This window comes from Watersipora subatra, chromosome 11 (assembly GCF_963576615.1).
Source record: "Watersipora subatra chromosome 11, tzWatSuba1.1, whole genome shotgun sequence".
In the NCBI taxonomy this organism is placed as follows: domain Eukaryota; kingdom Metazoa; phylum Bryozoa; class Gymnolaemata; order Cheilostomatida; family Watersiporidae; genus Watersipora; species Watersipora subatra.
Window position 1 is genome coordinate 45,719,824 of NC_088718.1, and position 72,089 is coordinate 45,791,912.

At 37.5% G+C, this 72,089-nt stretch overlaps 2 protein-coding genes across 2 annotated transcripts; one reads left to right on the forward strand and one right to left on the reverse strand.

The window, feature by feature from the left end:
* Positions 1–12,474: 12,474 nt before the first annotated feature.
* LOC137408539 (uncharacterized) lies at positions 12,475–31,509 on the reverse strand. Its single transcript, XM_068095101.1, has 8 exons — positions 31,360–31,509; positions 22,095–22,295; positions 17,740–17,829; positions 17,134–17,279; positions 16,813–16,954; positions 15,651–15,797; positions 14,862–14,960; positions 12,475–13,260 (listed from the first exon to the last, which is right to left on the reverse strand). The coding sequence occupies exons 2-8, from the start codon at positions 22,186–22,188 to the stop codon at positions 13,061–13,063; spliced, it is 918 nt and encodes a 305-aa protein (XP_067951202.1). The 5' UTR covers positions 22,189–22,295; positions 31,360–31,509; the 3' UTR covers positions 12,475–13,060.
* A 2,095-nt stretch (positions 31,510–33,604) lies between these two features.
* On the forward strand, positions 33,605–34,720 carry LOC137408136 (uncharacterized). The gene has a single exon (XM_068094524.1). It carries the CDS (start codon positions 33,605–33,607, stop codon positions 34,718–34,720), a length of 1,116 nt encoding a protein of 371 aa, XP_067950625.1.
* Positions 34,721–72,089: the final 37,369 nt, after the last annotated feature.

The following is a 72,089-nucleotide window of genomic DNA, read 5'->3' on the forward strand; positions in this document are numbered from 1 at the left end:
CCTTGACATAGCCGCATGAAGGCATTTGTTTAAGTACTCTTCTGATGTACTCTCGAAAAATAGATTTGACTCGCTATCGAAAACGTACGTGATAAGAACTGATTACATTTAATGTATATCCATAAAGTTAGAGTTATCCTCTCTATAACACTTTCAGCATCAGGTGACTGATTGATGATTGCCCTTAAAGTTTTGTTACAGATGGTTTCCTGCTGAGACCAGATCTTGATTGTCATTTTATTGAAAAATATATTTTTACATACACAAAATTTGCTGAATGATAGATATACCATAAAAAGGAATCTAATAATGATACAAAATGATTTTATATACTGACTAAATGAGTGCAGAAAATGGCAATTAACAGATTAGTTTATATTTTTACAGTAAATGTTTTGTGCCTGTTAGATACATCATATACATTCAATAGGCTTCTGAACAACATGTTTAGTTAGAACATATCTATTACTATTATGAGCTCCGTGTAGTTGGGAGTCGTATCTAGTATATTATATTTGCATGAAAAAGCTGGTCTGTCTACTAGCGATTCTACTACTGCTCAGGCCACTTGATTGGCAGGAAGCATCTCGCTGACTTGTGCCGGCGCTTGTTAGCTTACTGGACAGGGCACTCAAGTACCGCGGGTTTTGTGGCAGCGGTGTGAGCATCTTGAAGCAACATTTCTGGCCAGCAAAAAAAGCATGCGGAGGATTCTGAGAGGCTAAAGCTAGCAAAGGAGGCTCGAGGTGAAGAAGAGAGAAAACTTTGGAGCTGGCTGGTTTGAAGCGCTTAGGACTGACAAATGACGGAAATATCTTGTCTATAGCGGATGACTTGCTCGAGTTCTTTCTGGAATTTGGAATTTGTCCCAAATATATCTTTTTTCTTAAGTCATTCAGATTGGCATAGAATCTGGTAGAAGTGGCTGTTATCTCGGACGTGCGTCCTGTCTTAGTTTGTGAGCTCTCTGATCCTGTTGGTCTCCGATACTTAGTGAACGTTCGAACGCTTGCAGCTGGTGCAATCAGTCCACAGGTGAGCCTTTGCTGTATCTCTGCCTGTAAAAATTACATAGATGTTGTTTGAGTAAAAGTGAAAACACACTAGGTGATATTTAGCGCAATACCGCGCTGCGTGGCGCTAACCTGCGCTAGAACTCACTCAGCGAGCTCATGCAGTGCGATAAAGCCAGGTATTCTCTATCACAACTTAATCGCTAGCGAGATGCATTTCGATTGTTTGTTTTTTTTCCCAGAATGCAATTTTATGGCTGGTAATTATTTCTTATCGATGTTCACCAATGTACAGAAGCAACAATTTTGCTATTTTTTTACGATTGAAACATCATCAGAACGAACATTGAACTGCTCATAGATTCAATAAAAGCACTATCAGTCATGTAGGACATAACACACAAAAATTACAAAAAACCCAGTTGAAAATCAATATTTGAAATCAATCGTTGCGCAGGTTGACCATCTTGAGAAGGGTAAGTATTTAATATATTAAATATAAAAAACTATTATAAAGTAAACTATATATAAAAATCGTAAAATATCACTGTTAAAAATACAAGAATTGCTTTTTGTATGTCTTCTTGTAGAGTACAATCCGTGAAGGTGAGATAGGCCTAATAACAAAAGCGGAAGTTGTTTACATTGTTGCCTAGACAGCACCATATTGACTTACCTAAATTAATTAACAACTGTGAAAAAACTAATGATACGGAATTTTATTGGCAGTTTGTGAGGGTGCCTACGTTATCATTTGCTGGTGAATCACTCAAGTGTGTTTAGGCACACGCCAGCCATATCTCCGCGCTCCTCAAGACGGGCGTGATAAAATTGCTTAGTGTGTTTGGACCTTAAGTTGTGTTCCTTTGTGCCAACAAACTTCAGTAAAATAGTCATCACTGACAGTTGGATAAAGACACGTATTGGGTATCTAAGAAACCAAAGTATTCAGAACAGAATGTTAAATAACGAGATGCTAAATAACTCTATGCTAGATAACTCTATGCTAAATAACTTGGTAGCTCAATGTAAGAATTGAACAAATAAGATGCTGCAGGTTTGTTCTCAGTCTGAAGAAGTAGTTTTGTATTTCAAAGGAATCGCAAAGGTCAGCTATCATCTTTCAGTGCACCCGCCCTTTATAAGCATCTGTACGAAACATGGGATTTCATATTTATAGCACTGGCGATAGACCAAATCCCAAACCCCTGTCTTCAACACTCATTTTTAATCCTAACATCGTTGTACAAGAGCAAACTCTAAACAACTTCAAAGAAAGCTACATATTAGGTGAGACCAGATCGTCAGCAGCACAAAAAGTTAAGCTTGAAGTTAAAATTGATGGATACAGTTATTAGTGGATAGAGTTATTAGTGAATACAGTTATTAGTGGATAGAGTTATTAGTAGATAGAGTTATTAGTGGATGCGGTTATTAGTGGATAGAGTTATTAGTGGATAGAGTTATTAGTGGATAGAGTTATTAGTGGATAGAGTTATTAGTGGATAGAGTTATTAGTGGATAGAGTTATTAGTGGATAGAGTTATTAGTGGATAGAGTTATTAGTGGATAGAGTTATTAGTGGATAGAGTTATTAGTGGATATAGCTATTAGTGGATAGAGTTATTAGTGGATAGAGTTATTAGTGGATATAGTTATTAGTGGATACAGTTATTAGTGGATAGAGTTATTAGAAGATACAGCTATTAGTGGATACAGTTATTAGTGGATAGAGTTATTAGTGGATATAGCTATTAGTGGATAGAGTTATTAGTGGATAGAGTTATTAGTGGATAGAGTTATTAGTGGATAGAGTTATTAGTGGATATACTTATTAGTGGATATAGTTATTAGTGGATAGAGTTATTAGTGGATAGAGTTATTAGTGGATAGAGTTATTAGTGGATAGAGTTATTAGTGGATAGAGTTATTAGTGGATAGAGTTATTAGTGGATAGAGTTATTAGTGGATAGAGTTATTAGTGGATAGAGTTATTAGTGGATAGAGTTATTAGTGGATAGAGTTATTAGTGGATAGAGTTATTAGTGGATAGAGTTATTAGTGGATAGAGTTATTAGTGGATAGAGTTATTAGTGGATAGAGTTATTAGTAGATAGAGTTATTAGTGGATGCGGTTATTAGTGGATAGAGTTATTAGTGGATAGAGTTATTAGTGGATAGAGTTATTAGTGGATAGAGTTATTAGTGGATAGAGTTATTAGTGGATAGAGTTATTAGTGGATAGAGTTATTAGTGGATAGAGTTATTAGTGGATAGAGTTATTAGTGGATAGAGTTATTAGTGGATAGAGTTATTAGTGGATACAGTTATTAGTGGATATAGCTATTAGTGGATAGAGTTATTAGTGGATAGAGTTATTAGTGGATATAGTTATTAGTGGATAGAGTTATTAGTGGATAGAGTTATTAGAAGATACAGCTATTAGTGGATACAGTTATTAGTGGATAGAGTTATTAGTGGATAGAGTTATTAGTGGATAGAGTTATTAGTGAATACAGTTATTAGTGGATAGAGTTATTAGTAGATAGAGTTATTAGTGGATGCGGTTATTAGTGGATAGAGTTATTAGTGGATAGAGTTATTAGTGGATAGAGTTATTAGTGGATAGAGTTATTAGTGGATAGAGTTATTAGTGGATAGAGTTATTAGTGGATAGAGTTATTAGTGGATACAGTTATTAGTGGATATAGCTATTAGTGGATAGAGTTATTAGTGGATAGAGTTATTAGTGGATAGAGTTATTAGTGGATATAGTTATTAGTGGATACAGTTATTAGTGGATAGAGTTATTAGAAGATACAGCTATTAGTGGATAGAGTTATTAGTGGATAGAGTTATTAGTGGATATAGCTATTAGTGGATAGAGTTATTAGTGGATAGAGTTATTAGTGGATAGAGTTATTAGTGGATAGAGTTATTAGTGGATAGAGTTATTAGTGGATAGAGTTATTAGTGGATACAGCTATTAGTGGATACAGTTATTAGTGGATAGAGTTATTAGTGGATATAGCTATTAGTGGATAGAGTTATTAGTGGATAGAGTTATTAGTGGATAGAGTTATTAGTGGATACAGTTATTAGTGGATATAGCTATTAGTGGATAGAGTTATTAGTGGATAGAGTTATTAGTGGATATAGTTATTAGTGGATACAGTTATTAGTGGATAGAGTTATTAGAGGATACAGCTATTAGTGGATAGAGTTATTACCAAAAAAACAGGAATAAAGAAATCAATATATTATTATACAGGAAATACTTAAACAGGGAGTTTAGAAAGCCTTTACGTTTTGATAAACAGTTGAAAAAGGAGACTTGAGATTTCAAAAAGTTGAATTTATTTGTTTTCCTGTTTTCCATGCTTTGGTTAAATAAACATTGCAAAGTTGAGAAAGTATTATCATTATGAAAGTAAAGTTTAATCAGCGTGAAAGCGTACCAAGTAATTAGCGATTAGATTGCAGTGTTTCCTCCATAACAACCATTACAAAGGTACACAGTGTTTCCTCCATAACAACCATTACAAAGGTACACAGTGTTTCCTCCATAACAACCATTACAAAGGTACAGCCATCCAAAGCTAAAATGACTTCATATCTTATAAATTGCCGCAAATTGTTACAGAAACTTCCTTTCTTATTTGAAGTTTCTTAAATTCTGCTCTTTGGACTTCACCTTTTCTCTCGCTGCTGATTTAGAAAGCTGCATTTCAAAAGTATCACAACTAATTCAAATGATAGAACTATCATTCAGAAGGAATACATAGCAGCAAGGAAAACTTTATAAAGAGAAACTGAGTAAAGCCAGTCTCCTACTAGAACAGTATAATGGACTGTAGGTAGTCATACCGGAGTCAGTGTGGGCAAGAGTTGTTCAAGTCTGGCAGCCCTCGCTGTATTTGTGCTGATGAGATTTGGGTTTGTCTGCCCACTGTTACCCATCATTTTTCTACATCAAATACACAGATAAGAGTTACAACAAACAAACAACATTACTGGCTTTGTAAAGGGTCTACTATCTCAGCGTGCACTTAAAAGATGTCTGATATTTCATCGCTGACTTAAAGAACATGAAAAATCTATAAACTTTAAAAGTTTGTTATTTTTGATTTTAAGTAAAAACAATTTTTAATTTACAACAAGCCTCACACATTTCCGTCACTAACTGTGCAATTGTCAATGTTTGTATCAATTGTGAACAAAAATTGACCATAAGACTAACTCGTGTGACAAAGGGTCGGGCGACAAGCGGTACAAGTAAGATGACGCAAACACGAGTTAGACTATTCTGTAACTTTATACGGCTTCTCAAACTGCCTTTTATTTAAAATCTGCTAAAATATGAGTATTTCTGTCTCAACTTGGTTTGCATAAAAACCAAAATAAATCAATCTTAAAATTTGGTATATTGGATGACATTAAAATGTTGATGTTGATTTTTAACCGTTTTCAGACCGTGTTTCAATTTCGATAAATATTATAAACAATCTCAGCGGTCAGGTTAGGTTGTATGTCATTTGTAGCTTCTCCACTTGACTAAACTTGCATTATAAGTGTCAGATACAACTAGCACTAGTAGAGAGTTTCTAATTGTTGTGTATAGCCTGAGCATGTGGATTGTGAAAGTTGCAGGTAAAGTTACGATGTTTTACCATGGACTTGTCTTACCTTGTTGCTGTCTACTTTCTTGGTTACTCATTGGTGTAAATACTACACTGCATGTAACATGGCGGCCTTTACTGAATATATATTGGTTTGGAGTAATGTCCCCCACCTGGATGAGCGCATCACAAAATCAAACATGCTACATAATTAATATTCTTAGAAGAAACCTGTCTCATTCATTTCTCTATTTTAAGTTACATGTAATTCTTTTACTTTTGTTATAGAAGGTTTCTATCAATGCTGCTTGCTAAAGGTAATCTAGACAAACAGGATATGCCCTAAAAATACTGTTTCTATGACCAACCTTATTGACTGGGCATTTGCTGCAAATTCATTCCTAGTTATAATATTTGTACTTGTTAGTGGCTCGCCGCGTCTTGCTCTTTGCTACTTCTGTGTTTTTAACCCAATTACTTCTTGTGCCCATTATTTAGTCGATAATATTTTATCATGAACTTTCCGAATAGCTAGTAACTGTAGCATTCTGTAATCTAGAAAGTTTTAATAGCGTGGATCAACTAAATGACTAATTAACTTTGATGCTTGAAAAAGGTTGAAAATTGTTTTATATTTGATATTCGCTTTGCACAAGTTTACTAGCTCGATATACAGCCAGTTTGGTATGCTGCCAGTTTGGTATGCTGCCAGTTTGGTATGCTGCCAGTTTGATATGCTGCCAGTTTGGTATGCTGCCAGTTTGGTATGCTGCCAGTTTGGTATGCTGCCAGTTTGGTATGCTACCAGTTTGGAACACTGCCAGTTTGGTACGCTGCCAGTTTGGTACGCTGCCAGTTTGGTACGCTGCCAGTTTGGTACGCTGCCAGTTTGGTACGCTGTCAGTTTGGTACGCTGCCAATTTGGTATGCTGCCTGTTTGGTAGGCAGCCAGTTTGGTATGCTGCCAGTTTGGTATGCTGCCAGTTTGGTACGCTGCCAGTTTGGTACGCTGCCAGTTTGGTATGATGCCATTTTGGTATGATGCCAGTTTGGTATGCAGCCAGTTTGGTAGGCAGCCAGTTTGGTTTGCTGCCAGTTTGGTAGACAGCCAGTTTGATATGCTGCCAGTTTGGTATGATGCCAGTTTGGTATGCTGCCAGTTTGGTATGCTGCCAGTTTGGTATGCTGCTAGTTTGGAATGCTGCCAGTTTGGTACGCTGCCAGTTTGGTATGCTGCCAGTTTGGTACGCTGCCAGTTTGGTACGCTGCCAGTTTGGTATGCTGCCAGTTTGGTATGATGCCAGTTTGGTATGCAGCCAGTTTGGTATGCAGCCAGTTTGGTAGGCAGCCAGTTTGGTTTGCTGCCAGTTTGGTAGACAGCCAGTTTGGTATGCTGCCAGTTTGGTATGATGCCAGTTTGGTATGCTGCCAGTTTGGTATGATGCCAGTTTGGTATGCAGCCAGTTTGGTATGCTGCCAGTTTGGTATGCAGCCAGTTTGGTATGTTGCCAGTTTGGTATGCTGCCAGTTTGGTATGCTACCAGTTTGGTATGTTGCCAGTTTGGTATGCTGCCAGTTTGGTAGGCAGCCAGTTTGGTATGATGCCAGTTTGGTAGGCAGCCAGTTTGGTATGCTGCCAGTTTGGTATGATGCCAGTTTGGTATGCTGCCAGTTTGGTATGATGCCAGTTTGGTATGCAGCCAGTTTGGTATGCTGCCAGTTTGGTATGCTGCCAGTTTGGTATGTTGCCAGTTTGGTATGCTGCCAGTTTGGTATGCTACCAGTTTGGTATGTTGCCAGTTTGGTATGCTGCCAGTTTGGTATGCTGCCAGTTTGGTATGTTGCCAGTTTGGTATGCTGCCAGTTTGGTATGCTGCCAGTTTGGAACGCTGCCAGTTTGGTACGCTGCCAGTTTGGTATGCTGCCAGTTTGGTACGCTGCCAGTTTGGTACGCTGCCAGTTTGGTATGCTACCAGTTTGGTATGATGCCAGTTTGGTATGCAGCCAGTTTGGTATGCAGCCAGTTTGGTAGGCAGCCAGTTTGGTTTGCTGCCAGTTTGGTAGACAGCCAGTTTGGTATGCTGCCAGTTTGGTATGATGCCAGTTTGGTATGCTGCCAGTTTGGTATGATGCCAGTTTGGTATGCAGCCAGTTTGGTATGCTGCCAGTTTGGTATGCAGCCAGTTTGGTATGTTGCCAGTTTGGTATGCTGCCAGTTTGGTATGCTACCAGTCTGGTATGTTGCCAGTTTGGTATGCTGCCAGTTTGGTAGGCAGCCGGTTTGGTATGATGCCAGTTTGGTAGGCAGCCAGTTTGGTATGCTGCCAGTTTGGTAGGCAGCCAGTTTAGTGAGCTGATAGTCAGTTTGGTATGCTACCAGTTTGGTATGCTGCCAGTTTGGTAGGCAGCCAGTTTAGTGGGCTGATAGTCAGTTTGGTATGCTGCCAGATTAAAATGCTGCTATTGAAAATAACTAGTTAATATGCATTGAGATGTTTTGGTCCAAAAATCAAAGACATTTTAAACAGAGCTTGGGCCTCCACATACTAGTTAATACTAACAACAAGCTTGCTTCAATGGTCAGGAAAGAACTATCTCTGTTACTAGTCTGATAGCACAGATACATAGCAAAGCTAGTTTTGTGCTATTGATCACAAGGAATGTGCTATGGTATTTTTACAACACGATTACGATGATGAAATATCTAATTTACCAGATGATGTGACTTTGGAGAACATATTGGTGGAAGATGTTTGGTGAATGTCACCAGCATTCAAAAGTGATTCGTTGGTTGTGATTGCCAAATGACCACAAAGGGTATATAGACAGACACTCAAATGAGTTAATCAACAATTACGTAGAGCTTAACAAAAATGATAACCACTACAAAAGATTTTGTCGTGATATAAAAGGTAGCGATGTAAAAGGCAACTCAATAAAGCTCAAGCCATTTCTTGAGCTTTATTAAGCTATACCGAAAGGTATAGCTTAATATAGCTATACCTTGCGGTATAGCTCAATATAGCTTGAGAAATAGCTCGGTATAGCCATAGACAATGCGCTACAATTAGCAAGTTTCACACTGGCCAGAACAAACAACACAGCTCACAATAAGCAAGGAGTTTGGAGACAGACAACTCCTCAGAATTTGTTTCAACTCAGGATTATCCTCCATGTTTACATTAATACCATTTACTATTGAAGCATTTAGTAAACTATGTTGTTGAATAAAAAATTGGTAAAATAACAAAGCCGTGATTTTGTAAATAAGATAAAAGTTATTTTACTTTGTACCTTAATTGAAGGCAAGCCTCTGGGCAACTCGGGCAGCACCCGCTGCCGAGGATTTCACAGCTCTCTCTACATTGTCTTTTACTAGCTTGTGGAAGACAGTTATCGTTGGCAGAGTTTCCAGCTTCAGAGATTTGTGAAATATTATCAGACTTGCCTAAAACTACATTCATTTTTTGCAATATCAAAGCTTGTGGGCTTTTTTTTTAAAGTCATCTGTACTTTTTAGAACAAGCAGGACTTCCACCTTTTAGCACAAGCAGCAATACTCAGAGCTTGTATCAGTCAAGTTTACAGAAAACAGATTGAACCGCTCTAAGTAGGTTGACACAACTCTCTATAATGGAATAGACCTGCTTACCAGGTAGACATGAAGAGTTCAATGAGCCAATAGAAATAGACAGAAGCTGTCGACAAGTTACTGCATTGTCACTCCCACCTTCACTGCACTTGCTATCCATTTGTCACTTCTCATAATATGTAAAATTTAGATTTTAATAACGAACAGTCAAAACTAGAAATAGGATGCCAGTACTGATGTATGAGTGTAGAGCAGTTAACAAAGATAACAGAAAACAGTTAGAAAAGCACCATTACAAAAGAGAGCATTAGGCAGGTGAAAAGTTATCAGCCATTGAGTGTGTCATTAGCAGCAAACTATTGACTAGTGTCAACACAACTACACCAATACAACCAGGCAGCCCATGATCAGCAGCTAGTCTTGTGAATTGATTTTAGTACCGAGTAATACCCTAACTCAACTTATAAAGGCTTCATAAGTCAAATGACACTGATGCAAGTAAAACTACCGAATATGATCTTAAGGTACCTGTGAGAAAGTTGCTGCCGATGTGAAAGAGAAGATCTTTATGAACCATCTGACTTTAGATTCTAGCTATGAGCTTGTGTTAATAATTGATCCCTATTGATTACCTCTATTACTCTCTCATAACTATTCTAAAGCTTTATTTAACAAAACCGCTGACATTAATCTTGTACAAAGAGATGAAGTACATTTATACAATGTAAATTTGAGCGTCTCATTTCGATCAATATTTAAATAGTGATATTTAAATTCAATGTCAAACCTTTTGGCAGGTGCGAACAAGAAGCAAGTGGAGCCTAAATCATCGAAAAAAGATAGACTTTATTTGTGACAGTGATATAAACCGTTCGAACTTGAATAATGTGAGAGCTACAAAACTAGCGTCCCTTTCACTTTAAAACAAAACTGCTTGTAGATACTAGCTTACTATAGCTTCCTAGCACTAGCACGTTTACTGTATATCTGTATATCTGTAGGCATGCTACTCAGCTGTTTGTTCATTGATATTGGATAGAAACGGTTTAATGCTTAAAGAAGTATAAATGAGATAATATTTGGAAGTGTAACAAACTTAGAATACTGAGAATACTTGTAGGAAGTTATAAACATATTCAAACGCTGTACTATTATATACCTCAAGAGAATACTTGTAGGAAGTTATAAACATATTCAAATGCTGTAGTATTATATACCTCAAGAGAATACACGTAGAAAGTTATAAACATATTCAAACGCTGTAGTATTATATACCTCAAGAGAATACACGTAGAAAGTTATAAACATATTCAAATGCTGTACTATTATATATCTCAAAAGAATACATGTAGGAAGTTATAAACATATTCAAACACTGTACTATTATATACCTCAAGAGAATACACGTAGGAAGTTATAAACATATTCAAACACTGGAGTGTTATATACCTCAAGAGAATACATATATGAAGTTATGAAGATATTCAAACACTGTAGTGTTATATACCTCAAAAGAATACACGTAGAAAGTTATAAACATATTCAAACACTGTACTATTATATATCTCAAAAGAATACATGTAGGAAGTTATAAACATATTCAAACGCTGTACTATTATATACCTCAAGAGAATACACGTAGGAAGTTATAAACATACTCAAACACTGTAAGTGTTATATACCTCAAGAGAATACATATATGAAGTTATGAAGATATTCAAACACTGTAGTGTTATATACCTCAAAAGAATACACGTAGAAAGTTATAAACATATTCAAACGCTGTACTATTATATATTTCAAAAGAATACATGTAGGAAGTTATAAACATATTCAAACACTGTACTATTATATACCTCAAGAGAATACACGTAGAAAGTTATAAACATATTCAAACGCTGTACTATTATATATCTCAAAAGAATACATGTAGGAAGTTATAAACATTCAAACGCTGTAGTATTATATACCTCAAGAGAATACTTGTAGGAAGTTATAAACATTCAAACACCGTAATATTATATACCTCAAGAGAATACATGTAGGAAGTTATAAACATATTCAAACGCTGTACTATTATATACCTCAAGAGAATACTTGTAGGAAGTTATAAACATATTCAAATGCTGTAGTATTATATACCTCAAGAGAATACACGTAGAAAGTTATAAACATATTCAAACGCTGTACTATTATATATCTCAAAAGAATACATGTAGGAAGTTATAAACATATTCAAACGCTGTAGTGTTATATACCTCAAGAGAATACATGTAGAAAGTTATAAACATATTCAAACGCTGTAGTATTATATACCTCAAGAGAATACATGTAGGAAGTTATAAACATATTCAAATGCTGTAGTATTATATACCTCAAGAGAATACACGTAGGAAGTTATAAACATATTCAAACGCTGTACTATTATATACCTCAAGAGAATACATGTAGGAAGTTATAAACATATTCAAACACTGTACTATTATATACCTCAAGAGAATACATATATGAAGTTATAAACATATTCAAACACTGTACTATTATATACCTCAAGAGAATACATATATGAAGTTATAAACATATTCAAACGCTGTTGTGTTATATACCTCAAGAGAATACATGTAGGAAGTTATAAACATATTCAAACGCTGTACTATTATATACCTCAAGAGAATACATGTAGGAAGTTATAAACATATTCAAACGCTGTAGTGTTATATACCTCAAGAGAATACATGTAGGAAGTTATAAACATATTCAAACACTGTACTATTATATGCCTCAAGAGAATACATGTAGGAAGTTATAAACATATTCAAATGCTGTAGTATTGTATACCTCAAAAGAATACATGTAAGAAGTTATAAACATATTTAACACCGTACTACTCTATACCTCAAAAAAGCAGTTGTAGAAAATTGTAAACATTTTGAACGTTCCAATATTATATACTAATTTATCTGTTGAGATCTAGATGTTTTACCGATTATAAACTACACAAGGCTTTAGAGGGCAACATAAACAGAGTTACATGTATAACCTTACACTCACTACTCATAAAAGGCCCTGACTTTTGATCGCCCCTAATATTATTGTTGTAGTGTGAGCCAATGAAATGCGTGTAGCCCAAGGGTAATAGATGTCTGTAAGTTTATGCTAATCTGAATCTATAAGGCTAAACAATTTGCTGGCTAAAGTATAGCTAGTCTACCTATGTATATGTCTGAGAGTTCTTGTACTTTTTGGCAACTTTGAACAATAATATTTGAATTACAACAGCATGATTAAATGAACAAATAAATGAAGATCAAGTAAGAGTTGTCTCACCATAAACCAAGACAAATTCATATTGTGATACTGCTAGAAAGCAAAATAATGCGCATTCTAAAACTAGAATTGTAGTTTAATATATATTAATTTCAGATATGTAGAAGTCTAAAATATTTGTGGAGAGATTACAAATGACTATTATGAAACAGGCCAACGTTCAAATGGAACTGCTCAATGCAAGAAAATAGAGTAAAATGGAGATGTAACTACAGTATACGCTGATCTTTTGAGAAACACAAGTATAAACTCCCATTCTACAGAGTGCCACTTAGTTTTAGATAAAAATTTTGGCTTACGTGGCAATCTTTTTCTCATCAACAATAGTAAATATATTCAAACAGTCTTATAATGTTTACATTCTCTCCTTCGAGTCCTTTGTGTATCCACATGTAAACAGTTGAGCAAAGTGATAATAGCCTGTAGAGCGATGTAGAGTATATGGATATACACTCTATATATTTAGAGTTCACTAGTTATGCACGCATTGCATACGGTGACTTCGAGGTTCAGAGGATTTTCTCTAAAGAGGTGGGTCGAGCACGACCAGCGCGGTAAAGATCATGCTTTGACCAACCGAGAGAGAGGAGAGAGTAACTGTTCCCTCTCGAGGCGACGACTGGTGAGCAATGAGTGTGATATGTTTTGATTGTTAGACAAGGATTCTCCACGATGAAGTTGAAAGTTTTTCTCATCACTTTTATTAACCCTGTAAGGTAAGTTTAGCAATGGTCAGTCGCTGATGTAAAGATCTTAATAAAGATACATAGTGTAACTTGTACTAGCCTATACTAGGTAAAGATACATAGTGTAACTTATACTAACCTATACTAGGCAAAGATACATGGTGTAACTTGTACTAACCTATACTAGGTAAAGATACATGGTGTAACTTGTACTATCCTATACTAGGTAAAGATACATAGTGTAACTTATACTAACCTATACCAGGTAAAGGTACATAGTGTAACTTGTACTAACCTATACTAGGTAAAGATACATAGTGTAACTTATACTATCCTATACTAGGCAAAGATACATGGTGTAACTTGTACTAACCTATACTAGGTAAAGATACATGGTGTAACTTGTACTATCCTATGCTAGGTAAAGATACATGGTGTAACTTATACTATCCTATACTAGGTAAAGATACATGGTGTAACTTATACTATCCTATACTAGGTAAAGATACATAGTGTAACTTGTACTATACTATACTAGGTAAAGATACATAGTGTAACTTGTACTATCCTTTACTAGGTAAAGATACATAGTGTAACTTGTACTATCCTTTACTAGGTAAAGATACATGGTATAACTTCTACTATCCTATACTAGGTAAAGATACATAGTGTAACTTGTACTATACAAAGTAAAGATACATAGTGTAACTTGTACTATCCTATACTAGGTAAAGATACATAGTATAACTTGTACTATACTATACTAGGTAAAGATACATAGTGTAACTTGTATTATCCTTTACTAGGTAAAGATACATGGTGTAACTTGTACTATACTATACTAGGTAAAGATACATAGTGTAACTTGTACTATCCTATACTAGGTAAAGATACATAGTGTAACTTGTACTATCCTATACTAGGTAAAGATACATAGTGTAACTTGTACTATCCTTTACTAGGTAAAGATACATGGTGTAACTTGTACTATCCTTTACTAGGTAAAGATACATGGTGTAACTTGTACTATCCTTTACTAGGTAAAGATACATGGTATAACTTGTACTATCCTATACTAGGTAAAGATACATGGTGTAACTTGTACTATCCTTTACTAGGTAAAGATACATAGTGTAACTTGTACTATCCTTTACTAGGTAAAGATACATGGTATAACTTCTACTATCCTATACTAGGTAAAGATACATGGTATAACTTGTACTATACTAGGTAAAGATACATAGTGTAGCTTGTACTATCCTATACTAGGTAAAGGTACATAGTATAACTTGTACTATCCTATACTAGGTAAAGATACATAGTATAACTTGTACTATCCTATACTAGGTAAAGATACATGGTGTAACTTGTACTATCCTATACTAGGTAAAGATACATAGTGTAACTTGTACTATCCTATACTAGGTAGAAATACATCGCGCAACTTGCTCTAGCAAAATACAGTACCAAAAGTAGCGAGCATAAAATTACTTAGCAAGCCATTTAAGATAGGAACGGTAAATTTAGAGATAATTTTAGTGAAAGAATTAATCGATGACTAACCAGACCGCAAAAACAAGCTTTCAATGAAAATAAAGATGAAGAAAATGATTCTCAAACCAACCGTTGCCAGCAAATCTCATGTTGATAGGAAAGTCAAGTTGCTGCAATAGGGTATTGTTGAGGGAAGAACCAAGGCTGAATATGTGCGTGTCATGGGTCCCTGAAACATAGGCAATATGGGTAACTGAGTTTATAAATTGAAAGGATATTCATGCATGCAGTAGTTAAAGCCTGTATGATAGCGGCTACTGCAAAATCATTAATTGACACTAACTTACAAAATGCTGAGTTTGCTGTATCTCCTTTGGTTTTTATTACGTTTAGGATTAAAGCAAAAGAATAATTAGCCTTTACTATAGCACGGTAGAGCTATTCAAAGAAGGCAAACAAAAAAGTAAGTAATCAACTTAGGGGACTTAAAAACTACCAATTATTTAAAAACAGATATACATGTACCTTCTGTAATAAAGTTGATAAATTATCATACAAAGTACTTCTTAGCACTTCTAATGAACCAGTAAGTCACTGAGATAATAATCGAATGAGACAGTAATTTGGTTTAACTAACTAGCAAAAGAGAGAGAGAGAGGTTTAGACTAATAAGCTATTGAAGCAGGGGATTAAGTAAGTGAACTGAAGACACACAGCTAAAACATATGTCCACGTTTCAGTAGTCAGTATTCTCAACTAGAGGGTTATGAGATTCATATGGGAGGACTGGAAAGATCAGTGGTCTTTCTTAGCCTTTTACTGTCTGTGAGTAACGGATCTGTTGTATACACACTCTTATTAATTTCCTTTTTAAATTTTTCATGAAAAGGCCTTTTGAGATTACATGAGAATAACTCACCAACTTTTTCATAGCCATGGAGACTGCAAGCATTTTTTACAGGTTTTGCCGTTGTGTTACAGTCAGTCTCGAATCGGGAGAGGCTGTACATGATCTTCTGTCTTTTCATTTTGTCTATATCTAAGAATTGAAGACCTTCTCCAAGAACTAAAAATAAGTTGGAAAAAACTAAAGAGTTATCATAAAAAAAGAGAGATAGGGACTAAGCAGTTAAAGGTTGACTAGCAACAAAATTCCCTTTACAGCTATTTGGTATCAAAAAATTCAACATGTCTTACTCTGTTTTGTTGTAAGTGCCAAATACGTGGAAATGTGATTACAAGCTCTTAAAAGCTCAAAAACGAAAAGCGGCTGTAGATTGGAATCTTTTTATTTTGATGACGTAGCCAGGACATTTGGTTATCGTCTTGTCACGTATGTTCTCACGTGAATTGAAAGGCCAATGCAAAGCTCAATATAAAACTTATCGCAGTACTAGTTTATGACAAACACTTCGGGTTTTACCGAAGATCCCGTACCAAATATAGATGCTCGCTACTTTACAGTTTCGTTTCGGCATTATTCAATCGTCAGGTCGTTCTTTGATCATGTGACCCAATACTTCGCAAATAATTTTTGCAGCACTTTTCGATTATCACAGATGACCAACAGGTTCGTCATGATTATCAGACAATGATATGTACTCCTTCGAGCTAAGGTTAAAAAGTTTAACAATTTTTTACGGTAAATTATAAGATATCAGTGCTAAATGTGACAGCATTACAATGATGAAAAAACAGACGCTTAAGAACAATAGACATAGTTTTATTGAATACGTGAAGTATATTTGTGAAAACATTTCGATGAATAAGGTTGCAAGAAAGTGTAAACAGAAACCATCTCTCACAACTACATCACATTTGAGCAGTTTTGGAAAGGGAATTCAAACTACGGCGGTCTCATGTGGCTGCGATTTTCTGTTCGTTTTTGAGCTTTTAAGAGCTTGTAATCACCTTTCCACATATTTTGCACATACAACACAACAGAGTAAGACATGGTGAATCTTTTCATATCTTTTCATATTAAATAACGGTAATGTGAATTTTGTTGCAAGTCAACCTTTAAACAATTATGGTCAAATAAAAAGAGGGAGAGCGTAAAGAGTTTACCCATGTTTACTTACCTATGTCGCTGTTAGCTGCTATAACAGTTCTATCAACTAAGTTCTTAGAAGCATAAAGAAAAAAGTCTGACATGTGCAGTAGTCTGGTGTGCTGGACAAGCACTAACTTGTGACGGTTGGTGAGATTGCTTTCATTGATTGTCTGCAATAAATGATAATTGAAATTAAACTGAAAATTAAAATAAGTAAATAAGTGCAAAGAAAATACTAATCTTATTTATTGTAATTAAAATCAGCGAAAACTACAGAAATTCTTTTAAAAAGACAAAAAATGTGAAATAAAATGCGACACAGTCAGTCAGCTGGATACATGTTACTCACCACCAAATCTGCTAAAGTGTAGTAGAATAGGTGCACCTTCTTTACACAGCTGTGGTTCAGATTTAGTTGCAAAGTGAACAAGAACTCCTTTTCTCGTTCATTTAAATCTCGTAGGGTATAGTTTTCAAATCCATGCCAGACGTACCCTATAATGATAGAAATGTTAAGAGTGATGTGTTCTCCGGGCTATAAATAAGAACATAATAAACATGTCAACTGTAACATGTACCCTATAATGATAGACATATTACGAGTGATGTGTTCCACGGGCTATAAATAAAAACATATAATAAACATGTCAACTGTAACATGTACCCTATAATGATAGACATGTTACGAGTGATGTGTTCTCCGGGCTATAAATAAGAACATAATAATAAACATGTCAACTGTAACATGTACCCTATAATGATAGACATATTACGAGTGATGTGTTCTCCGGGCTATAAATAAGAACATAATAATAAACATGTCAACTGTAACATGTACCCTATAATGATAGACATGTTACGAGTGATGTGTTCTCCGGGCTATAAATAAGAACATAATAATAAACATGTCAACTGTAACATGTTTGTAAGCTTATCAACCACATTTTCTACTCACCATTAAAAAACATTGTGAGAAGATGAAATATTTCACAGTCAGTTGCCAACATAATAGGCGCGATATGTAACTTTCCATCCTTCGTATTACCTAAAATAATGCTGTATTTCAATACAAGTTGGAACTACAAGTTTCTCCCAATTTGATAATCTAGAGCTATTTTGAATTTGAACTTTATCACCAGTTATAAACAAACGACTATGTACCATCAGTTATAAACAAGCGACCATATACTATTGTTATAAACAAACGACTATGTACTACCAGTTATAAACAAGCGACCATATACTATTGTCATAAACAAACGACTATGTACTACCAGTTACAAACCAACGACTATATACCATCAGTTATAAACAACTGACTATGTGCCACCAGTTATAAACAAACGACTATATACCACCAGTTATAAACAAACGACTATGTACCACCAGTCATAAACAAATGACTATGTACCACCAGTTATAAACAAGCGACCATATACTATTGTTATAAACAAACGACTATGTACTACCAGTTATAAACCAACGACTATATACCATCAGTTATAAACAACTGATTATGTGCCACCAATTATAAACAAACGACTATATACCACCAGTTATAAACAAACGACTATGTACCACCAGTCATAAACAAATGACTATATACCACCAGTTATAAATATACAACTAAGTACCGCCAGTTATAAACAAACGACTATACATAAAAAGCACTGGTAATTATTACAATAATCTATATCATCAGGTGCAAAGAGCAAGCAGAATGGCAAGCAAATGCAACTTAAACCATAACTGCCACGAACAACTTTTATCGTATTTACTAGGTAAATCAGACATGCTGATTCCGATTTTGTAATCAAAATAAAGATTAGGCCACTAACTTTCAGAGTAATAAAGGATTTTTTATAGCGTTTTAATATCGGTCTCGAAAACAACACGATCGGCATAACAAGCTCCGCCCATAAATACTTGATGTAACCTAGCTTTTTAGGAACATAAATTACGTAGAGATGTTTAGACCGATTTAGAATAATAGAGATGGGTGTTTTAAAATCTATTAATATCTAAATCCAGCTTTAAAAATAATATCAGTCTTTTCTGAAAGGTAGATGAGCTATTTAGCATTGCATATTTAAAAAGCGCGATAACAACACTAGCTCGTGATAAAACCGCGCTTTTTGAGCTCGTTTTTCTCGGCGTCCAGCCCATTTAAACGTCATGTAACAAGCTGCGAGCAATTTTAAATAGTTTATATCCCTTTCATAAAAAACTGAAATTATTTTACAGGCTGGATTTAGATAATAATGGGTTTTAAGACACCCATCTCTATTATTCTAAATCGGACTAAACTTTCCTAACTTCCGTTTCTGAAAAAGCTAGGTTTCGTCACATATTTATAGGCGGAGCTTGTAATGCCGATTGTGTTGTTTTCGAAACGGATATTGAAACGCTTTAAAAAAGCCTAAATGACTTTGAAGGTTAGTGGACTAATCTTTATTTTGAGTACAAAATCGGAATCAGCGTGTCTGATTTACCTAGTAAATACAATAAAAGTTGTTCGTGACAGTTATGGTTTAAATCCAGCCAGTTTTTGCAGAGCACTAGAGCTACGCAATCCAATTGGCTAGTCACTGTAATGCCTACACCTACACATAGTGTCTATACCTACACATAGTGTCTATACCTACACATAGTGTCTATACCTACACACAGTGTCTATACCTGCATATAGTGTCTATACCTACACATAGTGTCTATACCTACACATAGTGTCTATACCTACACATAGTGTCTATACCTACACATAGTGTCTATACCTACACATAGTGTCTATACCTACACATAGTGTCTATAACTACGCATAGTGTATATACCTACACATAGTGTCTATACCTACACATAGTGTCTATACCTACACATAGTGTCTATACCTACACATAGTGTCTATAACTACGCATAGTGTATATACCTACACATAGTGTCTATAACTACACATAGTGTCTATAACTACACATAGTGTCTATAACTACACATAGTGTATATACCTAAACGTAGTGTCTATTCCTGTCACAAATGTTTTTGATCAGTTTTTAAAAGTTTACATTTTGTAAGTATTTTTGTTTTCCTTATAATAAAACGATGATAATAAAAACCTAAAAGTGCAGAAACATTGCAGCTTTCTTATTACAGGTAGTTGTAATTTTATGATAGACTCGTTTAATGAAAACTCAGGGTTACAGTGGAATTGGTTCTTGAACACAATTCGTTTTAGAAGGTTGGTCGAAAACCGAGTTGTTCGAGATCCAAAACGGGTTTTCCCATTACGATTTATATATGTAAGTTTTAATCCGTTCCAGGTTGATTTAACAACTTTGGTAAAGTATTTTTAATATTTTACACCATAAACTGTAGTGTATACTGCATACTATAAATAAAAACGAGTTGATATAGACCATACTTAACTTGGATACAAGGTTTTCTATCTATGATGATGAAAAAAGAAAGCAAAAAGCAAACATTTCGTATGCTTTGCTCTTAAAACACCAAAAGCATTAAAGTTACGATACAATACCAAAAATAGCAAAAATTGATAATGAAACAGCAAAAAATGCAATAGATCAGTTACATTAAAAGTCGTGTGAAAAAGAAATTAGAAACAGCAATGGCACATTTATTTCACGTCTTTGAAAGAGAATCCTCCTCCAAAACAATATAGGGTAACTCGATTGGAGGAGTTGTGTCTCTAGAAAATCTCTTCGGTAAAAGCGATGTCCTCCCAGATGGCTCTTTCTTGTAAAGAATTGATGACGCAAAACTTCTCTCTCTTTTGAGAACCTTGCGAAAGTGACTCATAACAACGTCGTTAAACGTATAAAAATGCTGTTTCTGGAGCTGTTCCAAACGTTTAATTCAAACGCGCATGTTCCGGTTTGGTCGAGAGCCGAATTTATGGTCGAGATCCAAGACGAACAAATCTCAAATTGTTTGGTAAAAAATCGAGTTTGTCTAGAGCCGAAGCGTTCGAGAACCGAAGTTCCACTGTATGTCAAAATTAAAAAATTAGCAAAAATCGCTAAAAAAACTACATAAAAATAGAACGAAAGTATATTTATTAAAGCTATTAAAGTAACCTTGAATATATAGATATTACACCTGTCTAGGAATGTATAGGTATTACGCATGTATGTGGTGACATTGATTTTATGCGTATATGGCACTAAATGTAGATTAATATTTGCCCCGCACACATACACACACACCACACACACGCGCACACACACGCACACGCATGCACACACCACACGCACGCATGCACACACCACGCGCACACTGCGCACGCACGCACGCACGCACACACACACACACACACTCACAAAAGCTACATGAGAAAGGAAAAATTAGAAACATAATTTACTTGTCAAAATTTTAGAGTTATTGTTAAAAACCAAAAAAAGTAGAGAAAGAGAAGTACAGAAAAGTTTAAATAGTAGGTTTAAACCATAGATATATAAACCTATGGTATATATATCTATAGTTTAAAGAGACTCAAAGGGAGTTCATGTAACAAAGGAATCACCTAATTATAGAATTGTTAGACCATAGCCTTGGCCAAGTGACAACTACCTGTATTTACATGTCAGATGTATTTGCATAGAGTCAGTGGCCCATGATGGTATCTTAGAGTATATTATTATTGTTGCCTATTCATTTTGTTGCTAGTTTTGGTATGCTTGTTTGCTATCATTAAAAATCATGTTGCATGCAAAGCTAAATCAGTGCCATAAGAATCATTTTAGGAATCCTAACAGGTTATGATAACAAAGTATAATAATAATTTTGTAAAAGTATGGACTTGGTCATTGTAAACCTATAGAGAGGACAAATAGAAAAGCACAGAATTCAGCTCGATGCTCTTCCTGTAACATTCAGTATATAGCACAAAAGTATTTTGAGAACATACAGAGAAAATACATACAACTACGTGTGAAAAGTCCTGGAGAAAGACCTTGTGCCATAATAGTAAGCGCAAGGTACTTCACAATGCACCAACTCATAAATTTTATACTAAAAGTGAACAAATTATATAAATAGCTTCTGTAGAAATCACAAAGCGTGCTTTCAGTTCAAACTGTTTATAAACCAAGTTTACAAAAAGTTTGAACTTTTAGCTGGTTATTTGCAGTAAAAACTGCTACAGAAGTCTTTCCTTTTAGACCTGGCAATGCAGTTCTTACAGCAGCATCTGTCAACTTGTATTTATGTTTATGTTACGTAACAGCTAGAATGGCAGCGATAAACCTAAAGTAAGATGCTAGTAAAACAACAAGCAAGAAACTGATGCCAGCAGCTTACCATCAACGGGGAACCGCCTGCAGCGAAACACATAAATCAAGCATATGGCGCAGAGGATTATGGCAGCGTATCGCAGAGTGACCCTTCGCGCCATTGACTACAGCCATTGACTTAGCTTTTACACCCTTTAGCTGCACCTGTTAATGTCACCTGTTTCTTAAAGACAGGCAGACTCCCGATCAAAGCACCATTGCAGCGAGTCTGAAATACAAAATTTCAGGTGATAAAAACTGCTCAGTTCGAATGCTGTTGAGTAATACCACAAAAGAAATTTGCTTTTATGTGAAAAAACATGCCTCGTTCCTACAGATACACATTTACGCATGTAGCTTGACCTTGACCTGTGTGCAGTTGCAATTGTGACCTTTGCAATAAAGCTGCAGGAGATGGTGATCAAATTGTCTTTTTTATGCCGGTATGTGTTTGCTTAATATCATGGCTACATATTGCTTGGCTCCTCAACCAATTCAATTCTAGATAAAAAATGAGTAGAGAAAATAATATAAGCTACTATTGGTCAAAATGATCCCTTAATATGTAACCAGCTGAAGTTGACTGACCAATGGCTAGTTTACATGTTAATATCATGCATATGTACATATAAATACAGTATACATACATTATACATGCAGTATACATACAGTATGCGTACAGTATAGGGGGTCCTCCCATGTTTTGTGACGATTCTGATGACCTGACGACAGGGATATTTAAAAAGTGACAGATGAGACAACCATTTATCGATGTAGGTGACGAGGTGACGATGATTGTGTAAGTAGGATTACTAAAGGTACGGCTACACGTAACGAATTTTTCGTTGGTTCTGAGTTCTTGCCAAAATCACGAAAAACGCAGAATTATTCGGTCGAAATTCACAGGATTATTTGAGCTGTGTATGCCTATCGAGTTCCAAACACTTTTAACTAATTAACTAGATTAAACAAATTATTAGCGAGCACGATTCTAGCAGCTTTAGCAATTAGTATAGTCTAATACATGTATTGCGACAGACAATAAAAGTACGAAAGCAATTCAACATAGAACACATGACGTAACTGTTTAAGTTGCGCTATTGTTGGTTAGCGAGCACGACTCTAGCAAATTTTAAGATATATAATTATATGTAGTCCGAGAACATAATGCGACACGCAAGAAAAGTATTACGGAAATTCACCATAGTATATACGATGCAACCGACTTGATTGCGCTAAAGATGGCAACATTTTCTACCACAAAACTTTTGCTGCTAAAAAGGAAATATAATTAAAAAATAAACAATTTGTAGCTATAGCGTCCAAACAATAAATACATACAATAACGCAATCTAAGCAGTTGCATCGTGTGTACTATGTTGAATTGCACTTATACTTTTATTGTGTGTCATTATACGTCTCTTGGACTATACTAATTGCATAAGCTGCTGGAATCGTGCTCGCTAGCACGATTCTAGCAGCACAGAATAACTCTGTGTGTTTCATTCATTTCGTGATTTTGGTTAGAACCAATGAAAAATTTGTTACGTGTAGCCGTACCTTTACTAACTTATTATTTGTCCATAAATCAACACTTCAAACGAAACTTCACTAGTTTTGGTTTGAAGTATCTGGCCCAGCATTTATAGACTGCCAAATAATTAAAGTAAACAGCAATGAAATGCCACGACATTGACAGCAAATCGTTTCCAAGTCTGTGACTGACAGTGATTATTAAAGACAATCTCAGTCTATTTTCAGTACAAGAAATGTAGCCCTACAAGCCTAAGACGTCTGTCACTCTTCGCGGAGTAATCAGCAACGCTCCCAAACATCACTAATAAGTTTGTGAAGGTCGCTGGTTGAGCCATACTTTTGGTTAGCAGAAGTTCAAACTGAGCAAGTTTCAGGTTTTTAACGCAACCCAGTGCCACCAGAATTGATACTTGTATTAAAATAACGAATGTGAAGAAAGAGGATGTTTTGGTTACCAACTTGAAAAAGGTGACAGCGATTTTAAAAGTGACGACAGTGATTTTAAAAGTGACTATTCTGACGACAACTTTGTGTGGTAGGACCCCCAGTATACGTACAGTATACGTACAGTATACGTGCAGTATATGTGCAGTATACGTACATTATACATGCAGTATACGTACAGTATATGTACAGTATAGTATACGTGCAGTATACGTACAGTACACATACAGTATACATACAATAGACGTACTGTATGCGTACAGTATACGTACAGTATATGTACCGTATGTGTACAGTAGACAAACAGTATACGTACAGTATATGTACCTTATGCGTACAGTATACATACAGTAGACGTACTGTATACGTACAGTATATCATATACCTTCTTCTATCTATATATATAAATGTGAAAGTATGTGTGTGTCCCTCCAGTTACCCTAGAACTCTTATATTTCGCTAGTATTTAGTTTCGTGAGTAGCATACAGAGTAAAATTTCGCAGCAACTTAATTTCGCAGCTCTGATGAGTGCGGAAATATAATGATGTGAAAATAAATGCAGCGGAACAAACATAATTAGATTCCTCAGGTTCAGTTCACTGCAGGCCTGTATTCATTGGTTGCAAGTTGGGGCGGCTAATGTTAGGCGACTAGTTATGAACACCTGGGGGTGTTGAGGGGGCCGGTGTAGCCTAAGCTCCCAAAAAGTTCTTCCTATGTAGGGCCTCAGCCGGGCCTCTCGTGTGAAGTTTTAAAAATTTTTATCGGAAAGTACCAACATTTTTCTATTTTTTGAGATTTGTTTTGTTTTAGGTGATGTGGCTGACGAGACGTTTTTTAAAATAAAATAGGAAAAGCTTGACCGCAGTTAAAGTGCTTAGAAAAAAGACACCTTTTTCTTTTGAGCGTTTTAACAAAGATGAATTTTGCCAATTTTATTTTAAGTTCATACGGAGGTTTCCACGCTTTCAATGGGACATGGCCAAGCAGATGTTTTGGTAAAACTTGATATTTTGCAAACCTTTATAAAGGTCGTTAACAAGAATATTTTGCCACTGATGATGATAATAATGACGCCTAAGAACTACTAAAAGTTGATGTTTGTCCCTATGCCTTCGAATAAAGTGATATTATACAGCGATAAAAACCGTCTCCATAGCCATTGGGCAAATAACTTTTCGATGAAATGATGTTGAGGTCGAGTTATCTGAAGCAATTTATCAATGCGTGGGAGCGGACCAAACAAATCCGTTCTAGTTAACCTTGTGTTTGAGATGAAATGTTACATTTTATCCGAGGGCGAATTATCCGAGTTTGACTGTACTTAGCCGCGGAAAGTTCCTAAAAAGTTGGGAGGGCTCAGCCGGCCAGCCGCCCCAGGGAATACGGGCCTGGTTTACCGATAAGGAAAAAATTTCTATTTGGGACTAGTTTGTAATTGTGAACCGCAGGTAAAATGGCGTGGGCGAGGTCGATAATGCAATTTGATCGCTTGCTGCCATTTGTTTCTTGGACTATCAATGAACAAAGCTATTTAATTTCATGTTTTCGCTCGTTCTTTATGATAGTTTAGTTCGCACATGAAATTTTCGCGAGAAGATGACTCGGCGAAAACGCGAAAGTTAGATGAGGCGAATACATAAGTTTCCTAGGGTATAGCTATCATTAAAATTGTGTAGCTGGACAATGCTGACGCAATGTTATGGTGTACTATCTTTAGAAGCCTAGCGCTTATTAGCTAGCCTGGCAATGTACCAGACTTATAGCTTGAAAGTTACAGTTGTTTGACAAAGTTTTAAAACCTTTACAGTTATTTTGGTTTTTCTCTTAATTTATTTCAACTACACAAAACACTTCTCTCATGATATTTAGTTTGAAAGTTAGAATGGGAAATGTTGTTATATGGTAAATACAAATCCATTTTTTGTCCAAAGACTTCTTTATTACCTAGGCAACACCGGGTAGCACATCTAGTACATGTATGTTCATAAAGTGGTCACTCTTCAAGTACCTTTTATCTACTCTTTTAAACTGCTTGGGAAGCCCCTGCGAGGAGCGAAGGTGCAATTCTAATGAGACACAATTGCTTCGGCTCTGTTCTCCATTCTAGTTATTATTATTAAATTATTGCTCTTTAGTGGGATAGGACTGCTTTTTCGATTTCAAGCTTTTATTGCACTGCACTGGAAGCTTGTTAAAGCAATCTTGGATGCTAAATATTTTCAAATGATGTAAACAGAACCTGTTTAGGATAGCAACTGCAACAATGGAGCTATTGATCCTCAGCTATGCTATGAGTAAATATGCTCAATGCAATCGTAATAAATATAGCTTCGGTATAATAGCAAAAGAAGGGGAGGCGCTTCTAAAGCCTGGTTCCGTGGCCACAAAGCACCGGCGACAGCACCGCGGGCTATCAGTGGAGAAATGTGAGCCTACCGCCGGGTACCGCGGTAGGTTTTCACCTCGCCTACCGCCGAGTAACGCCGGCGGTAACCCACTGTACAGGTGAAAGTCAGCATTATCGAAACGGCATGGCGAGCGAACATTATTTATGTGGTTATTAGCGATGCAGCTTTATGTGAAAAGAAGCCGCTGAGCCTAGTGTCGCAAGCATTTTGCTGCACAAGATTACCGCCGTGGTCTCGCAATCGATATGGGTACCAGGTTTTAGTTGACTGACTGGTGAGTATAGAATACAATCGTGGTTAGTCGAGGAACTACTTTGTGACTTCATTGATGGTAGTCAACTTGCTCTGGAGATTTTTGCACAGCCAGATAATACACTTGCCATCAGCGACTCATTAATCGTTTGTTTGTACATATTTAGAGAAAAACAAAGAAAATGAGTCAACAGTGAAGATAATCACAAAACATGGCGATATCAAATAAAAACGTTTATGAACTTCACAGATTTTTTACGAAAAGAAATCTAAAAATTTGAGAAACTGTCGGATAGATTGAGGGCTGAACAGAACCTTTGACCACTTCGAAGGAGCCCAGTCTTGAAAAGAACATTAAATTACGGTTGACTTTTTCATTGATACTTTTTGCCTTTGGGCTTTTAACCCTCTCACAGCCTTCCTCATTGAAATGGAAGGAATACTATCTATACAACTACTCAGTTGAATGGCTGTAAGACCATTTGAAACCAATTTAGTTGCTATGGCAACACATATCATGCCTGTTATCTCAGTTCACTCACGCACCACAGATACAGATAGTTTAGCCGGTGGGCTGCTACTGCTAGTACTAGAAAGCAACTTTGATTGTCACAATTTACAAACAGAGAGCTTATTTTCATAGATATATTAGATTTTATTCAGTTGAAATTTTAATTCTTAAGCTTGAAATAAAATGAATGTTTTGATATAAGCAACCGCTAGAGCTGACGGCTCTATAGTTTTATTATAAAACATTCATGTTCAAAATCTAATTTGAATGAAGTTAAAGGAGCTAGGAAAAGCTATTAAGCCTCCAGACCAACGACAAGCCATAAAGAGGCTTGCGCTGTATGCCATTGGATTTCAACTTGTAATAAGCCATAAAACACATCATTACCTACATGAAAAAAATGAGCAGTTATGTAAATAAATAGGTGAGCTCTGTTTGGCAATGAGAATAGAAAATATTTAAAGATCTAAACAGTTATCTGTAGCGAGTCCTCTCCTCAGAACATGCTTTTTCTGAGCGGCTGATCAATTCTGGTTGCGCTACAACTTTCAAGCAGTCTAATTGAGCAAGAATCTACACAGCTGTATTTACTGCCGCTAAGTATAAGTGACACTATAGCACTTATATGTGAGTATCTTATCGTCTCTCGAGGTAAGATGGTGAGAAGAGGCAGCTGCGCCCTAATAAAAGAATTTTGTTGCCAGCCATTAAGACAGATCAAAGCAGACCAGGCCTCATAAGGCTGTAAATGGTGGATTGGCAAAAGCACTAGCACACACAAGACCCGGGCTAGTCTGGCACGCCAGAGTGTACCAACAGAGACTAATGAGTGTACCAGCATAGACTATTGAGTGTAATCAGCTTTTTTAACATATAGAAATGTTATTGGCCGAATAAATAACCTTTTTCGATCTTGCAGTGTTTTGTTGGTAGCATTAACTGCAAGCATCGTGGCTAGGGCAGACTAGTTGTCATATATGTAGGTCTACATCGTGGCTAGGGCAGACTAGTTATCATATATGTACAGTGGTGATACAAATTATGGAACCGCCTTTGAGTTTTAGTAAATAATGCGCTATAATGGCTCTCATATTAGTTATATTCAGTCCAGATATGAAAAGTTATATATCATTAGAAAGGGAATTTTATCAGCTGTTGCATTGTTTTTTTTTCTGCATCAAAACATAATTCCATTGCTAGTGCTATTAAAAGTGCAACTAGTCAGGGTGTCTCATAACAAGTCACTTTTTTGAAAAACAGTAGTCTGGTGAATGATGTCTAGAATTTCAAAATTCTTTGATCTGCTCAGTTTAACAATCATCTAAGACAACAATTGCATTGAGTGAGACGTTGTGCATTATGCAATGTAACCCAAATAGTATTGAAAAGTCCTTCTGCTCTCAGTAAAAGTCATTCTAATAACTTCATCATCATGCCTCAACATCTCACGAAAGAAAAACGTGCTGTAATAATTCACCTTCATCAGCAAGGGAAATCGCAGAGGGAAATTGCAAGGGAGGTAGATTGCTCTAAGAAAGGTGTATTTACAACAGTCTGCAGAGAGAAGGAACCTGGTCAAGTTGAAGAAAGGGCTGGTAGGGGAAGGAAAAAGCTAGTAACAGATCGAGTGACCAGACGCCTAGTGAGACTTTCTTTGGTTGATAGACATCTAACCAGTCCTCTGTTAGCCAGTGAGTTAAAAGAATCAACAGGTACAGAGTTATCACCATAAACTGTTTGCAAATAATTGCGAGATAATGGCTTACGAGGCTGTAAAGCTCGTAGAAAACATATGTTATCATCTTGGCAAAAAAATGGCTCGTCTACAATGGGAAAAAGATCATGTGAATTGGTCACCAGAAGACTGGCGAGCAGTATTATTCAGCGATGAGAGCACATTTACTGTTCAAATTCACTCTGGCAACAATTATGTAAGAAGGAGACCTGGTGAAGAGTTTAAACCAGAATGTATTTTACCTACGATAAAACATCCCACCTCAGTAATGATGTGGGGTTGTTTCTAGGCTGCTGGTCCTGGTAGATTACATTTTGTTGATGGTATGATGAATGCAGAAAAACATTGTGGAGTACTACAAAGTGTGATGATACCATCTGCTAGAAGTCTGTTTGATAGAGAGTGGCTGTTTCAGCAAAATAATGCTCCAAGCCACACAGCCAGAAGAGTAAAGAAGTGGTTTGCTGACAATAACGTTAACACTCTGACTTGGCCTGCTCAGTCACTCAGACATTAACCCAATTGAAAATTTATGGAGCCGAGTAGGCAATCTCGTAACTAAAGACAAACCAACAAATAAAAGAAGATTGATGGAGATTATTTTGCAATTCTGGCATCGAATAGTTACACCTGAAGAGCTTCAGACGCTAACAGATAGTAAGCCAAGGCGCTGCCGAGCAGTGATTGACAACAAAGGCTGGCCAACCAAGTATTGATCATCTTAAGGACCAAAACAGCTCTTTTCAAAACTACTAAACCTTGTCTTTAAGTTAATTCACAATAAAAACCATTTCAAAGAAAATAAATCTGTTATTTTATGACTTTTGGTCAGACACTGTTTAATAGAAATGACAACTGTACAGTAACTCTCTGACAGCTTTCAGGAAACTTGTAATAATATTTTTATAGAAAATACGATGTGGTTTTAATTTAAGTTTATCAAAAAGCCAACATTGTGACGATTCAAATGATATATAATTTTTATAGTTATGTAAAAATTTGATTGTAGAAAAAACAAACACAACTCAGAATTCATTGCTCTGTAACAAAAACTAGAGGCGGTTCCATAATTTGTATCACCACTGTAGGTCTACATCGTGGCTAGGGCAGACTAGTTGTCATATATGTAGGTCTGCATCGTGGCTAAGGCAGACTAGTTGTCATATATGTAGGTCTACATCGTAGCTAGGGCAGACTAGTTGTCATATATGTAGGTCTACATCGTGGCTAGGGCAGACTAGTTGTCATATATGTAGGTCTACATCGTGGCTAGGGCAGATTAGTTGTCATATGTGTAGGTCTACATCGTGGCTAGGGCAGACTAGTTGTCATATATGTAGGTCTACATCGTGGCTAGAGCAGACTAGTTGTCATATATGTAGGTCTACATCGTGGCTAAGGCAGACTAGTTGTCATATATGTAGGTCTACATCGTGGCTAGGGCAGACTAGTTGTCATATATGTAGGTCTACATCGTGGCTAGAGCAGACTAGTTGTCATATATGTAGGTCTACATCGTGGCTAAGGCAGACTAGTTGTCATATATGTAGGTCTACATCGTGGCTAGGGCAGACTAGTTGTCATATATGTAGGTCTACTAGATTTTAGTAAAAAGTGATTTGATCCTATAAACTCATCCGTGATACAATGCCAAATAATTGCAACTCAGATTTCAAGTATTGTTGACAATATTGTTTCCAGTTTCACAATGTCCTAGCATGACAGCATACCGGTACTATATGGGCAAGTTCAAAGGCCTACATGTAGTCTACAGTTAGTCTGCATTGTCCCATGAGTGATGCCAACAATTTTCCAAAAGATGGTGAAACAATTCAATTACAACTATGGTGTAGATATGATGGATACAGATAATACAATTCTGTCACGTAAGCTTGCCGCTCTATGAGTCTTCCTAACTAACAAGCTAGAAGATACTACAGTAAACTTTTAACTACAAAACTGCTACAGATCTATGCCATTTTTAATTGACAAATAACGCTCACTCCATGAAGTTAATGACTAAACCATTTGCCCGTCTCTCAAATGTTTCTGAATGCCAAGTGTTGTCCTATGCACTCACTCGAGAAGTGAAAAGAATTTGTCTTATCAACTTATGTTAAGACACTCAAGAAACCTATCTCCAGATGAGAACTACCCGGTTCTTCTAATTGTATGCAAAACTGTTGAAGAAGACACAAGAAGTTGTTGCTAAAAGGAATAGAAGAATAACCTAGAATGGCATGCAAAAGTGTGTTTACCTGCATAGCTGACTCACCTGTCAAAACAATGCTACATTTCAGTAACCTCAAGTTAGGTAAGTCAAGTTTATGAAAAGCTACGATTCTAACACGCTATAATTCAACATATGAAAAGAGATATGTTTGATTTAATCCTTCTACTCACATCACATTATGTAAAAGTTTGTAATCCTTGATGATCGTACGATACTCGATAGGTTACTATCTTACTAGCTTCAACTAGTTCCCTAACAAGAACTACACTCAGAATGATTGAAACTAAAATCAATGGGCATTACGTTCCACGCACAGCCGCTTTAGTATGTGGCTCAAGCAGTAAGACTACTATTATAGCTAACAAATAAGACAAACACGAAGGAGCGCAAGCCTTATCCAAGCAGTCAAGCGTAGCGCTACTCAAATGCAAAACATCTTCTTAGGCTACTAGCTACATTCGGCTATCATTTGCGTGATAAGATGAATCAAATATCTTGATCCCACACTGGTTGAATGATAGCAAGGCTTTGCAGACACCAAAATAGAAAAATGATTTGAGAAAGTATGATATAAATGCATCAATGTCGAAAGACAAAAGTGGCAAGCGTTCTGGACGTTTTTAAAATTTTTATAAATATGACAAAGATTCGCAACGAAAAACTTTCATTTGTTCGAGCGCCAGAGTATCCCTGCGTAATAGCTGATAAAGTTAGTGCAATAAAAATGGTCATTTAAAAACATATTTACAAATAATTTTTAAAAGTTTAGAACTTATTGAAAAGATACAAAGCTCAAGAAATGTTTGAAAGCTTAATAGACAATAACATTTCATTCGGAAAGAGTTTATAGGGTGGATACAGGAAAGAGTTTATAGGGTGGGTACAGAAAAGAGTTTATAGGGTGGGTACAGGAAAGAGTTTATAGGGTGGGTACAGGAGAGAGTTTATAGGGTGGGTACAGGAAAGAGTTTATAGGGTGGGTACAGGAGAGAGTGTATAGGGTGGGTACAGGAAAGAGTGTATAGGGTGAGTACAGGAGAGAGTGTATAGGGTGGGTACAGGAAAGAGTGTATAGGGTGGGTACAGGAGAGAGTTTATAGGGAGGGTACAGGAAAGAGTGTATAGGGTGGGTACAGGAAAGAGTGTATAGGGTGGGTACAGGAGAGAGTTTATAGGGAGGGTACAGGAAAGCGTGTATAGGGTGGGTACAGGAAAGAGTTTATAGGGTGGGTACAGGAAAGAGTTTATAGGGTGGGTACAGGAAAGCGTGTATAGGGTGGGTACAGGAAAGAGTTTATAGGGTGGGTACAGGAGAGAGTTTATAGGGTGGGTACAGGAAAGAGTGTATAGGGTGGGTACAGGAAAGAGTTTATAGGGAGGGTACAGGAAAGAGTGTATAGGGTGGGTACAGGAAAGAGTTTATAGGGTGGGTACAGGAAAGAGTTTATAGGGTGGGTACAGGAAAGCGTGTATAGGGTGGGTACAGGAAAGAGTTTATAGGGTGGGTACAGGAGAGAGTTTATAGGGTGGGTACAGGAAAGAGTTTATAGGGTGGGTACAGGAAAGAGTTTATAGGGTGGGTACAGGAAAGAGTTTATAGGGTGGGTACAGGAAAGAGTTTATAGGGTGGGTACAGGAGAGAGTTTATAGGGTGGGTACAGGAAAGAGTGTATAGGGTGGGTACAGGAAAGAGTTTATAGGGTGGGTACAGGAGAGAGTGTATAGGGTGGGTACAGGAAAGAGTTTATAGGTTGGGTACAGGAAAGCGAAATGTCCAAAAGTTTTCATAAAGTTAAAATGCATGTGTATTATGCGGATATGTTATGGTAGAGGTTTGAGTTGTGCACGCGGCAACTGCAGATAAGTTGCAGTAACTTTAAAGGACTCTGAAGCAGACACCTAAAGTATCAACAGTATGCTTGAAGAATAAATTCCAAAGGTTCACGCTAAAATTTGCATTATACTATGCTGAATATTCTATACAAATTGCACATACTAGAAAACTGCAGTTCTATTTTGAACACAGTGATGACTAGAATCACATCTTGAAAAACATGCAAACTTTTCCTTGACGCACAGCAATGCTAGTTCAAAAGAATGAAATACTATTAAGTTCGTGTGTATTACTGTTATGCATTATGCAGTAATGTGACGGAAAGTATTTTGGCAAAATAAATTTCTTTAGTATCCTTAAATATGGGTTGAATAAATAAGAGTAAGGAACTCGCAGAAGCAATATATGAACTATCACACAAGAGTAAGGAACTCACAGAAGCAATATATGAACTATTACACAAGAGTAAGGAGCTCACAGAAGCAATATATGAACTAATACACAAGAGTAAGGAGCTCACAGAAGCAATACATGAACTAATACACAAGAGTAAGGAGCTCACAGAAGCAATATATGAACTAATGCACAAGAGTAAGGAGCTCACAGAAGCAATATATGAACTATTACACAAGAGTAAGGAGCTCACAGAAGTAATACATAAACTAATACACAAGAGTAAGGAGCTCACAGAAGCAATACATGAACTATTACACAAGAGTAAGGAGCTCACAGAGGCAATATATGAACTAATACACAAGAGTAAGGAGCTCACAGAAGCAATATATGAACTATTACACAAGAGTAAGGAACTCACAGAAGTAATACATGAACTATTACACAAGAGTAAGGAGCTCACAGAAGTAATATATGAACTAATACACAAGAGTAAGGAACTCACAGAAGTAATACATAAACTAATACACAAGAGTAAGGAGCTCACAGAAGCAATATATGAACTATTACACAAGAGTAAGGAGCTCACAGAAGCAATATATGAACTATCACACAAGAGTAAGGAGCTCAAAGAAGCAATATATGAACTATTACACAAGAATAAGGAGCTCACAGAAGCAATATATGAACTATTACACAAGAGTAAGGAGTTCACAGAAGCAATATATGAACTATTACACAAGAATAAGGAACTCACAGAAGCAATATATGAACTATTACACAAGAGTAAGGAGTTCACAGAAGCAATATATGAACTAATACACAAGAGTAAGGAGCTCACAGAAGTAATACATAAACTAATACACAAGAGTAAGGAGCTCACAGAAGCAATACATGAACTAATGCACAAGAGTAAGGAGCTCACAGAAGCAATATATGAACTAATGCACAAGAGTAAGGAGCTCACAGAAGCAATATTTAAACTATTACACAAGAGTAAGGAGCTCACAGAAGCAATATATGAACTAATGCACAAGAGTAAGGAGCTCACAGAAGCAATATATGAACTATTACACAAGAGTAAGGAGCTCACAGAAGCAATATTCAAACTATTACACAAGAGTAAGGAGCTCACAGAAGCAATATATGAACTAATGCACAAGAGTAAGGAGCTCACAGAAGCAATATATGAACTAATACACAAGAATAAAGAGCTAGCAGAAGCAATGCATGAACTATTATTACTTGAGATTAAGGAGCACACAGTGGTTGGAGAGAATTTATTAAGATTTGCTGGCATTTAAAAACATGGTATTTTGATGGAGTTGGGTTTGGGGGTTAGAGGGTTTAACGTTGGAGTTTGGGGTTGGAAGGGTCTGATGGTTTTATGAGTTTTAGTGGTATGTGGGGTTTGCCGGTAGGAACTATGCTTTTGATAAGAACTATTCATTTGAACCAAAATGGTTATAGGACAAAATTATAGGTCAGATTGGAGACGTACTGTATAGTGCACGAACAGATGGAGATATATGGCAAATACACATCAACCAATTACAATCTCAGTTAGAATTGAACACACTTCATTCTAACTGTCAGCCTGAATAGCCACAATTTAGTTCAACCCCGGACTACGCCAATAAGTCCTCAACCAGAAATACGCTGGTAAAAGAAACAGGCAAAGATCAGACTATTGTAATAGCTAGAATGACTGACAAGTTGAATGACCCAAATAGAGGGAAAGGTGACCTGTATAGCTCACTGCTTAGCGAGCTACATAAAAGCTTATAGATAAGCTCTGATGATGAACTTTATAGAAACAAGCTCACTATTTACGAAGAAAGCTAAGCTTCTTGATATGATTACTAAATTATACACTGCTGAGTTATTTTAGGAGCAGGCAGTTCATATCTTCACTTCAGTTTGTTCCGCACACTTTTCATAAGAGGAGTTTGTTATGGAAGGAAAGTCTATTTGCGCACAGCTGAAGTACATCTTGTTGATATGTGTCTGCGCAGTGTACATATACGGATGCATATAATTACAGCCACAAAATGTGGAGATAAGAAGTAATGGATGCAAACCGTATGCTTAGTATTAGCTCTCCAAGAGATAACCGATTGGTTCACAAAAGTCTCAGTTAAGATCAAAAGCCAGAATGGAATGGTGGATGAAATGGATTTTACTCAAATGTAAACATATTTTAAATACAACATTAATTTAACAAGAGTTGACTGCATCTGAGGGACGTCTACTGCCATGATACGCTAATTAGTTTGACTCTAAGAAGGCCAGTTTGTCTTAATGAATGCAACTTAAAATTAAAATGTTTGCTAGTAAAACTCAAACTAAACAGAAGGCTGACAGTCATAAGGCCTATTATTAAGTATTAAGTATTTTGCCAGCAGCATGCAAATAAGTGTATAACTTATTACATATTATACAATGTAGAACGAACAGACATCTGTAAACTAGCAGTTAAAGTTTATGACTGTTTGCAAAACATGGCACAAACCATACTGAACTTGAAGCAATAGACGAGCTGCTAAAAACATATTTTGGATAATCTTTAAAGGAAGCAATGAAAAGGTCAATGAGGGGCAAAACCACCGACAAACCTTCTAAGTTGACAAAGTTTTTAGGTATCATTGAGTGATGCTATCGAGTAAAAATGTAAAAACAGCAACTGACAGAGAGATGTTGGTAACAGCTAATAAGATATGCCCAAATGATGTCTAGAATCACAAAGATAACAAACCAAAATACTTGTGATTATGAATGAGAAATAACCGATAAAAACTGTCCAAAGTTCTTGTTGGTCATTTTAACTTTGGGGTTCATGGTTTGCGGTTTAGACTTTGAAAAAAAGCCAAGCTTGTACTTTCATGATGAAGAACATGAGTTGGTTGTCTGTAGAGGTCTTGGATGCTTATATTCAAATTGAACACCATTATCAGCATTATGAGCACGTGTACCTAGGAGTTGTCTTATCAGAGTAGTTCTTATGAGTAGGTGTACCTAGGTAGAAATATCTGTCATATCAGAGTAGTTCTTATGAGTAGGTGTGCCTAGGTAAAAATATCTGTCATACCAGAGTAGTTCTTATGAGTAGGTGTATCTAGGTAAAAATATCTGTCATACCAGAGTAGTTCTTATGAGTAGGTGTATCTAGGTAAAAATATCTGTCATACCAGAGTAGTTCTTATGAGTAGGTGTATCTAAGTAAAAATATCTGTCATACCAGAGTAGTTCTTATGAGTAGGTGTGCCTAGGTAAAAATATTTGTCATATCAGAGTAGTTCTTATGAGTAGGTGTACCTAAGTAAAAATATCTGTCATACCAGAGTAGTCCTTCTGAGTAGGTGTACCTAGGTAAAAAATATCTGTCATACCAGAGTAGATCTTATGAGTAGGTGTACCTAGGTAGAAATATCTGTCATACCAGAGTAGATCTTATGAGTAGGTGTGCCTAGGTAGAATTATCTGTCATATCAGAGTAGATTTTATGAGTAGGTGTACCTAGGTAGAAATAATTGTCATACCAGAGTAGATCTTATGAGTAGGTGTACCTAGGTAGAAATAATTGTCATACCAGAGTAGATCTTATGAGTAGGTGTGCCTAGGTAGAAATATCTGTCATATCAGAGTAGATCTTATGAGTAGGTGTACCTAGGTAGAAATAATTGTCATACCAGAGTAGATCTTATGAGTAGGTGTAGCTAGGTAGAAATAATTGTCATACCAGAGTAAATCTCTCAAGTAGGTGAGCCTACATGTATTTAGAAACCCTGTCACGTCTATGTTTTCTCATTCGTAGCCCGAGCAGTTTTAAGATTTACGGCATCAAGACCTCAACACTACTACAGCCTTATGTTTATATCGATTATGAGTAATCTGTCATTTTATAGTCTTGTTTGTTCGTTTAACTCTCACTATTGATCTAAAAATATTGACTATGTTTTAGCTGTTAAAGATTGTCTGTTCTTGTACTAGCATAGTGTGCAGCTTATCAGCATGGTAGAACTTTATCAGCTGGTTTATGATGTTATTGATCATCCTAGTTTAAGGTATATTTATTTAGCAATTGGGTTTTCATACTAGTAATGATTGATCTATCTTATATCAGTGAAACACTGTTCTTATGATATATAGTATGACCTGTCAACAAGTTATAAATACTACCTTACATGGCAGAGGGGCAGCAAGACCGTTAAGTAAGAGGGCGAATTGCATTACTGTTGTGTTGTGAGAGATGGTGCATACATTTGCTATTGTAACTGGTCAAACGAACAACAATATGAATTTATATAACACTATATTATAATTTATTTTGTTCATAGCCACACATTATTGACTTAAAATTTCTCATTTTCAACTAAACATCAAAACAATTAAAATCTTTTCAAAATAATATCGTATTGCGGTAAAAACAGTAAATCGTAACTCTATGCATCTTTAGACGTTGACTTCCCTTGCAAAAAGGCTGTGCAGTACCTTGTGTCAGAGCCATTAAAACAGTTTCATCACAGAAGAACTGATTGTTGAAAGCACATTCAGCTGCACAGAAATTTCTAAAAAGATAATACAAGATAAAAATGGATAGTACTATTCGTCAGCTGCCCCTCCGTGACCTGATGGTACCAAAACCATGCTATCATGGAAATGTACAGGCTTCAATTACCAGTATTGGCTACCAATTACCATAATTGGTGACCAATTACTAATATTGACTATCTATTACTAATATTGGCTATCAAGTACCACTATTTGTGGTCAATAATCGATATTGGCTATCAGTTTCAAACTTCTTGTTGAATGTAAATTTCTAAAAAATATTAGTTTGAACCCTGAGGACCTTCCAATTTAAAAAAAAATTAGAACAGATGTGTGGGCATGGTAATGAGAGAAGCACATGTATAGACTGCATCAAAAATATAGCTCACAGATGGCATCCTTCTCAAACATGAGTTAGTTCTATTCCAACTATAGAGACACCCCAAGCTCGAGCCATAAACCTTTGACTTCCTGCCTGGAGGGAAGAAGAGAAAGACTCTAGACAAAAATCAGATAGTTGGCAGCCTCCTTGGTTTAGAAACATGAACATAGCAAAGATAGAAGTCTTAGCAACATGAACTTAGCAGAGATAGAAGTCTTATCAACATGAACCTAGCAGAGATAGAAATCTTATCAACATAAACCTAGCAGAGATAAAAGTCTTAGCAACATGAACCTAGCAGAGAAAGAAGTCTTGACAACATGAACTTAGCAGAGATAAAAGTCTTAACAACATGGACCTAGCAGAAATAGAAGTTTTAGCAACATGAGCCTAGCAGTGATAGAAGCCTTATCAACATGAACCTAGCAGAGATAGAAATCTTATCAACTTAAACCTAGCAGAGATAAAAGTCTTAGCAACATGAACCTAGCAGAGAAAGAAGTCTTAGCAACATGAACCTAGCAGAGATAGAAGTCTTAGCAATATGAGCCTAGCAGAAATAGGAGTCTTAGCAACATGAGCCTAGCAGAGATAGAAGTCCTAGCAACATGAACCTAGCAGAGATAGGAGTCTTAGCAACATGAACCTAGCAGAGATAGAAGTCTTATCAACATAAACCTAGCAGAGATAGAAGTCTTAGCAACATGAACCTAGCAGAAATAGGAGTCTTAGCAACATGAACCTAGCAGAGATAGAAGTCTTAGCAACATGAACCTAGCAGAGATAGAAGTCTTAGCAATATGAACCTAGCAGAGATAGAAGTCTTAGCAACATGAACCTAGCAGAGATAGAAGTCTTATCAACATGAACCTAACAGAGATAGAAGTCTTAACAACATGAGCCTAACAGAGATAGAAGTCTTAGCAAAAGCTAAATGAAAACAGAAAAGAGAGTGAGCTTCAGTGCATTAGTCGGTCATTGGAAAAATCATCTCTTTTACCAAGCATTTTATCTGCAGGTGCACATCCTGACACTCGACAAAATAAAACTAACTTAAAAAACAGAGGCACAAAAGTCTAAAAACTATGGCGGCATCGAGTCCTTAACACTTTAAGATTTCCCCAACAGTCGCTGAACAGTAAGCCTTCAGCGGAGAAAATAGCGATGAGAATAAAGTGAATTGAGTGCAACCGTTGTTAAGGAATGCTGAAGAGCTTCGTGAAAAAAGGCAAAAAAAATAAAAAAGGCTAAAAATTTTATTAAACAATGTATTAGCAGTCCCCTAGATGCAGATCAAAGATACAAACACAACTATCAGAGACGAGAAATGAAAATGAATGAACGAGAAATGAAGATGCAATAGCAAAGCGACTAACCATAGAAACCATGAGATTGCTGATCGTGTAAAATTAAGACAATGTGCATCAGAAGTGTCATCAGGAAAGAGGAGACAAGTTTATGTAAGCTTCAAAGCTTACATAAATGCACTGTCATGTATCGTAGGTTCTTCACTAGCTACTATAACACAAGCAGATGGATATACAAAGAAATGGAGATCTTTATCCTACATATTATCTTTTACGCTAAATGTGTATCAAGTAACATCATTTTGAAATTTGTATGCACCATTCTAGTGGAACCGCCAAAGCACTACATGGATAATGAGATTTTTGTAAGGTTAAAAACTTCAACTAATAATTAACAGAAAAAGAAACTATATTAACACTTTCACCACCCTGCTTGAAAGAATTACTAGAATCTTCCAAAATTACATAGTATCGGTTTATCATTAAATGCACTAGTAATGGTATTATATAACAACTGTTTCAATTTTATCACATTGTACAGAAGTTAAAGATGTGATTGCGTCAAATTTTGGTTGATTTTAACAGAAAGCATTGACTTTTTTTATCAGTTGATATGTTGTTTGTTGTTTTAGGCAATCTCATTGTCAAGATATTTGAAAATTAAAATCGACAAAAGTTGATCGCAGTAAAAACGCTCAGAAAAAAGATATGCCCAGACTTGCCCGAGATGATGTACATGTATATATAGTTAAACAATCTGTCTCTATCTCTAATATTCACATTGGCTTTTGCAATAAAAATCTCGTCCTACGCAGCTCTATTGGCATATATTTTATTTAGTATTTGCTCATGATTGCTAGGATAAAATTTTAAATCTAGCTATAGATACATTATTATAAATGCCTCAAATGCCTCCAAAAAGGGAAATTAAAAATTTTTCATGTTAATTTTCTCTACATGCTGGGTAAACATTTGAGTATCGACTACGATTCTGTCAGTCTACGGTAATTAGGTTGTCAAGTTGACTTATTTCATTGCGGTTTTTGTATCAGCGAAGTTCTCAGTTGCTACACACACCGGGAACCAGTTACTAAATAAGGTAAGCAAGCCGCATCTTTGAAAAGAATATGTTTGAATATATGGCGAAATCAACTGAATCTGTAAACAAAGTCATATATAGTCAATGTTATGTAGTCATTGTTAGTACCAAATTGTAGAAAAAAAATTACTGGTTGTGATGATTTAATAACTACCAGTTGCTGTAGTTTGTTAGCATTTGATAAATCTACTTAAAATAGCTAGTCAGCCCTAAACTAGCTATAAAGTTTAAAAGGTGATCTCTTTAGTGATCTTCGTATTCACACGCTTTTTTCGTCTGCTTCTTGTTGCACACATGCCGATTTTCTTGGGTTATAATTGCCAAGTAACATTGGTTTTTTGACTAGTTTCTCTATGCACGCCTGTAATTACCAATAATACAACATCCCCCTTTCCTTGGAAAATTCTTGAAATAAAAATTGAACAGAAAGGAACAAGAATAACATAGTGCACTAATTATGTTTGGAGTAGATCGCTTATTAGTCCATTTAGAACTCGGCGTACTTCGGAGGCAAAGTTCCTTTGTTGCTTCGACAATTCCTCCGAGGTGTTACCGCACCTAGTGTGGAGATTTCGACCTCAGCCATTGATCCCCGTGCTGCATATTGACATTGTTCTTCAGCCTCAGACATCTCAGCATCTCTAGCATCAGCCCTCCTGTCTAATTTCAGATGAGCTTTGTAACGCCTCACCTGAGAATATCCAATTTTTCCAATGAATGATCTTGGCTGGTCATGATTTGCCACTATCATTCTAGGGTTCCACCGGCTGTCATCAGGTGTGCAAACATACACTCTGTCTCCAGTCACAAGCAGTTCTAGTGTTCGTGCTTGAGGCCTTCTGGTCTGCCTGTCATGAGACGAGGTCGTCATACGCATCAGGTATTAGTGGTTGCATGACTGTAGTTGTTAAAGTCAAGAGTTCGCGAAAGCAGCTACTAAATAATAGTTCCGCCGGACTAAAAAGCAAATCAGCTAGTGGTGTCTGTCTGCAAGCAAGCAAAGCAGCATAAATATCCCCATGATCGTCTTCAGATTTTTGTAGAAATTGCTTCACCGTCTGTACATAGCGCTCAGCCATCCCATTAAAGCGGGGATATCTGGGACTAAAAGTGACAATGTCGGATCTCCAGTCCTTAGCAATGATAGATATTCAAACACTAAAAAATGGCATGTCGTCAGCTACAATCTCAGCTGGTATTCCCTAAACAGCAAATATGGACTTCAGCACAGGTGCAACATTTTCACTTTTTTTTTGTTTGAGCTGTCTGAACTCTGGGGATTGTGAGTAACCTACAACAACCAAGAAACTTTTGTTATGGTCCAGAATTTCAATCCCGAGTCTAAACCATAGGAAAGATGGCACCTCATGTGAGATAAACGGTTTCCTCTGCTGCTGATTAGCAAACATCTGGCATGATAAACAGTGAGAAACCTTTTCTTTTATATCAGAGGATATTCCAGGCCAAAAAATGCTTTGGAGAGCTCTTTCCTTGCATTTTTGTATCCTTAGATGTTCTTGATGCACTTTTGATAGATAATTTTTTCTCAATTGAACAGGTATGATGAGTTGCTCACACCGGAATATCAGACCATCTTGAATGTGAAGCTCATCTGGCACAACCCAATATAGGTGTAGGTTAGCTAGTGCTTGTCATTTACATTTCCAAATCCACCCACTTACTATAGCATTGCTCAAATATTGCATTACGGAGTTGTGAACGTATGCATCAATCAACGCCTCCTTTGCATGCAATTCCATTTGAATAGTGTGGATCAAAACCGAGTCTTCTAGACTTTTGCCAGATTCACCAGTAATGTATGCTCAAGAGAGTGTGTCAGCTTAATATAAATACTTGCCAGGCACATAGGAAATGCGCCGAATATCATGTCCAAATAGTCTCAGTAGCAATCTTTGTAATCGGGGTGAGGCCTTGGTAGCAGCTTTTGTATAATCTCAACCACAGGATTGTGGTCTGTCTGTACATCAATTCGTTGTCCATAAATATAGCAGTGAAACCTTTTGCAACCAAAGACAATAGCTAGCAGCTCTTTATCTGGTTGGGCCAGTTCTGCTCTGTCTCCGTGAAAACCCTCAAGGCATAGGCAATGGGATGGCTATCTTGGAGTAAAACAACACCTAGGCCAGTCTGAGATGAGTCCACTTGCAGTGTAGTTGGTTTTAGGATATCATAATACTGTAGTACAGGCTGGCTGGTGAGCTTTTCCTTAATAGTTTTCATGGCTCTGCCATGTTAAGGTCCTCAAAAATATTCCGCTTCAGCCTTGAGAAAAGCATGAACTGGTTCAGTCATGATTGCTATGTCAAGGATGAATCTTTGCAGGAAATTGAGTTTCCCAAGCAGTCTCTGTATTCCATGCTTGTCAGTAAATCTTTGGCATCTTCACTGTGGCCCCTATTTTCTTACCGTCGGGCTTTGAGTTTTTTTGCCAAAACAATGTGGCCAAGATAAATTATTTCTCTTTTGCTTAGATTAACCTTTTCAGGGTTGAACTTGATATTGTGCTTCCTTGCACGCTCGAGCAGTTTTTTGACAGTTTGTTCAAGATCTTCTTTGTCTAATCTGTAAGTGACAATATCATCAAAGTATAGGCCCTCTTGTAGATAGCCAAATATAGGCCCCCTTGTAGATAGCCAAATATCTCTTCAACTCGCTTTTCAAAGACTTCAGTGGCTGATTCAGTTCAAATGGTAGAGGGTTGAAGGTAAATTTTTCGAGTTTCGGGTAGTAGTAGTAGTTTCGGTTTTTTTTTACGCAAACGTAGTCAGCAGTCTACTTTCTTTGTCTAGCTATATATGCCAGTACCCATGTTTCATATCAAACAGAGCAAACTTGGTCATCCCTCCAAACTTGTCATCCAATGTTGGTATGTGGCGATGCTCTCTCAGTACCGCTTTGTTGAGTTCTCTTGGGTCTAAACAAATTCTGAATTCTTCATTTGTTTTCAACAACCACTATGCTGTGGAGCCACTCTGTTAGTTGAATCACTTTCAATATAATTCCATTCATTTCCATCTTATTTGAATCTGCCTTGACCTTTTCCATCCTGGCCAGCGGTATTCTTCGTGGTCTGTTTCACGTTGGGATCAATCCTTATAGTGTGCTCCAATACTAGTGAAACAATCACAGTACTCATTAAGAGGTCTCCTGTACTTACAGCATCCATGCATAGAACAAGACCAATGTCCACGCCTGAGCCCCATCTCAATATAAGATGGAGGTTAGCATCAACTAGCTCAAACCACACACTAGCTTGTGTGTTGCCTTGCTTTACAGAGAGTTGTGTTCTTCCTGCATTATCTACCCTGGACCTGCATATGATGTCAAACCAACAGAGCTAGGATGAATGTCAGCATTTAGTCTCTGTGCTATTTCCAGGGGGAAACACTGGCCTCAGCACCAGTGTCGATCTTGAATGTCACTTCATGTTCATAGTTCTTGTTTGTGAGGGTATAGCACTTAGTCTAGGACTTCAATTCCTCACTTGTTTCTATCATACCCACGAAGTAAGCACCAAAAGCAGTTGCCTTGTTCTTACTTGCACTTACCTTACCGACTTCTTTGATGGTGAAGGCTTTCTCAAAATAACTTTTTGTCTACAGTTCCGACAGTTCTTGCCATAAACAGGACACTTACTTTTGACATGCTCAAATGTGCAGAATTTGCACTTGATTTTTTGAGGTGCAGGAGTTGAGGGGATTTTCCAGCTTTATCACGGGCAATTGCATTAATAAACTTGTTAGTATTCATGCTATCCAACTGTGTTTTTGTAAATTCTGCTGCTTGTATTGATTAATTGCCCGCACTAATGTGACCTAGTATTTTGGTATTTTTTATGCCAAAGGCACACCTACAGAGCATCATTTTCTCTTTAATTTCACCCAAATTCACACTTATCTGTTTTTTTACGCATGGGCTTTACAAACTTAACGATGCCCTTACCCTCTAGCTGTGTGTGAGACCAAAACATATATCACTCATAGAACCTATTACATCTCAGGTTCAAGTATGCCTCAAACATGTCAAGCACATCGGGAAACCTCTCATTAGCGGTATAATTGTCGTTATAATCAAATTCATCCAGTATCTCTGCAGCCTCTTCACCGATACAATGCCTCAGAATGTAAATCTGTCTTAATCAAATAGCAGTATTACCGGCAGGAAAATTTCCATCTTCTCCAGCAGGAGCAGCAACTAAGTTGATAGCAACCAAATAGTTTTCAAAGGCCCTCCTCCATTTCCTCTACCTCTCAGCCACATTGCCAGAGTTGACACCCAACTCACCCGGGGGAGACAAACCCAATGCATCCATGTCAGCAGTAGCAGCAATATCACAGCTAATCTGTGAAACGATAAACTCCAGTCACTGGATATGCTCCAGCAACACAAACCAGACTACAATAATCAGTCACTGCAAATAAACAAAAGCTTAAAACAATGATGGCTGTACGCTAGATCACCTGCAGATTCCACCACACCCATTAGATCTTACTAAGGCCGAGTAGTAGCAAAAATATATGGGTCGATTCTTCTAAGACTACCACCAACATGCTGCAACCGTGTTAAGATTTAATAATTAACAGTTAATGCTGTATATTGTTAACATTCAATAAATCTACTTAAAACGGCTGGCCAGCCCTAAACTAGCTATAAAGTTTACAAGAACGTTCTTTAGTAATTGTCGTATTTACGCGCCTTTTTCGTCTGCTTCTTGTTGCGTACGTGTCGATTGTCTTGGACTATAATTGCCAGGTAACATTGGCTTTCTAACTAGTTTCTCCATGCACGTTTCTAATTAACAATGATACTACACTGGCCACATTTGATTAGCTGATTCAAGTACTAAACAAATGGTTTTATGAGTTGACTAAAATAGTCTGTTTGTTTTATTTCATCATTAATATATGAATATAAACAAAAGGAAGGAAAACTAAACAATGAGCATCCAGAGAAGGTGATGATAAGGCCACATGCGCGATAGCAAAAGCTAATATTTAGCGCGGACCTAGGTGGCAGATTACAGACAAAAATTGATTAAAAATTATAGTTAAGAAAATTTATCACAATAGCCCTTAAACTCCTGCTAAATCCTAACATGTTTTGAATACTTCAAATAAAAATAGGTAGAGTTCCAGCTTCCAGAATAGCAAAAACAGCTTCCTGATAAATTGTTTTTTGTGACCAGCAGCGGAAGATGATTTAGGTAAAGGTAAGTTGAATTTAGAATTTCGAGTGAAATAATGCTGTGAGAGATGAGAATATGATGAGTAGAAAGATATATGAGCTCTAAACAAAGTCTGAAATTTAAACAACTGACTAACATTCAAATTTTGCATTTTTTAAATAGATCTCCAGTCGAGAAATAAAAATGTTTCTTGTTAATAATGCGAACTACTCTGTTTTGATAAATAAACAATTTTTCAAGATAAATTAGGTGATAAATAGTGTACGCAAAACGCCAATTTCTTTGAAATCAATGAACTCACCGATTCTTCCAAAGAGTTAATAAAGCCATTTTTGTGCTTGGTTGGCGTTTATAGACTCATCTGTTTTCAATAAGTAGCACGGAACATAAATTTTTTTGAGGTCTTATTATTTGGTTTGTTGGAATTGAGTCGAGCGATGGAAAAGTGCCTGTCCATGCAGCTCTGAATTGAGTCGAGCGATGGAAAAGTACCTGCCAATGCAGCTCTGAATTGAGTCGAGCGATGGAAAAGTGCCTGTCCATGCAGCTCTGAATTGAGTCGAGCGATGGAAAAGTACCTGCCAATGCAGCTCTGAATTGAGTCGAGCGATGGAAAAGTACCTGCCAATGCAGCTCTGAATTGAGTCGAGCGATGGAAAAGTACCTGCCAATGCAGCTCTGAATTGAGTCGAGCGATGGAAAAGTACCTGCCAATGCAGCTCTGAATTGAGTCGAGCGATGGAAAAGTACCTGCCAATGCAGCTCTGAATTGAGTCGAGCGATGGAAAAGTACCTGCCAATGCAGCTCTGATGACACTTCATAAATCCATTTATCAACAAGATTTCAGTACAGATGTCAACGGGGCCATGCGTATTCAATATGCTCTGCAAGTAACATGAATATATCATAGGCCATGCGTATTCAATATGCTCAATGCGTATTCAATATGCTCAATGCGTATTCAATATGCTCTGCAAGTAACATGAATATATCATAGGCCATGCGTATTCAATATGCTCTGCAAGTAACATGAATATATCATAGGCCATGCGTATTCAATATGCTCTGCAAGTAACATGAATATATCATAGGCCATGCGTATTCAATATGCTCTGCAAGTAACATGAATATATCATAGGCCATGCGTATTCAATATGCTCTGCAAGTAACATGAATATATCATAGGCCATGCGTATTCAATATGCTCTGCAAGTAACATGAATATATCATAGGCCATGCGTATTCAATATGCTCTGCAAGTAACATGAATATATCATAGGCCATGCGTATTCAATATGCTCTGCAAGTAACATGAATATATCATAGGCCATGCGTATTCAATATGCTCTGCAAGTAACATGAATATATCATAGGCCATGCGTATTCAATATGCTCTGCAAGTAACATGAATATATCATAGGCCATGCGTATTCAATATGCTCTGCAAGTAACATGAATATATCATAGGCCATGCGTATTCAATATGCTCTGCAAGTAACATGAATATATCATAGGCCATGCGTATTCAATATGCTCTGCAAGTAACATGAATATATCATAGGCCATGCGTATTCAATATGCTCTGCAAGTAACATGAATATATCATAGGCCATGCGTATTCAATATGCTCTGCAAGTAACATGAATATATCATAGGCCATGCGTATTCAATATGCTCTGCAAGTAACATGAATATATCATAGGCCATGCGTATTCAATATGCTCTGCAAGTAACATGAATATATCATAGGCCATGCGTATTCAATATGCTCTGCAAGTAACATGAATATATCATAGGCCATGCGTATTCAATATGCTCTGCAAGTAACATGAATATATCATAGGCCATGCGTATTCAATATGCTCTGCAAGTAACATGAATATATCATAGGCCATGCGTATTCAATATGCTCTGCAAGTAACATGAATATATCATAGGCCATGCGTATTCAATATGCTCTGCAAGTAACATGAATATATCATAGGCCATGCGTATTCAATATGCTCTGCAAGTAACGTGAATATATCATAGGCCATGCGTATTCAATATGCTCTGCAAGTAACATGAATATATCATAGGCCATGCGTATTCAATATGCTCTGCAAGTAACATGAATATATCATAGGCCATGCGTATTCAATATGCTCTGCAAGTAACATGAATATATCATAGGCCATGCGTATTCAATATGCTCTGCAAGTAACATGAATATATCATAGGCCATGCGTATTCAATATGCTCTGCAAGTAACATGAATATATCATAGGCCATGCGTATTCAATATGCTCTGCAAGTAACATGAATATATCATAGGCCATGCGTATTCAATATGCTCTGCAAGTAACATGAATATATCATAGGCCATGCGTATTCAATATGCTCTGCAAGTAACATGAATATATCATAGGCCATGCGTATTCAATATGCTCTGCAAGTAACGTGAATATATCATAGGCCATGCGTATTCAATATGCTCTGCAAGTAACATGAATATATCATAGGCCATGCGTATTCAATATGCTCTGCAAGTAACATGAATATATCATAGGCCATGCGTATTCAATATGCTCTGCAAGTAACATGAATATATCATAGGCCATGCGTATTCAATATGCTCTGCAAGTAACATGAATATATCATAGGCCATGCGTATTCAATATGCTCTGCAAGTAACATGAATATATCATAGGCCATGCGTATTCAATATGCTCTGCAAATCCTTTTTTGCATTATTTTCAACAATATTATTTTATTATTATAATTTTCACAAGTCAAAAATTTTCATCTTGGCATCAAGTTTTTATTAAAAATATGCATCCAAGTCATGGCCACTTACATAGTTTCAGCTCATATAATATGACAAATTAATCTACTGCAGCAAACTCAAACAAACCTCATGGTTTGTGCAGCACACATTCGTGTCTCTCTTTTCCAGTTATGGCAGTTTCCACACTGAGACAGCTGCCCCGCTGGTGGCACCACAAAAACATCCTGTAATCAATAAAACAAATGCAATAAATATATGTCGTTGTTCTAACGAGTATCTACTGAAAGCTTTCAAATTGGGAGTTAGATAGATTCCGAGTGTAATTTTAAAAATGAATAAATGTTTAACAATAAATGTTTCTGGGATTTAAAGATGAGCATCGATCAATCAATTTTCCTCATTTTTTACAAGTGAGAAGTGAACATAATCTCTTATCATGAATCTAATTTACTAGTTATAACTGCTAAAGAAAATTTGAAGCAAATATTATAGCTAGGTGAAACGATAAAAAAGTTATGAAACAATGATTGGTGATAGCAAAATGTTACAATTTTATTAATTAATAAATGTATTCATGGGTACTGAAATATATAACCTTTAGCATATTTAACAGTTGTCATTTAATCTAAGCCATTATATTGCTAGATGCTATAAATTAATTAAGAAGCCACCAATTTAAAAGTTGACTTGCAACAAAATTCACATTACCGTTATTTGATATAAAAAGATTCACCAAGTCATACTCTGTTGTGTTGTAGGTGCGAAATATGGGGAAATGTGATAAAAAGCTCTTAAAAGCTTAAAAATGAACAGTTAATCGCAGCCACACGAGACCGCTGTAGTTTGGATTCCCTTTCCAAAACGGCTCAAATGTGATGTAGTAGTTGTGCGAGATGGTTTCTGTTTACATTTTCTTGCAACCTTATTCGTTGAAATATTTTCACAAATATACTTTACGCATTCAATAAAACTATGTCTATTGTTCTTACGCGTCTGTTTTATCGTCATTGTAATGCTGTCACTTTTAGCAGTGATATCTTATAACTTACCGTAAAAATTCGTTTAATTTTTTAGCCTTAATAGCTCGAAGGAGTACATATCATTGTCTGATAATCATGACGAGCCTGTTGGTCACCTGTGATAATCGAAAAATGCTGCAAAAATTATTTGCGAAGTATTGGGTCACATGATCAGATTACGACTTGACGATTGAATAATGCCGAAACAAAACTGCAAAGTAGCGAGCATCTATATTTGATACGGGGTTTTCGGTAAAACCCAAAGTGTTTGTCATAAACTAGTACTACGATAAGTTTTATATTGAGCTTTGTATTGGCTTTTCAATTCACGTGAGAGTATACGTGACAAGACGATAACCAAATTTCGTGGTTACGTCATCGAAATAAAGAGATTCCAATCTACGGTGGCTTTTTGTTTTTAGGCTTTTAAGAGCTTGTTATCACATTTCCACATATTTGGCACCTACTACACAACAGAGTAAGACATGGTCAATCTTTTGATACCAAATAAATGTAATGTGAATTTTGTTGCAAGTCAACCTTTAACAATCAACATCATTTATTTTGTAGCAATAACTCACTGATGGCCTGTATTCCGTGGTTGCAAGTCGGGGCTGCAAATTTTAGGCGGCTAGTTATGAACATTTGGGGGCTTAGGGGGGGCGGTGTTAGCCTCCTATTCAATGGGATACAGGGCAGGGCCCCGAAGCTCTGGACCTTTTAAGCATCAACAGCCCTCAAAGTATGCATTAATGCAATCATTTGTAAGCATTGAGATCTACATAAATATATTGCTTATGGTTCATGATAGGCAAAACTTTTTTTCTACTCAACGAACGATATAAAACTCATGACAATACAGATTTTTGCAAAAAAAACATCGAAAAAACAAGAACTATTACCCTAAAGGATGAAAATATTCGATGGATATAGAAATTCGCGATTTCGCGAACAGTCAATTCCGCGAATTATTTTATTCCACGAATAATTAGTTCTATTTTTAAACACAAGGGAGAATAACTACTTTATTAAACCTTATTACTACTAATTAAAAGCTAGCCACTTGGCAGAAATGCTAAACATAGCCAAGTTCCAAAATCTTTTTAAAATCATCGCCGGGGCTTCGAGTTAACCCCATTGCCAATGCATCACACTTCTTTACAAAACTATTCATGGTTGTCACAAGTAATTCGGCATGGCTTCGTCATCGCAAAAATCTTTTCTACAGTCTTTTTACATTGAAATCAATTCCATCAACCTTTAATACCAAAGTTGAGGACGATAATGATTCTGATCTGGACATTACGGTATGTATTTGATTTGCAGTGCACATACGTTTTTCCATAAATAACTGCGTTAGTTCATTCTCTTGTTTAAAAACTGATCACTTTCATTAAATACTTCAGCTATTGTTTTTGAACTTCCTTTACACTTATTAATATTGTTTCTTTTTTGTGTTTACTGCTGATTGAGAATGAAACAGAACCTATTCCGAAAACTAGAGACAAGTAGTAGTATTCACCAAGGCAGAAAAATTGGCCGAAAAGCAACCAGTCATCCTAGACCCAGTTCATCGACAACAACTCCTCGATATCGCTACAGCAAACATGATTATATTATATATTCTATTTCATGTATAGATATACTATAATTTATTACAAACTTGAGTGTACCAATAAAATATTTCAAATACAAATAAAATTTTACAAATGATGAATGGAGTAAATAAAAACAGTTTAGCCCATATGACGGTTGTCTGACAATAAAATTAAACTGTCACTCTAAATAAGTAAATACTAGCGTATAATGGTGCTCTCTGACTAGTTATTTTAGTAATAGCAGCTCTTTATCGCAGTCACTGTCTTGGGTAGATGTTAAAAGCGATTCTCTCGCTACTGCATGACTGGTAAGGGAGTTATCATCAGAACTCTCTTTGTGGCTTACTATTGCAAAGTTCTGCCGGTTGGCCAAAAATTCGTGCTCGTAAAGGCATTTTTGTTCCTTTTTCAAAACAGATGTATTCTCCTTGTTAGCAGCTGCGGTCAATTTCAAAGCCTTTCTAAATGATTGGTGATCTTCTAAGAATGACATCTATCACCCTTGCAGTCATTGTGCCTCCGTGTATGATGAAAAAACTGCTTACTCTACTTATTTCACGGGGTAGATGACCAACTGTTGTGCAGACTGCATTTATTAGCTTTAGTGCAAATAGGTCGTGCAGATTATTGGACTCTCTCTCTCACACTAAAAAAAATAACGAAGCGGTAGGGATGGACAAAATAAATATTGCGTTTTACCAACGAACCAAAGTAAAATTCAATTATTAATTTAGTAAATGGTTTTAAAAAAACTATTTACTTACCACAAGTTGTTGGTTCATCAAAGGCCTCCAAATGGATGAATATTTGTGAAAACCTCTGAACGCAGCAAGAAATTTATAGCTTAGCATGATTGACTCGTAGCTGTAAGCTAAATAGAAACCTAAACACGCGGTGTGCACATGCGAAAGATTAATGTTATTGCTAGCCGCAATAGAGTTAACTCTTAATAGAGAGTGATTGTGTTCACCCACGAATAAATTAGTCCGTGAATATGCATGAAAAAGGTAATTTGTGCGAAAATTAACTCCGCGAATAAATTTATCCTGTAGGGTACTTCTTTATTGCAATAGCTTTTGCTCTGTTAATGTGTCCATGACAGAAATCTTTCACAATTGATTCTGTATTTACATGTATTTCAACATCTTTATATATGTGTAATATTAGAAGATTATTTAGACGAGCCTGCCCGATAGTGCTCCTCATCGCTGTTTTGATTTGCTAATGCAAAAAGGATCTCTCACTCACTGCAGTAGTGACAGGCAAAACCAATACTAGATTAACGAGCCTTATTGCTAGTTGAACTAGAGCGCAACTAGCGCTCGGAATTAGTAGTTGGAAATTCCAAGTGAATGAGCTTAGACTGCAATTCTTAGTACTTAGCCGTTCAAAATTACTAAAAAGTTGGGGCGGCTCAGCTGCCCAGCCGCTCCAGGGAATACCGGACTGACTCACCCTGCATCCATATCACGCACGTGTGCACAGGAAGTTACATTATGGTCATACACAGGAAAATATAATCTAGATTTCAAAAATAAACATCATGTACATGTATATAAGAGACTCAAAGTTAAAGATGAATTTACCTCCATTCTCCTAACTTCCTCTGCAGCAAAACGCTGCTGACGCCGGTCAGCTCTTACCATATGCTGTCTGCTTCAAACTTTAACCATCTAATGCTCAGAAAACTCCGAGTCACCTTTGAAGGAACTGGAACCATTTTTATAATTCTGTTGTTTGTCAATAAAACGTGTCGATGCAGTAATTCAGTAAATTAACGATGTCAATTAATTCAGTAAATATTGATGTCGATGCCCAATATAGAAAGTGAGTAAAATCCCTAACTTCGAGATCACAAACAATGCGTTTTACGAGTGATAAAATTTATTTTGACCCATATAAAAAACTTCTGCTGATGATTGGCTAAAGAAGAGAACTTATATTTATCACTCGTGGACTCTTTTCGCATGTATCACTACACACGTCACAAAAAAAGCACTGGCTCGAATTTGAGCATTTTAAAAAATTATCTCATTCAAACGCATATATCTCTGGACAGGATTGGTCTACAAAGACAAAAATGACATAAACTTGTAGCCGATGTTTTAACCTTTTATTGGTCTTAATATCATTTGATGAACTTTCTTGATGCAATCACATCTTTAGTTGAATAATTTTATTTTGCCAATTTTATATTAAGTAACTCAAATACACTATACATTTATATGAAATCTATGAAGCTGCCAAAAGATGATCTGTATGATTTAGGAAATAAAAACTTATCAGTTTAAGTCTAAATTGCGATTGTTGCCTCTGTTAGTTATTAAAAAACCATTTGCTAACATTTCCACTTTGGTAAGCACAAACAACTGCAAAATAAAAACTTTTGGTAAACAGCTGTTACTCTTTAGATTAGAACTGCCTCTTTCAAGGCAACAATATATGGAACGATGAACAATATAATAAATTTAAGAATTTGTGAAAGAGGTTTTTAGTCACCCCTTTCCAATAATAGAACTGTGCTAATTTTAATTATAGAACGGCTTACAAATATTGAATTAAGTTTTTTCAGAGGGTTGCATGTAATCGGCGGAATATTTACAGTCACACCCAACTTCGCTTTTCACTCTGACTTACACTTACCAGTACATTATAATTATCTATACTTACACTTACCAGTACATTATAATTATCTACACTTACACTTACCAATATATTATAATTATCTATACTTACACTTACCAGTATATTATAATTATCTATACTTACACTTACCAATACGTTATAATTATTTATACTTACACTTACCAGTACATTATAATTATCTATACTTACACTTACCAATACATTATAATCATCTATACTTACACTTACCAGTATGTTATAATTATCTATACTTACACTTACCAGTATATTATAATTATCTATACTTACACTTACCAGTATATTATAATTATCTATACTTACACTTACCAGTATATTATAATTATCTATACTTACACTTACCAGTATATTATAATTATCTATACTTACACTTACCAGTACGTTATAATTATCTATACTTACACTTACCAGTACATTATAATTATCTATACTTACACTTACCAGTACATTATAATCATCTATACTTACACTTACCAGTACGTTATAATTATCTATACTTACACTTACCAGTATATTATAATTATCTATACTTACACTTACCAGTATATTATAATTATCTATACTTACACTTACCAGTATATTATAATTATCTATACTTACACTTACCAGTACATTATAATCATCTATACTTACACTTACCAGTACATTATAATTATCTATACTTACACTTACCAGTACATTATAATTATCTATACTTACACTTACCAGTACGTTATAATTATCTATACTTACACTTACCAGTACATTATAATTATCTATACTTATGGCTTGTGCTAACATTCAACTTCAATGTACGCTACACTTACCTATGACTTTTGCTCTTACTGACAAACCGACTATACCATGAATTACGTTATACTAACAAGAAAAGAGTTTTACTTGTGGTAAAGCAAACAAAAGATGTGAGACAACTAAACATGGTGATGCAAGAAGAATTACATGTATACTCATGCCACTGAATAGAGTTGATGAGTTTTAGTGAGCAAACCGCTACATGAGCAATGAATTGACTGAGAAGAGGTCAGATTTAAGTCAGCTAATAGCTGAGGTTCCTCCCTTGCACTGCACTCGGTCTGATCAATCTATGACTTCATATACAAAGGTCTGATCAATCTATGACTTCATATACAAAGGTCTGATCAGCCTATGACTTCATATACAAAGGTCTGATCAATCTATGACTTCATATACAAAGGTCTGATCAATCTATGACTTCATATACAAAGGTCTGATAGGTCTGATAGGTCTATGACTTTATATACAAAGTCTGATCAATCTATGACTTCATATACAAAGTCTGATCAATCTATGACTTCATATACAAAGTCTGATCAATCTATGACTTCATATACAAAGTCTGATCAATCTATGACTTCATATACAAAGTCTGATCAATCTATGACTTCATATACAAAGTCTGATCAATCTATGACTTCATATACAAAATTTATCATATTACTATAAGATGAAAATAACAAAAACTTTAGTGAGCAAATTTTTGTGTTACAAATTATTAGTTTTAATTAATAAATATCAGAGGATGCTGAATAATTTGGGGAGCTAACCTATCTACCTTTTTTGTTTTTTTAGGAATTACTTTTAATAACGTAGATGCTGTATTATTTTTCATGCAATACCTTAAACATTCTGCTATCTGACCATGCTAGTTTGCTATATAAACATATTTGATGAGTGAGATACGTGATAAGCATTCACACACCGTGATAAGCATTCACGCGCGTGCGCACACACACACTCTCACACGCACTCACATGCACTCACACGCATTCACACGCACTCACACGCACTCACACGCACACACTCGCACACACTCGCACACACTCGCACACACCCGACACACACTCCACACACCCCACACACGCTCCACACACCCGACAGACACTCCACACACCCTACACACAACCCACACACACCACTACACAAACTACTCATTTTTTGATAAAAATCTAACTATCTGGGCTCCAGTTCATCTGTATATATATAAATCTCAAAGTTTGCTGTCGTCCCATATGTTATTTTCAAAAAAATGTTTAAGCTAGCCTTTTGCTACCATTGCCTAACTTTTTAGTTTGTAATTTTCAATTGCGTCGTTTCAATTGTGCCGTTGTATTCTCTATTCCGATTTTCCTAAAGTTTGATTGCAAACTCGTAAAGACTAAATACTTTTCAATTGTATTACCACCAGTTGGAATAGCTTTTACATTATAACTTCGTTTGGTCAGATAAAAAACCAAACAAGGACAGTTTAATATCTAATGGTTATACATCACTAATTGTTATTATTAATTCAACATATTCAAAAATTTTATTTTGTTTTTCAGTTTGTATTGTATCATTGCCAAATCAAAGTTTCCTGTAGGCCTAATCGTAACAAAACAGACTTTCTTCAACCATTACTTGCTAATTATTTCACATTTACATTTAAACAATTTCACAGCCACTTAAAATTTGCTCTTAATTTATTTGACCAGCATGAAACATGTTTCTCATAATATCAAATTTGAAAATTACGGTCGCTTGACAAAGCTTAAAAGCCTCGAAAGTTGTTTTATTTATTCTCCTAATTTATTTAAAGGTTGACTTGCAACAAAATTCACATAACAGTTATTTGGTATCAAAAGATTCACTATGTATTACTCTGCTGTGTTGTAAGTGCAAAATATGTGGAAATGTGATTACAAGCTCTTAAAAGATCAAAAACGAACAGTTAATTGCCTCCATCACGAGACCGCCGTAGATTAGAATCTCTTTCCAAAACTGCCCAAATGAGACTTAGTTGTACAAGATGGCTTCGGTTTAAACTTTCATGCAATCTCATTCATCGAAATATTTTCACAAATACACCTCATGATTTAATAAATCCATGTCTGTCGTTCTTACACGTCTATTTCATCATCATTGTAATGCTGTTACTTTGAGCGCTGATGTCTCAAAACCTACCCTAAAAATTTGTTTAATTTTTTAACGTCATCTCCAAGGAGTGCATATCATCCTCTGATAAACATGACAAACTTGTTGGCCACCTGTGATAGTAGAAAAATGCTGCAGCAATTATTCGTGCTGCTTAGCAGGAAGTATGGGCCACATGATCAGATTACGACTAGACGATTAGACCAAGCCGAAACAAAACTGTGAACTAGCGAGCATCTATATTTGATACAGGCTCTGCGGTAAAACCTGAAGTTTTTGTCATAAACTAGTGCTACGAGAAGTTTTATATAGAGCCTTTTATTGGCCTTTCAGTTTACGTGAGAACATCACGTGACAAAACGATAACCAAATGTAATGACTACATCAAAGGACTAAACTGATTTCAATCTAGGGCAGTTTCGTGATGGTGGCAATTAACTGTTCGTTTTTGAGCTTTTAAGAGCTTGTAATCACATTTCCACATATTTTGCACCTACAACACAGCAGAGTAAGACATGGTGAATCTTTTGATACCAAGTAACTGTAACGTGAATTTTGTTGCAAGTCAACCTTTAATGTAGAGTTGTATAACATGATATAAATATAAAACAAACCGGAAATGGAACTCTGAAAAAGATATGATTGACTAAAAAATAAATTTTCATCGATGCAATAAAATACAACTATCGATAGCAGGACCTCTTAAAATGAATGATAATGTCAAGGATTGTGTTACAAAGAAATACTTCAAATTTAAACTAAAAGACATTGTAACATCAATAAACATAGGACACCACAACAAAACATAAGTATTGTATCTAGAAACTAATGATTTCAGATCAATGACTTTTGCAAAACATGATTTTTCCAAGTGGTTGGAAAAGCAATTACCAAGAAATACGATGTTTCCTTTTAATATTTCAAAGATTTATAGAGGTTTATACTGTGTTGGAACTTGGATCAATAGTGCAACTTGTGCTATTCACATCAAGTAGCACTTAATGTGCTACTTAAGTAGCACATTAAGTGCTACTTTGTCGCTATCCATTTCTGTTCCTCTCTTAATTAATTACTCATCCTTTCTAAAACTGCTTCTTAGGTACTCTAAATATATTTTTACTGTGAATATATTTAGTATGTAAGTATTTTGTAAACATATTATGCTCATCCACCATTCGTTAAGTTTCATCGATTTTGAGCCACCACAGATTCGAAGAAATGCAGAATTGGCACTCGGGATGTAGAAGACTTGGACTAATGTCGCTGTTGTCTTGTAGAAGACAACAGCGACATTAGTCTAAGTACTCAGTCTACGAATCGGATGGTGTTGTGGCACCTTGTTATCAACTTCTCAAAGAGTTGATAACAACTCCAGAGATGCTCCCAAATCCTGATTAGAGATTTGCAAATCACATCAAATCACCAATCATGAGATTGGCATCAAAGCACCATAAAAATGGATTACCCAGCTTGTAAATTAAATCAAATTAAAATCATCAATTACATAGTGGATGATGGTGTTAATTTCATTTTATTTGAAAGCTGAGCAGTCACTCTTCTAAGTGATTTGATTTGGAGCAAAACGCATGCCAGTGATTTGATATGCTTTAAAAATCTGGAATCAAAGATTTGGGAGCATTGCTGCACAACTATCTCCAATTCAAGGGCAGGCTGGCAGGCGTTAGTGCAAAAATTCTAAAATGGCACCAAAAAAATTAAAATTGCAACCATGGTAAATCTTTGAAGCGAAAAGTTCTGAATAGACTAAGTCAAAACTTTTCTACCCTTGTTTTTTATTGGACAAGACATTAGACCTTCTCTAACGGAAGTAGGAAAAGATTGGGTGATAATTGGGTGATATGGGACGCTTAAGCTTCCAGCAAACTCGGCAAGTAACTCGGCTAACATTTAAACTTTTGGTTGAACGCTCGACTATTTTGCAATTAAGATTTTAGCAGCCAATAGATATTGGCTTGGCCACGATAATCTTTTTCTTTTGTCCCATAACACCCGCGATTTTGATGGGCTCATGGGTGATACGGGACAATTATTTAAACTGATGAAAACTGTTGCATTTTACCCCATTACTACCATTATTGCTACTGACAAAAGTTTAAACTTTAAGTGAATGTAAGAGCAGTAATAAAATAACATTGTTTGTAAAATACTTGCAAATATTTATTGGAGTAACAGTTACAACATGTCTTTAAAGAAGCAAACTGCCTATGTAAGTATTTGACCACCGCATTGTTTTTGCTATTTTGTTTTCAGTGAACATAAGTGTTAAAGAACAGTGACTGTAAAACACATTGCTTGCCAAACAGCCTCCAAGTCTATGAATTAGTCTGATTCACTATTATGGCAGGTATATAAGTGGTAACCAGAAATGCATCATGAGCCCAATGTTTGCAGTCACTGCCCTGAACCCATGGATTTCTTGATGTGCTGTTACCGAAGTGCTCAAAGCACATAATACAGATGTTGAACTCCTCGTCTGAGTAAGATAAAGGTTGCTTTTGTCTTTTTGTTTGACTTTCGCTGACTTCCTGGGTACAGCGGGATAATCCTTACCTTTTGATGTTAAAGCGGGCTCGCTGGAAAACCTTTTAGCTGCTTTCTTTGCAGCCTTTTCTAACAAGGTGACTTTCACTGGTGTGTTTAAGACCATAACACTTTGAGAGCGTGATTTGCTTCTGGTCTTATTAGAGTTTATTATTGATTTGGGAGAAATATCGCTAATTAATGATCTGATACATGTGCTTTTAAAAATAACCACAGATAATATATGATCATGATCAGAAGCTGTGCTTGAAGTAGGAAGTTCATAGTCATTGTTAGAGCTATCAGCTGTTAGAGGTTAGACATTAAAAGTTTCTCTGTTTATGTTGGTCTGACCTGCTGGCTGAGATGTTTCCATGCCTTCCTTTATATTGTCATGATGTGGTCTCTGTACTGCGGAATTTGCAGCTTCCAAACCATCATTAAAATACTGAAGTTTTCATCGCTAAATACGCTTCTGTTACATGGCGATATGCCTGTAGCAAGGAACCCAGAAGGTGCTAGGTTCATTCGACATGTAGATGAATATGCCTTGTTCAAAATCCCAGCTACAACGGCAAGCGTAACAACCTTTCCATGATTTTTCAGCAGCCACTAACATACACTCTGCATAGTTAGTTTTCAGTGCTTTGAAGAAATTCAAATCTAGCGGTTGGACTCTATGTGACGTATGCGGAGGAATCGTTACAAAGTTTATGCCATGGTCACATAAGAACTGCCGAATCTCTAGCGAAAGATGGCTGCTATGATTGTTGGTGGATAAGAAGTACAAGATTTTCTAAAGAACAGTTGATGAACATTTGAAAGTGTTGCAACCACTTGAGAAACAATTTTTTATTTGCCCAGCCACTCTCAGAACATTCTCCGACAGATCCTACTGTTTCTCCATTCATAAGATGGGAAACCATTTTTATTCTCTTAAATATAAACATTGGTGGTACAGCTATGCCGATTGTGCTCATACAATATATTACTGTCGTGTTTGTCCCTCTTTCCCCAGCTGTTATTGTTCCTACCTTTTTCTTCCACCCGCTGCTAAGATCTTCACAGGTTTGGTTACAGTGGATACTCCGGTCTTGTCAATATTGTATATGCGGGCAGCATCAATTGCAAAAAAGGGCTCCAAATTATCATAGAATATGAAATAGAATCCTTGTTAAATGCCTTTGCGCTGTTCATCGATGTGCGTTCAAGAAGTCGAACAGCAAGCTCTAGTTGCTGTCTAATAAACGCTGTAAACCATTCTTGCTCAGACACTTGTGACTCCTTGTTGAACTTATGTGGGATGCCCTTCTTCTCTGCAAGTTGTAACAAGTACGAAAATGGTAAAATAATTTGGTGAAGATTCTTATAACCTTAATTTTTTTAGGCACTGCAAAACAAGATGGATTTAAAAATTTGGCAGGATCATAATATTGTAGTTTTAACTATTTACTTGATATACCAGCTTTCTTAGGTCTTTTGCTGTGATTCCGAACATTGTCCTCTCCATATGTAGTACATGACTAACAAGATCTGTTTCTATGTCACCTAGCACAGGTTTTCCACCGAGAGCAGTTTTTCCAGTACTGAATTCTGACTTCTTTCGAAGTAGAGTTGTCTGTGGTATGCCATACTGGGATGATACTTTACGAAGAGACATTCAATTTTTTACACTGTCTAATGCTTTCAGCAAAGCATCCTCTGACCATGTAACTCGAATGTTTTTTATAGTATAGCGGGGCATGTCTAAGAAAGTCACAAAAGAGGACTTAGCAGAGAAAAATGATACTATATGGGTGATATGGACCACCTGTCCATATCACCCATAGACAGGTGGTCTATATCACCCATACACACATAATTTTGTTTATAGGCTATTGTTACAAACAGAGAAGACAGAACAAAGCCAATTTGTGAAATAATGATGTCAAGAAAAGGTAGAACAACTTACCATTTACACATTGAAAAATATTGGATGTTTCTTGTCAGAATGGTAAGAAGAAGGCTGCAAATTGTTAAAAGGAATTTTTGTAAAAAACAGTTAAATTACTCTCACTACAAAGCATGCCGTTTTATGTATGCAGCCATTTTGCAGGAAGTAGGGTAACTGAACCTTGATCTTTTAGTATCTTCAGCTGTATCCTATTACTGTCGCCCAGTGAGATATAAATAGTCCCATGTCACCTGGTAGGTCCATATCACCCAACTTTCCCCTACTGGGATGCTGAAACTGGACCCACCCACTTACCTATCTGGCATGACTCTAGAACTGCCAGAATAAGCAAGTAACCAGAAAGAGAACAGCACAAAATGTAACAAGTATAACAAGAAATATGACAGCTTTTTGTGATGAACAGGGTACATGATAGTCTGTAATAGGCAAGTCAGATGGTCTGGTGGGTGGTGAATAAGTGAACATCTCTTTAAAAATAAATATTTCCAATGCCATGAAATCTCTGTAAATAAGTAATGTTTAAATGCTACGGTAATGAAGTGCTTGTTATAGAAAATTCATGGTTGATGAATGTGACAAATGCTCATATTCGAGTCACTAATTGATCACTTCCCAATCATTAGAGCGAAATGCACATGAAGAGCTTTACTCCTGACGTATAGACGTTTGCAGGTCTATGTGATAGATTAAGACACATTCCTATAATAGATATTTTTGCACTTTTGTTTCCATTTCATTTGTTAAAAAACGTGACAAGTGCTGAACAATCAGATAATTTGAACATTGAAGAGCACATGACTCTTAAATGTGAAAAGCAGTGAAATAACAAGACTTTTCTGATGCTAGATGTCATATTCGAGGTTGTATTCATCCACAGGGACCGATTAGACTTGAACCATAAGCAATTTATAGAAATACACAGTTACAATGAGATCCTGCATAAAGTTAGTCATCAGTTCACGGTTTGTTTTAATTTTAAAATATGACTGGCAGTACCAAGGGAAATCATTGAGAATGTAAACACAAGTGTGTATGCCAGTGGCTATTTCAAATGGCATGAAACGATAGAATAGAACGACACAAAACTTATCAGGTTTCTCTTTACGTAACTTGCCATTAATGAATGATTCATAAATGGGATCTGATGTAGTAAAGAACCACAGCTGCAAGTAATTATAACTTTAGTTTCGTCTTAATAGTTTTAAGAAGTAGGAATTTTGATTTTAGGGTGCTATGAAACTACAGCATTAAGAGAATTGTGGAACTAAAGAGACGTCGTCGTGAGCGCATTATTTTTCATTACCGCGTTTCGCAGCATTTTAAAACAACAACTGGCTCTGCACAAGCCATGCGTCTCAAGAAGAATATACTGCCATCAAAACCATACACATATGTGTTTGATTAGTCTTGTAACCAATTTTCAACAATTACCAATGTTCAACAATGTACTCTACCTGCACTGTTATATTATATCGTTATGTCATGGGTGGATGTGGAGAAATTATGTTATCTAGGAGAGAGTGGGGCACATTGCAACGCATAGGTGTCTTTTAGTGGAATATTGCCGAGGCCAAGCTGTAGGCTACACACACAAAAAGCAACAAAGGTCCACGTAGTTATGAGCAAAAACAAAAGTATTCATCCAAATATTGTGGTGGACGCCGGGCCAATACTTTACACTTCTTGTAAATATTTTATATGTTTGTATATATATTTTATATGGCTGTAAATATTTTATTATATGTGTTGTCCTTTTTATTATAGCCTTGTTACTCGTTATGCTATCAATTATCGTCGTTTTTGTTGTCATATCAACGCACTAGCGGGCCTAATTATTCACATTATTAGCCGATGTTGTTACTCGGTCCCGTTAGTCGCAACGGGCAATTTTATTGTATATAAAGGAGCAACGCTCACTTAGTAGAGCAGAGCAAATGGCCATACGCTCCTCGGCTAGTGAATTTTCTTCGCTAATAAAACATTGAGCGAAATCACACGTAATTTATTTCTGTAGGAAATAGACTGAATCGTGCCAAGTAAAGGCCGGAAAATTCCTTTACACTAGTGGCAACAGTGGGATTGCGCCGAACCCGCCAGGCACAATTTAGAAATTTGGAAATCAAACTCCGGCAGACCTCCTGCCCTGCTTGCAAAAGCAGCCTCAGTAGAGGAAACCGGAGTAATTTGGCAAACACCGAGGGTTTCGAATCTGGCCAAGATAGCTGTACGGCTATCCCCCCACATTCTTAGAGTAATCTGGTGTTTTAGAATAAGCAAGTTATCTAGCACTCTAGAGAAGGGTTGATGACTGGCACTACGAAAACCACCCCCACTCTGTAAGGCGCTAGATACTGCCAAAAAAAAGCTTAAGCACTCCAAGTCAGGCCACGATCGCCTATAACGGTCTCCTTCACTAAGAGAGAAGCTCAAGTCATGTCTCAAAGGAGGGCAAGGAGTGTAGACCGAGACACGGAGCGACTAGCTGACGCCATTGTGCAACTTGTCAAATTAAGTCGGAACCCAAAACCGGCCTCCCAGTTCAAAACATCCGAGTATAATGGCGTCGGAGACCCAGAATATTTCATTACCAGATTTAGAGAAACTGCAGCTGCAAATAGGTGGGGTGAGGAAGCCAGCACACTGCACTTCAGAGAGGCTTTGAAGGGAAAAGCAGAGTCCTGCGGAAAAGCGGTCAGAGTGGCAGCCATCTTTGAAGCCATCTGAGCTGGATTTGAACTATTTCCCCGACAAGCCAGAACAGAGTTGAGCAGTTTGAAAAAAGAAACTCAATCTTCCTTGCAGGAACACGCAACGGAAGTTGAACAGCTAGTCCGAATAGCCTACGCTGAACTGCCCGAACCGTTCAGAAGAAACATGGCAAAAGAGTACTTCTCAAACTCCCTAAACCATCCCACCCTAAGGCAGCACCTTTTAGCGGTACCCACGGAGACTGTCGCGGATGCAGTACGAGCTGGAGGAAAATTTCTCCAGATGAAATCTAGAGAATCGAGTCTGGGCAGAGCCATCCGGGCTGTAGAAAACTTAAAGGCCAATACAGGACATTGTGCGGTACGCAGTGTCAAACAAGAGACCTTGAATGTACTGTTATCCAAAGTAAAGCAGCTGGTGAAACAAGTCAAACAGCTGCAAAACAAGCCAATGGAGCCTCCAAAAAGTAAGCCTGCCATTTGTTGAGGATGCGGAGGCACGGGACATCTTTGAAAGGAGTGCCCAAGTCAGAGGAAAAAGGAGTCGGGAAATGGAAAAAGGCCGCAGCAGTAGCACCCACTACTAGCTGCAATAAGGCCCCTGTGGAAACCAGAGAAAAGTGAACTACCGATTTGGCCAAGGCCTCACCCCGATTTACCTATCTGAAAACGTCAGGCCGACCCAGAACTCCTCCCCAAGCCACCCCCACAGCTACCCAGAACATGTTCCAAACACTACACCTAGAAGAGTCAGGCATGAGTCCTCCCGAAGTAAGCACTATGCCTTCCTCTAAGGTACCTTGGCGCCCTGTCTTGCAGAGGACAGCCTCCCGCCATCCAAAGAGACTTGCCCAGGCACGTTCTCTACCTGCACTAACGATGCAGCCTCAGGCAGCTCTTTTCGAGCACAGGGAGCCTGCGCAAGCACGCCTGCTGGAGCGCCCACACTCTACCAGTTACTTCCTTCTGGGTAAAATCGAAGGTCGAGCATTGCACTTCCTGTTGGATACTGGATGCACCACTAACCTGCTGGGAAAACAGGTGTTTGACCGACTTCCTTGTGGTATAAGAGAACGATTGGAAGAGAATGACACCCATGGCGCCTGCTCGCTGATGGGACCAGGTTACCCTTTTACGGTGTAATCTGACTCCCAGTAAGGCTCCGCAAAGTGAAGACCAAAGAAGTCTTCATAGTCAGTCAAATTAGTGAAGATGCAATTCTTGGCATGCCCTTTTTTATGGCACACCAATGCTCAATGGAGTTCGCACAACCCGTGGTGAAGTTGAATGGGAAGCCATTGGCTTGTACCGACTAAGTGGGGAAGCTCCTCCAGAACAAAGTCCAGGTAATTAGGGACTTGGTTGTGCCAGCTAAAACAGAGGTTGCGGTCAGGTATAGATTGACTACACAAAATTTTTGTCCAGTCCGGATATTAGAAGGGTACCCTGAAGGCATGCCTCTAGCTACAAGCCTGAACAAGCCCGGAGCGGATGGAAAGGTGTTGGTTATGTGTCTCAATCCGAACCCCCAACCCCTGACCATCTGTTCGAGAACCACCGTAGGCACTTACACTAGTGTGGAAGCACCTCCTCCCATCGCCGGCACCCCTCCCTCAAGGGAGGCCCAGCTGTGCCAATCACCCGAGTTGAGGCCGAGCCACAGATTCCCCAGCATCTCCAGGAATTGTACTAGCCTGCCAGACTCTTGTGCCCGAATGCAGAGCAGGCTAGAAAGTTGGCCACCCTACTGACCAAGTATGGTTCAGTGTTTAGCACTGGAAATTACGATATGGGTAGAACGTCCCTCGTGGAGCACTCTATACCTGTGAAAGACGGGACCCGACCTATTCATCAACCTCCTCGCCGCTTAAGGCATAAAAAGGAAGTGGAGGCCATGAGACAGATACAGGACCTGTTGGCCAGAAGGTTGATTGAGTCGGCTGGAGGAGCATGGAGCTTGCCTATTGCGTTAGTAAAGAAGAAGGATGGAAAATGGTGGTTCTGTGTGGATTACTAAAGGCTCAATGCAGTAACAGAACAAGACGCCTATCCCCTTCCCTAAATAGATGAAAGTTTGGATGCCTTGACTGGAAGTCGATATTTTAGTATCCTCGATCTCGTCAGCGGATACTGGCAGGTTCCACTGGACGAAGATGCCAGGGAAAAATCAGCCTTCACCACTCGCTCAAGATTGTAGAAATGGAAAGTCCTTCCTTTCGAACTGACGTCTGCCCCAGCCACCTTCCAGCGATTGATGGAGAGGATGTAGCACGAGCCCACTGGCTAATCTTACTATTATACCTGGATGACGAGATTGTTATTGTACCTGATTTTCAGACTCACCTCCAGCGGCTGGAGGAAGTATTCAAGCGGCTGCTGCAAATCGAACTCAAGCTCAAACCAACAAAGTGCGAACTTCTACAGTCTCCAGTGCGGTACTTGGGCCACATAGTAAGTAGCGAAGGGGTTGCCACGGACCCAGCCAAAATGGAGGTTGTGCAGCAGTGGCCAGTTCCACATGGAGTCCGGGAACTGCAAGAGTTCTTGGATACTGTCAGGTACTAGCGGCAGTACATCCCTAGGTTTTCCACCAATGCAAAAACCCTAGTGGGGAAGGAAGAGCCCTGGCGATGGACAGGCAAGGAACAAGCAACGTTTGACATCCTGCGCCACAGCCTCACTACAACACTGGTGCTGGGGTATCTGGATCTGAGAAATACCTATATCCTAGACACGGATGCCAGCGGGTGTGGCGTAGAAGCTGTGCTGACACAACAGTATCGCGACTAGGAACGAGTGATTGTTTACTACAGCAAAACACTCACCCCCTCGGAGCGAAATTACTTCGTGACACTCAGAGAACTGTTGGCAGTGGTCAAAACGGTAAAACACTTGCGCCCGTACTTATACAGGCAGGAGTTTCAGCTTTGCATGGACCATGCCTCCCTGCAATGGCTCTGCCATTGGGAAAAGCCCTATCACCAGGTGGCGCGGTAGCTAAAGGTGCTAGCCGAGTTCAATTTTAAGCTGAAGCACCACGCAGGATTAAACCACGGCAACGCTGATGGCTTAAGCAGACAGACCTGCAAAGACTGTCGCCAGTGCGCCCAGATGGAGTACCCCGATGGGTGTCAAACCCGGCTGGAGTTAGACCAAGAGGACTAAGATGAGGCTAGGGTGATCGGGAGAAACCATGTTCTGTCAAGGATTGCCAGGCCCAAGCGCAAAATGACCGGTCCATGGGACCGGTTAAGGCCATCCTGGGATCCTCTGATATTGAGCGGGTGATGACCCGAGGCACAACTTGTCGCCACCAGGAACTACATAAGAGCTGGGCAGAGGTCGCCAGGACCGCGCGCGAGTCGACCGGCTATACGGGCCGGCACCTTGCCCCCACTGGAGCACAGGCCAGCTCGAGGTTGGTCGAGGCCACCCTGAGACCTGAGACATTGGCTCAGCTAACTAGCCAGACCCAGTTGGCTCAGCTGCAGAGCGAGGGCAAGAGTGCTGTAGCCCTAATGTACCGAGCACTTCGGAGCCACACCGAAGTGCCTTTGGAACAGTTGGAGTTGGGGAGCCAAGAGCTCAGGGTTCTGCATAGCAGAAGGGAATCTCTGAGAATCAGGCAGGATTTCATGCTGGAAGCCAGAGTGGCCATTCATGGTCAAATCCGGTGGTGAGCCGTGTGCCCCCGGCTATGAGGAAACCAGTTATCTGGCAGACACATACAATGACCCACTCCGGAGTGGGGAGGATGGTAAGCTGCCTCCAGCTTACATGGTACTGGCCCGGGCTGACAGCCACTGTCCGCAGGTTAGTACAAAGCTGTGAGGTATGCCAGGCCGCCAAGCACGGGGGAACTGAGCTTGTAGAAAACCGGCAGCGGTTATATGCTGGCCGACCCTGACAGAAGGTCGCCATTGACCTGGTAGGCCCCCTTCTCACCACCCCAAGGGGCAATAAGTGGATTTTACTGCTCTCGAACTACTTTACCCAATGGCAGAATGCCATTGCCATTCCGGAGGCCACGGCCCCAGTGGTTGCCAGTGCTTTCGATGAAAGAGTTTTCTGCTACCTGGGGCTTCCAGAGCAAATCCATACAGACCAAAGCACTCAATTTGAGAGCCAACTGATGAAGGAGCTCTGCCAGTTCTGAAAGGTGAGCAAGACACGGACTACTCCTTATCATCCCTAAGCCAATGGGATTGTAAAGAGAAAAAATAGAGGCCTGGGCGACTCTCTGAGAGTCATGTTGTTGGAAAGAGGCCAAGAGGAATGAGATGAGCTTTTGCCCCAGCTCATGTGGGCATATCGAGGCACCCCCCCACACAGTGACAAGCGAGACGGCTAACTTCATGATGGTTGGCAGGGAGTTGCGTCTGCTCGACCAGTTAGAATGTCACCTCCTTCCCACGGAGATGCAATCAGCCAGCGACTTTGTGCTGCGGAGGCAGAAGAGATTGAAAGACTAGACAGGCAGATCAAAAAGAGCCACCGCTCTTCGCACCTGGGGATTGGGTGTGGTTGGTAAACAGGCGGCGGCAAAAGGGGGCAAACGCTAAGCTACAAGCTAAGTTCGTGGGCCCTTACCAAGTCATAACCGCATGGCCCAAACGCACCTATGTAGTTGAAAGACAGGGCCAAACTTCTACTCAACACGAATCCGGGTTGAAGCCCTATCATGCCTGCCCAAGGAGCTCTGGCCGTGCTCCGGCAACGCTTGAGCCTTGAAGGAGCCAAATATGAAAGAAGCCAGGAGGGCTCGGCCCTCACAAAGAAGCTGCCCGCAACCTGATGAAGAATTAATGGAGTTCCCTTCCCAAATGAGTCCAGCTGATAAGCTCGACGGAATGGAAAAGGCAACTCTACCGACCATTACCCGAAGAAAAAACTTGCACGAGGGTCCGAACTCTGGACCTTCTGCAGCATCTCCCCAAAACGAAGTTAGAGAGGAGATAAACTCTTCCCCTCTAAAAAGCCCCAGTGAGTTAGCTACGGAGCTGGACTCCAGACACCTAGCGATCTCCCCCCCAGGCTGTTGAAAACCCCAGCACCACTACAAAAGATCTAAATCATCATTCGTCCCGTACTAGAACAAAACTAGAACGGTACGGTGATTGGGTCTATCAGACAACAAGAGGATATGACGACCTAGCCACAGACCAGATGACCTGGGAGTTTAGTCCAGACCGCCAGGCCACTCTATTAGGACAGCCTCCAGCTGGTCATCCGTATTTATGGCATGCTGCGATAACTTCAGAAAGAAAAGAGATAGTTCCAAAAGGCAGCCCACAGTACCAGACACGAACTACTGATGAGAAACATTTGCCTAATCAAGAAATTAGCTGCTTGGAGCATCATGTTAAGCAGCTTGAGACTTGGGCCTGACTGGTTTGCTCCACCCATGTTGTTTAATTAGATAATGCCTTTAATGGAGGGGAGTGTGTGGGGAACGCCGGGCTAATACTTTACACTTCTTGTAAATATTTTATTATATGTTTGTATATATATTTTATATGTCTGTAAATATTTTATTATATCTGTTGTCCTTTTTTATTATAGCCTTGTTACTCGTTATGTTATCAATTATCGTCGTTTATGTTGTCATATCAACGCACTAGCGAGCTTAATTATTCCCATTGTTAGCCGGTGTTTTTACTCGGTTTTGTTAGCCGGAATGGGCAATTTTACTGTATATAAGGGAGCAACGCTCACTTAGTAGAGCAGAGCAAATGGCCATACGCTTCTCGGCTAGCGAATTTCCTTCGCTAACGAAACATTGAACGAAATCACACAGAATTTATTTCTGTTGGAAATAGACTAGATGGTCCCAAGTAAAGGCAGACAAATTCCTTTACAATATCTTACCAATCCAATGAGCAGCACCCACAAAAACTAACCAATCGACAGGACCACCCATCATGTCAAAATATTCCAAGTTTCAAGTCATGTCTTGTACAACTCACCTTATGGTTTCTCAAAACTTGTCTCCAAGTACCTATTAATTTGAGACTGTCCAATTACTGTTTTCTAAATGGCTGCTGCTAGCCTAGCCTAGTGTCCTGCTTCAACACCTCAGTAACTATCGGGGCATTGCTGAGTGCTCCCGAACTTTTCCTCGATAGTTACTGAGGTGTCGAGGCAGGACACTAAGCTAACAGCGACCATTTCGAAAACAGCAATCGAACAGTCTTGAATTAATAGGAACTTTGGGACAAGTTTTGAGAAACCATAAGGTGAGTTTTGCAAGCCATTACTTGAAACTTGGAATATTTTGACATGATGGGTGGCTCTGTGGATTGGTTTAGTTTTTGTGTATGCTGCTCATCTGATTGGTGAGATATTTAGATGGATACTTTTGTTTTTGCTTATAACTATGTGGACCTTTGTTGTTTTTTATGTGTGTAGACTTTGGCCCGGCCTCGGCTTCGGCAATGTCCCGCTAAAGGACACCTGTGTACTAAACAATATCAAGAATGGAGGTTGGAGAGATAAAGAGATTTATCCCCTCCCAGAGACCTTTTACCTTGGCAGACAGTTCTATGTTCAGTTCAATGTGGGAGATGATGGTTATGGGATGAGAGTAGAATAAAGTTTTAATAGTGTCTTAAATGTATTTAAAAAGGCATAATCAGGTATACCCACTGCCATAGCTTAAGAAACATACAGATCTACCTAAAATCATGTTACAAATACACGTAAATGGGGAAAACTTGGCAAACTATGAACACAGGATAAAGTCCAAGACCGTTAGATTCATCAATTTAGCTGGCACAGCTTTCTTTAGCTCAGTTAAAAATTTACTTGAAACAAAATTCACATTACAGCTATTTGGTATCAAAAAGTTAACCATGTCTTATTCTCCTGTGTTGTGGGGACAAAATCTGTGGAAATGTGATTATAAGCTCTTAAAAGTTCAAAAACGAATAATTAATCACAGTCATCATGAAAACGCCGTAGTTTGGAATCTCTTTATTTCAATGATGTACACAAACATTGTGGTTATTGCGAATAAAAGGCTTGATATAAAACGCCTGCTAACACTAGTTTATGACATACATTTTGGGTTCTACCAGAAAGCCTGTATCAAAAATAGCTGCTTGCTACTAGACAGTTTTGTTTTTGCTTGTTCTAATCATCTAGTCTTAATCTGATCATGTGACCCATACTTCCTGCCAAATGGCGAGAACATTTTCGGCAGCATTTTTCAACTATCACAGGTGACCAACAGGCTCATCATGTTTATCAAAGGATAATATGCACTCATTCGAGCTAAGGTAAAAAATTAAACAAATTTTTATGATAGGTTTTGAGATATCAGTGCTCAAAGTGACAGCATTACAGTGAGGATAAAATAGACGCGTACAGACAATAGACATGGTTTTATTGAATGTGTGAAGTATATTTGTGAAAATATTTCGACGACTGAGGTTGCATGAAAGTGTAAACCAAAGCCATTGTGTTCAACTACGTCCCATTTGAGCCGGTTTGGAAAGATATTCCAATCTACGGCGTTTTTGAGATGGCCTCGATTAACTGTTCGCTTTTGAGCTTTGTAGAGCTTGTAATCACATTTCCACATATTTTGCGTCTACAACACAGCAGAGTAAGAGAGGGTGGATCTTTTGATACCAAATAACTGTAATGTGAAGATTTTTGCAAGTCAACCTTAAAACATGTTCAAAGGGCCTTCTATGTCAGAGATAATAACTTCCTCTTTAGATAACTTGAGGATTTGTCTGCTCTTGCAACAAAGATTTTTCTTCCCATTTTATCCGCTAAATAACAATTAAGTAGAATGAATATTGATAATACAGTGTAACTAGTTCTATTTTAAAGATTGACTTGCAACAAAATTCACATTACAGTTATTTGGTGTCAGAAGATGAACCATGTCTTACTTTGTTGTGTTGTAGGTGCAAAATATGTGGAAATGTGATTACAA

Bases quoted from the DNA above. Each gene is read 5' to 3' on its own strand.
- LOC137408539 (XM_068095101.1), bottom strand. From the start codon at position 22,188: ATGGCGCGAAGGGTCACTCTGCGATACGCTGCCATAATCCTCTGCGCC. The intron at 14,961-15,650 runs GTGAGTTATTCT...CCTATGTTTCAG, and splicing joins CCATGGCTATGAAAAAGTTG to GGACCCATGACACGCACATA. The intron at 13,261-14,861 runs GTTGGTTTGAGA...CTTACCTTACAG, and splicing joins CATGAGATTTGCTGGCAACG to GGTTAATAAAAGTGATGAGA.
- LOC137408136 (XM_068094524.1), top strand. From the start codon at position 33,605: ATGCACAAGAGTAAGGAGCTCACAGAAGCAATATATGAACTATTACAC.